At 43.7% G+C, this 72,089-nt stretch overlaps 2 protein-coding genes and 1 long non-coding RNA gene across 5 annotated transcripts; all 3 read right to left on the bottom strand.

Annotated features, from left to right (window-relative positions):
* Window positions 1-19,408: 19,408 nt before the first annotated feature.
* Window positions 19,409-34,305, bottom strand: LOC124000770 (transmembrane protease serine 9-like). Its single transcript, XM_046307363.1, has 10 exons — window positions 34,230-34,305; window positions 29,846-29,866; window positions 29,528-29,690; window positions 28,966-29,237; window positions 27,965-28,101; window positions 27,471-27,723; window positions 27,159-27,336; window positions 20,548-20,804; window positions 20,104-20,201; window positions 19,409-19,987 (listed from the first exon to the last, which is right to left on the bottom strand). Exons 1-10 carry the CDS (start codon window positions 34,285-34,287, stop codon window positions 19,667-19,669), a joined length of 1,758 nt encoding a protein of 585 aa, XP_046163319.1. The 5' UTR covers window positions 34,288-34,305; the 3' UTR covers window positions 19,409-19,666.
* A 5,228-nt stretch (window positions 34,306-39,533) lies between these two features.
* On the bottom strand, window positions 39,534-48,492 carry LOC124000798. The gene is made up of 3 exons (XR_006832660.1): window positions 48,340-48,492; window positions 40,288-40,416; window positions 39,534-40,095 (listed from the first exon to the last, which is right to left on the bottom strand). It is a non-coding gene; the product is annotated as an uncharacterized LOC124000798 (long non-coding RNA).
* Window positions 48,493-48,896: 404 nt separating this feature from the next.
* fus (FUS RNA binding protein) lies at window positions 48,897-71,866 on the bottom strand. 3 transcript variants are annotated; one of them, XM_046307364.1, is made up of 15 exons: window positions 71,699-71,866; window positions 66,349-66,373; window positions 65,867-66,030; window positions 65,467-65,632; window positions 65,046-65,296; window positions 64,741-64,924; window positions 60,105-60,139; window positions 53,915-53,950; window positions 53,518-53,627; window positions 53,020-53,149; window positions 52,610-52,732; window positions 51,609-51,786; window positions 50,970-51,073; window positions 50,541-50,685; window positions 48,897-49,291 (listed from the first exon to the last, which is right to left on the bottom strand). In XM_046307364.1, the coding sequence occupies exons 1-15, from the start codon at window positions 71,709-71,711 to the stop codon at window positions 49,252-49,254; spliced, it is 1,704 nt and encodes a 567-aa protein (XP_046163320.1). In that variant the 5' UTR covers window positions 71,712-71,866; the 3' UTR covers window positions 48,897-49,251. The 3 variants fall into 3 exon arrangements, with proteins under 3 accessions (XP_046163320.1, XP_046163322.1, XP_046163321.1); XM_046307366.1 differs by having other exon boundaries at window positions 52,628-52,732; XM_046307365.1 differs by having other exon boundaries at window positions 65,046-65,293.
* Between the last annotated feature and the right edge of the window lie 223 nt (window positions 71,867-72,089).

Below are 72,089 nucleotides of genomic sequence, written 5' to 3'. Positions count from 1 at the left end.
CAGTAAGTCAAATCAAATCTAATTTTATTTGTCACATACACATGGTTAGCAGATGCTTGTGCTTCTAGTACCGATAATGCAGTAATAACCAACGAGTAATCGAACCTAACAATTTAACAACAACTACCTTATACACACACAAGTGTAAAGGGATGAAGAATATGTACATAAAGATGTACGAATGAGCGCTTGGAACACCGCTGGGGCGTTGTCACTCATGTCACTACCTCCTTGCGACTTTCAGTTTCACAACACCAGGAATTGATGAACTTTCATTTGATCTCCTGTTCCGAGTTCCCTCTCGTCCTTGGATACCCCTGGCTTCACAGCCATAACCCTCACATCGACTGGTCTGTGGGCACTATCAAGCAGTGGGGTCCTACGTGCCAAGCTACTTGTATTTTCCCGAATTCCCCGAGTTCTACTCCCGAGTCTTTAGAATCCATCGACCTGACCCGACTTCCCGAGTGTTACCATGACCTCAAACTGGTATTTAGCAAACAGAGGGCCACCATGCTACCACCCCATAGACCTTATGATTGCCCCATCAAACTGTTTCCGGGCACTTGCCCCCCCCAGGGGTCGGATCTTTTCCCTATCTCCACCCAAACGAGCTGCTATGGATACTTACATCAAGGACGCTCTGGAAGCAGGCCTCATGCGTCCATCCACCTCCCCGGCGGGAGCAGGGTTTTTCTTTGTGGCCAAGAAAGACGGTGGATTACGTCCTTGCATCGACTACCGGGGACTCAATGCCATAACCGTCCGTAATCGTTACCCGCTACCCCTTATGGCCACAGCCTTCGAGCTGCTCCAGGAAGCAGTTGTTTTCACTAAGCTTGACCTGCGGAACGCATACCAACTTGTGCGGATCAGACCTGGTGACGAGTGGAAGACAGCTTTCAACACGCCTACTGGTCACTATGAATACTTGGTGATGCCTTTCGGCCTGACCAACGCCCCAGCGGTGTTCCAAGCGCTCATAAACGATGTGCTTAGGGATATGCTTAACATATTTGTGTTCGTTTACTTGGATGACATCCTCATCTTTTCGAGCTCTCTTCAAGAACACACAAAGCATGTCAGACAAGTACTCAAACGCCTCCTAGACAGCCATCTGTATGTTAAGCCGGCAAAATGTGAATTCCATTCATCCCGAGTACAATTCCTGGGATTTGTAGTGGAACCCGGTCGAGTCCAAATGGACCCCAGGAAGGTAGGGGCGGTAGCGGATTGGCCCACCCCCAAATCCGTTAAGGAAGTTCAGCATTTCCTGGGCTTCACTAACTTTTACCGCAAGTTCATCAAGAACTTCAGCTTGGTGGCAGCCCCTCTCTCAGCTTTAACCAAGGGTGGCAATGCAAGGTTTTTGTGGGGAAGAGAAGCTGAGACGGCCTTCCAAGGACTCAAGCAGCGCGTCCTCTCTGCTCCCATCCTGATACTACCGACTACGGATGAACCGTTTGTGGTGGAGGTAGATGCCACAGAGGTTGGTGTTGGAGCTGGCCTGTCTCAGAGGAGTGAAGACAAGAAGCTTCATCCGTGCGCTTTCTTCTCACACCGGCTTACCCCGGCTGAGAGGAACTACGATGTGGGGGATCGTGAACTCCTAGCGGTTAAGATGGCATTGAAGGAATGGAGACACTGGCTCGAGGGGGCTTCTCACCCGTTTCAAGTGCTTACGGACCACAAAAATCTGGAGTATATCCAGCAGGCGAAGCGGTTGAACTCTAGACAAGCTAGATGGTCTCTTTTCTTCAATCGATTCCAGTTTATCCTCACCTATCGGCCCGGGTCGAAGAATCTCAAACCGGATGCCCTGTCCCGAGTCTACGCTCCTGCCATTCGAGATGACACGGACATGCCTGTCCTTCCTGCTGCTAAGATCGTGGCTCCGATCTCGTGGCAAGTTGAGGATACCGTGAGACGAGCTCAAGCTATTGAACCGGACCCGAAAGGAGGTCCTGCCAATCGGTTGTTTGTCCCCAAGGCAGTGAGGACTCAAGTCCTTCTGTGGGGGCACTCCTCTCGCCTCACCTGTCACCCGGGCGTAGGTCGCACCTTGGAGTTCATCCAGCGTAAGTTCTGGTGGCCTACCATAAGAGAAGACATTGCCACTTTCGTCAATGCCTGCCCCGTGTGCTGCCAGGGCAAATCTTCTCACCTCCACCCGCAAGGACTCCTTCACCCTTTACCTGTTCCCCACAGACCCTGGTCCCATATCTCGTTGGACTTTATTACTGGCCTTCCTCCATCCCATGGCAATACTACTATCCTAGTCATAATCGACAGGTTTTCAAAGGCGGCCAGGTTCGTCCCTTTGACTAAGTTACCTTCTGCCAAGGAAACGGCTGAGTTGTTAATTAATCATGTGTTCCGAGTCTTCGGCATTCCTCAAGATATGGTTTCTGACAGAGGTCCCCAGTTCTCCTCTAGGTTTTGGAAGGCCTTCTGCCAACTCATGGGGGCTTCTGCCAGTCTATCTTCAGGGTACCATCCGGAGTCCAACGGCCAAACAGAGAGGATGAATCAAGAGCTGGAAACCACCCTCCGATGTATGACTCGTAACAACCCGTCCACATGGTCGTCCTTCATTGTTTGGGCCGAATATGCGCACAACACCTTGCGCTCCTCCTCCACTGGTATGTCCCCGCACGAGTGTCAGTTTGGCTATGCCCCTCCATTGTTCCCAGACCAGGAGGCAGAAGTCAGAGTGCCTTCAGCCTTGAAGTTCGTCAGACGCTGTCGGCTTACGTGGAGGAAGACCCGTCTTAATCTTATGCGTTCCTCACAGAGGTACCAACAACAAGCCAATAGACGTCGCCGTCTCGGGCCTACCCTGCGCCCCGGCCAGAGAGTCTGGCTCTCCACAAGAGACTTACCACTACGGGTGGAGTCTCGCAAGCTGTCCCAAAGATACATCGGTCCCTTTAAGGTTGCCAGGAGAGTTAACCCAGTTTCTTATCGCCTACACTTACCCAGATCCCTTAAGATTAATCCCACGTTTCACATTTCCTTATTAAAACCTGTTGTTTTTTCTCCCCTTGTCCCGGCAGACAGACCTCCCCCTCCGCCTCGTGTCATTGGAGGCCAGCCGGCTTATACCGTCCATCGGATACTGGATTCCCGCCGGGTGCAGCGGTCCTGGCAGTATCTGGTGGACTGGGAAGGCTACGGTCCCGAGGAGCGCTCCTGGGTTCCTGCCAAAGACATACTGGACCCTGACCTCATTCGTCAGTTCAGGGCCGTCCACCCTGAGAGAGCTGGTAGGAACGTCAGGAGCCATTCTTAGGGGGGGGGGGGATTCTGTCAGGTTTTGGCCAGGGTTGTTCCGGTTTTTGGTCACTAGATGCCCCCATTGTGCCTTTTGACCATTTGTTTTCCCTTGATCCCCATTATTATTTGCACCTGTGCCTCGTTTCCCCTGATTGTATTTAAACCCTTTGTTTTCCTCAGTTCTTGGCTCTGTGTTTGTATGTTAGCACCCAGCCCTAGTACTCTGTGAACCCTTGTTGATCCCGGTGGACTCTCTTGTGGAATTCTGTTTTTTTGTTCTTGTTTGTTTGTTTTTGAGTATCTTTTGAGGCTTTTTGTGCTATACCTTCCACCTTGTGGATTTACCTTTTTGTCTTGGAGGATTACCTTTGTTCTTATGGAATTCCTTTTGAGGTTGTGGAGTTACATGTTTTCCTGAAGAACTTCACTTTTTACTTCATTAAATACACCGTCTCAAGTACTGCTGTGTCTGCCTCATCTTCTGGGTTCTGCCGACTATTCGTGGCTCAGTTGGTTAAGTGACTGTTTCTCACTCCGGAGACCTGGGTTCGTAACCGGGTCCTGACAAGAACGGCATAGGCAAGATGCAGTAGATGGTAACGAGTACAGTATATACATATGAGATGAGTAATGTAGGGTATGTAAACATTATATTAAGTAGCTTTGTTTAAAGTGGTTAGTGATGCATTTTTTACATCAATTTTTCCATTATTAAAGTGGCTGGAGTTGAGTCAGTATGTTGGCAGCAGCCACTCAATGTTAGTGGTGGCTGTTTAACAGTCTGATGGCCTTGAGATAGAAGCTGTTTTTCAGTCTCTCGGTCCCTGCTTTGATGCATCTGTACTGACCTCGCCTTCTGGATGATAGCAGGGTGAACAGGCAGTGGCTCGGGTGGTTGTTGTCCTTGATGATCTTTATGGCCTTCCTGTGACATCGGGTGGTGTAGGTGTCCTGGAAGGCAGGTAGTTTGCCCCCGGTGATGTGTTGTGCACACCTCACTACCCTCTGGAGAGCCTTACGGTTGTGGGCGGAGCAGTTGCCGTACCAGGCGCTGAAGCCAAATTTCTTCAGCCTCCTGAGGTTGAAGAGGCGCTGCGGCGCCTTCTTCACCACGCTGTCTGTGTGGGTGGACCAATTCAGTTTGTCCGTGATGTGTACGCCGAGGAACTTAAAACTTACTACCCTCTCCACTACTGTCCCGTCAATGTGGATAGGGGGGGTGCTCCCTCTGCTGTTTCCTGAAGTCTATGATCATCTACTTTGTTTTGTTGACGTTGAGTGAGAGGTTATTTTCCTGACACCACACTCCTCCCTGTAGGCCGTCTCGTCATTGTTGTTAATCAAGCCTACCACTGTAGTGTCGTCTGCAAACTTGAGTTGGAGGCGTGCATGGCCACGCAGTCGTGGGTGAACAGGGAGTACAGGAGAGGGCTCAGAATGCACCCTTGTGGGGCCCCAGTGTTGAGGATCAGCGGGGTGGAGATGTTGTTACCAACCCTCACCACCTGGGGGCAGTCTGTCAGGAAGTCCAGTACCCAGTTGCGCTGGGCAGGGTCGAGACCCAGGGTCTAGAGCTTGATGATGAGTTTGGAGGGTAATATGGTGTTATATTCTGAGCTGTAGTCGATGAACAGCATTCTCACATAAGTATTCCTCTTGTCCAGATGGGTTAGGGCAGTGTGCAGTGTGCAGTGTGGTTGCGATTGCGTCGTCTGTGGACCTATTGGGGCAGTAAGCAAATTGGAGTGGGTCTAGGGTGTCAGGTAGGGTGGAGGTTATATGGTCCTTGACTAGTCTCTCAAAGCACTTCATGATGACTGAAGTGAGTGCTACGGGACGGTAGTCATTTAGTTCAGTTACCTTAGCTTTCTTGGGAACAGGAACAATGGTGGCCCTCTTGAAGCATGTGGGAAGCAGACTGGGATAAGGATTGACTGAATATGTCCATAAGCACACCAGCCAGCTGGTCTGCGCATGCTCTGACGACGCGGCTGGGGATGCCGTCTGGGCCTGCAGCCTTGCGAGGGTTAACACATTTAAATGTTTTACTCATGTTGGCTGCAGTGAAGGAGAGTCCGCAGGTTTTGGTTGCGGGCCGTGTCAGTGGCACTGTAGTGTCCTCAAAGCGAGCAAAGATGTTGTTTAGTCTGTCTGGGAGCAAGACATCCTGGTCTGCGATGGGGCTGGTTTTCTTTTTGTGATCCGTGATTGACTGTAGACCCTGCCACATACCTCTTGTGTCTGAGCTGTTGAATTGCGACTCTACTTTATCTCTATACAGATGCTTAGCTTTTTTGATTGCCTTGCGGAGGGAATAGCTACACTGTTTGTATTCGGTCATGTTTCCAGTCACCTTGCCCTGGTTAAAAGCAGTGGTTCGTGCTTTCAGTTTTGCGCGAATGCTGCCATCAATCCACGGTTTCTGGGTTGGGAATGTTTTAATAGTTGCTGTGGGTACGACATTGCCGATGCACTTGCTAATGAACTCGCTCACCGAATCAGTATGTTCGTCAATGTTGTTGTTTGATGCAATGCGGAACATCTCCCAATCCACGTGATCGAAGCAATCTTGGAATCAGATTGGTGGAAGCGTGGAATCAGATTGGTCGGACCAGCGCTGAACAGACCTGAGCGTGGGAGATTCCTGTTTTAGTCTCTGTCAAATGGCAGGGATCAACCAAATGGAGTCGTGATCAGCTTTTCTGAAAGGAGGGCGGGGGAGGTCCTTATATGCATCGCGGAAGTTAGAATAACAATGATCTACGGTTTTACCAACCCTGGTAGCACAATCGATATGCTGATATAATTTAGGGAGTCTTGTTTTCAGATTAGCTTTGTTAAATCCCCAGCTACAATGAATGCAGCCTCAGGATATGTGGTTTCCAGTTTACATAGAGTCAAATAAAGTTTGTTCAGGGCCCTCGATGTGTCTGCTTGGGGGGAATATATTTGGCTGTGATTATAATCGAAGAGAATTATCTTGGTAGATAATGCGGTTGACATTTGATTGTGAGGAATTCTAAGTCAGGTGAACAGAAGGACTTGAGTTCCTGTATGTTGTTATGATCACACCATGTCTCGTTAATCATAAGGCATATCCCTCCGCCCCTCTTCTTACCAGAAAGATGCTTGTTTCTGTCGGCACGATGCGTGAAGAAACCAGGTGGCTGTACCGACTCCGATAGTGTGTCTCGAATAAGCCATGTTTCCGTGAAGCAAAAAACATTAGTCTCTTATGTCTCTCTGGCATGCTACCCATGTTCGGATTTCATCAACCTTTTGTCAAGAGACTGGACGATTCCCGTCTCCGGAGCCTGACCAGAAGACCGCTTCGTCTGCCCCTTTTACTGCGTCGTTGTTTTGGTTCGTTGGCTGGGATCCAATCCATTGTCCTGGGTGGTGGGCAAAACAGAGGATCCGCTTCGGGAAAGTCGTATTCCTGGTCGTGTTGTGTGTTGACGTTGCTCTTATAGTTGCTCCCGACTGTATGTAATAAAACCTAAGATTACCTGGGGTACCAATGTATAGATCCCCTCGCATGGTCCCCACAGCCGGACAACTTTCTCATGGCTTCTGGAGGGAAATGCTATAGGAATGCTCAACCGGTGTTGCTCATTCAGCCGACAGAATCTTTCAACCAGTTCTCCCCATTAAGCAGCGAGTCGGAGTCCGAGGCTGAGCCTTCTCTGGTCTCTACTCCTCTCGTTACGGGGTCTGAGATGCCGAAGCCTCCCACCATTAGCTCTAACAATTTGAAAACCCTTGTCATTGGTGACTCCATTACCCGCAATATTAAACTTAAAACAAAACATCCAGCGATCACACACTGTTCATGCTGCTCTCATCTTATCTACGAACATAGACAGGGCTCTAACTCCCCTAGCTCCACAATGAAATAGGGTGCAGGCCAGGCAGCAGGCTGTTAGCCAGCCTGCCAGCATAGTGGAGTCTGCCACTAGCATAGTCAGTGTAGTCAGCTCAGCTATCCCCATTGAGACCGTGTCTGTGCCTCAACCTAGGTTGGGCAAAACTAAACATGGCAGTGTTCGCCTTAGCAATCTCACTAGAATAAATACCACCTCCATTCCTGCCATTATTGAAAGAGATCGTGATACCTCACATCTCAAAATAGGGCTACTTAATGTTAGATCCCTCACTTCAAAGGCAGTTATAGTTAATGAACTAATCAAATTTCATAATCTTGATGTGATTGGCCTGACTGAAACATGGCTTTAGCCTGATGAATTTACTGTGTTAAATGAGGCCTCACCTCCTGGTTACATTAGTGACCATATCCCCCGCGCATCCCGCAAAGGCGGAGGTGTTGCTGACATTTACGATAGCAAATTTCAATTTACAAAAAATCCCAGACGTTTTCGTCTTTTGAGTTTCTAGTCATGAAATCTATGCAGTCTACTCAATCACTTTTTTATAGTTACTGTTTTCAGGCCTCCTGGGCCATATACAGCGTACCTCACTGAGTTCCAGTCATAGCAGATGATATCAAAAAAATTGGTGACTTTAATATTCACATGGAAAAGTCCACAGACCCACTTCAAAAGGATTTCGGCGCCATCATCGACTCAGTGGGTTTTGTCCAACAATGTCTCCAGACCTACTCACTGCCACAGTCATATTCTGGATCTAGTTTTGTCCCATGGAATAAACGTTTTTCTATCGGACCACCATTTTATTACGTTTGCAATCGCAACGAATAATCTGCTCAGACCCCAACCAAGGAGCATCAAAGTCGTGCTATAAATTCTCAGACAACCCGAAGATTCCTTGATGCCCTTCCAGACTCCCTCTGCCTACCCAAGGACATCAGAGTACGAAAATCAGTTAACCACCTAGCTGAGGAACTCAATTTTACCTTGCGCAAATACCCTAGATGCAGTTGCACCCCTAAAAACTAAAAACATGTGATTTTCTGGATTTTTGTTTTAGATTCTGTCTCTCACAGTTGAAGTGTACCCATGATAAAAAATAAAAGACCTCTACATGCTTTGTAAGTAGGAAAACCTGTCAAATCAGCAGTGTTTCAAATACTTGTTCTCCCCACTGTATCAGTTTGTCTCTGTTAATGGTTTGTCCTCTGACAAATCAACTGTACATTTCGGTGTTACTCAGGGTTCCGTTTTAAGACCACTATTGTTTTCACTATATATTTTACCTCTTGGGGATGTCATTCGAAAACATAATGTTAACTTTCACTGCTATGCGGATGACACGCAGCTGTACATTTCAATGAAACATGGTGAAGCCACAAAATTGCCCTCGCTGGAAGCCTGTGTTTCAGACATAAGGAAGTGGATGGCTGCAAACTTTCTACTTTTAAACTCGGACAAAACAGAGATGCTTGTTCTAGGTCCCAAGAAACAAAGAGATATTTTGTTGAATCTGACAATTAATCTTGATGCTTGTACAGTCATCTCAAATAAAACTGTGAAGGACCTCGGCGTTACTCTGGACCCTGATCTCTCTTTTGACGAACATATCAAGACTGTTTCAAGGACAGCTTTTTTCCATTTACGTAATATTGCAAAAATCAGATAGTATCTGTCCAACAATGATGCAGAAAAATTCATCCATGCTTAGTGTTACTTCTAGGTAAGACTACTGCAATGCTCTACTTTCCGGCTACCCAAATAAAGCATTAAATAAACTTCAGTTACTGCTAAATACGGCTGCCAGAGTCCTGACTAGAACCCCAAAATTTGATCATATTACTCCAGTGCTAGCCTCCCTACACTGGCTTCCTGTTAAGACAAGGGCTGATTTCAAGGTTTTACTGCTAACCTACAAAGCATTACATGGGCTTGCTCCTACCTATCTTTACGATTTGGTCCTGCCATACATACTACACGTACGCTACGGTCACAAGACGCAGGCCTCCTAATTGTCCCTAGAATTTCTAAGCAGATGGAGGCAGGGCTTTCTCCTATAGAGCTCAATTTTTATGGAATGGTCTGCCTACCCATGTAAGAGATGCAGACTCGGCCTCAACCTTTAAGTCTTTATTGAAGACTCATCTCTTCAGTAGGTCCTATGATTGAGTGTAGTCTGACCCAGGAGTGTGAAGGTGAACGGAAAGGCAACGAACCGCCCTTGCTGTCTCTGCCTGGCCAGTTTCCCTCTCTCCACTGGGATTCTCTGCCTCTAACCCTATTACAGGGGCTGAGTCACTGGCTTACTGGTGCTCTTCCATGCTGTCCCTAGGAGGGGTGTGTCACTTGACTGGGTTGAGTCACTGACGTGGTCTTCCTGTCTGGGTTGGCGCCCCCCTTGGGTTGTGCCGTGGCGGAGATCTTTGTGAGCCACACACGGCCTTATCTCAGGATGGTAAGTTGGTGGTTGAAGATATCCCTCTATTGGTGTGGGGGCTGTGCTTTGGCAAAGTGGGTGGGGTTATATCCTGCCTGTTTGGCCCTGTCCGGGGGGTATCATCGGATGGGGCCACAGTGTCTCCTGACCCCTCCTGTCTCAGCCTCCAGTATTTATGCTGCAGTAGTTTGTGTCGGGCGGCTAGGGTCAGTCTGTTATATCTTTAGACTGTTTTAGACTGATCTGGCAATCCTAAAGAAGAAGAGGTACGCAACTGTTTCAATTTGTCCAGTGCCTGCAGTCCTTCCGGTGTCCACTTTATCTGAGCATTCATCGCCATCTTGTGGCCGTGAATGAGATCAGAAAGTGACTTCAGCATAATCAGGTCGACAGGCTCTGCAATAGCCTGCCATTCCTGTGTCATCATGTGCTGTTTTGTAACTGGTTGTGGTATCGAGTATGGATGGGTATCATTAAGATTTTAATGGTATTACTACTCTTACCAGTACTGCTTATCGATCTGGTACTTTAACGGTATTCTTATCGGTTCTTTTTTTACAAAATAATAACAGAACCCAGGTTAAGAACAGAATTACCATTTATTTTCTGAAATGTAAAATAAATAAAACAAACAATTATTTACAGCAAAAGAAACAGCAATGTTTTGAACAAATCACTATTATAGACTCGAATGTTGTGATGATGGAAATGTAAAACAAATTAAATAAACATTATTTTCCTGCAAAATAAAATACAGTGGGGCAACACGGGTGGGGCATGCAGGTAGGCTGCAAAAGGACTAACAGTTCTTAGCAGTGCTTCTGGAGAAAAATCAACATATTAGCCTTCTCTGGCAGAAGTCGGGACCTCTCCCGGCTTATTGTTCCCTGCAGCCGAAAATACCCTCTCGCTAGGTGTGGAGGAGGCTTGAGCACAGAGGTCGCTTGCTGCAATGTTTGTGAGGAGGGGCAGAGTAACTCTCTTCTCCCACCACCACATTACAGGATCTTCAGCCATGGAGATGGGAGGCCTTTGTAGAGCTCCACCTCGAGGTCAACACGCTTGCTGATGGTGAGGGACGAGGTGTCCTGTTGGATCGTCAACCTCACCTCCCTGTCCTCCTCTGAGAACAGCTCCTCCAAGGCACTCCTTGTTTCGTACAATGGGGGGAGTGTCTCCTCTCCTCTCCTTCAGCCTTCTCCTCCTGTTGCTCTGTGTCCGTCTGCTCCGGCTCCTCTGACAGCCCTGGTGTTGCTCCTTTCACATTGGCCTCAACAGTTGCCTTCCTCCGCCTGACCCAGGTGGCATCACTCACAGGCCTCCCTTTAAATCTAGGGTCCATTGCTGTGACCTCATGCAGGAAGGCTTGAATGTCCACATCCTGATAGTGCTCTGAGAGGTTCTCCCACACCTTCTCTTTGATGGTTGCCACAAACGTTGTATCTTCATGATTCACAGTGAAGTGCTCTCTCAGTTTTTGGAGGATGGGTATGATCTGCCCATATTGAACTGAACACTGAAAAAACAAAGAGAATTGACGAAACCGAAACAGTCCTGTCAGGTGAAGAACACTGAACAGAAAACAACTACCCACAAAACATACGTGGGAAAAAGCTACCTAATTATGGTTCCCAATCAGAGACAACGATAGTCAGCTGTCCCTGATTGAGAACCATACCCGGCCAAAACAAAGAAATACAAAACATAGAAAAAAGAACATAGAATGCCCACCACAAATCACACCCTGACCAAATCAAAATAGAGACATTAAAAGCTCTCTAAGGTCAGGGCGAGACATTCAGCGGCCCATTTATCAATGGAAGTCATTTTGTCGATTTTCGGCGCTGCCAGATTCAATGTGTGTGCAAAGCATCCTATTTTTAGAATGTGTAGCCTCTTGATGGCAACATCCATATTGCCATCATTATCAACAGTCACAACTATAATCTTGCTCGGATCTATCTAAAACTCTTCCGGAATGTTTGAGATCTCCTCTGTCACTACTTCGCCAGTTTGCGATTTGTACACTGCCCTGGTGTGGAGGACCTTCTGTTTTACACGGCCCTGGCTTGTGTAGTGCACTGTAACAGTGACATAGTGGTCCTGACAGAGGCTGGTCCACCCGTCTGATGTGATGGCCAGCTTTGGCACGTCCTTCAGCTCAGTGATCACATTGGCCTTTTCTACACCACACCAGGTAGGAACTAATGTGTCATTGATGTAACTCCTGGTAGGAGGGGTATATTTGGGGTTGAGTGACTTGCTCATCTCCCTACAGTAAAAATAAAGAATTTTCATGTGTTGAATTATCATTATTGAATTATTGTGTTGTTGTGTATTGTATTGTGGAGTGATGGGACTAACATACAACCCTTTTATACTACTATATCCTACAAATTAATACAACTCGATATATACTGACAGACTGTTCCATTAAGCCCTTGGACTCCACTGTTTCAAAGGGGTGTAGGCCTTTCACTATGAACTTGGTCATGGCTCGGTGGCACTCATTCAACCTCTCCTCAGTCATCCTCCCACTAGCTGCCAGCATGAAATGGCTTTGGGCTTGTCTTTGGCTTGGACCAGTGGTATTAGGGGGAGGAGTGGGTTGGTTCATTGTAGCTGCAATTTTAACAAAAAAGTTGCAAAATCTTTAAATGGGTGTGTAGAAAAGGCCCATGGAGTTGGTGGAATACTCCTTTAATTAATTGCCATTTACTCAGCTGGGCCAGGGGCGCTTTAATTAGGTCAGGTGGAAATGTCCTACAGATCTCAACTCTATAAAAGGAGGAAATTGCCATCGCCTGATCTCGCTGCTTTCTCTTCCCTAAATCCATCTGATCCAGAAGTTCTGTGCGTCCATGAATCCACGTAAGTCCACCGACTCTTACCTTTCATCTGAATGATCTGTGGTGATCGGGAGAGTGGGCCATTCAGTTATTGTTTATAGTTATCACCGCGGAGCGCGGCTTGGAGCGCACGCTTCAAACATATTGTGTAATGTGAATTGTTAATAATGACTGCTATGATTTGATCTTTGATTATGAATTTGATTGTATACATGTTATTTGTTTCCTTTGTGATGCAGCACAGACTACCAGTAAATATACCACTTTATGGTTAAAGGAATTCCTGCCTCAGTCTCATACATTCCTCTGTCACCTGACACGTGACCACCTGTTCACCGACACTGTCAGTCATCCTACCTGTCCAGCAACCCACACAGATTCCACTAATCTTTCAGGGTGATTGAATTTATGGGTGATTGAATTTACCCATAGCTACTTTTGATCATGAAACCTTGTTCGCACAATTTAGTTAACTCCGTCTGTGGGCTCTAGGTTGCTAGAATACAGTTGAAGTCGGAAGTTTACATACATTTAGGTTGGTGTCATTTAAACTCCTTTTTCAACCACTTCACAAATGTCTTGTTCACAAACTTTAGTTTTGGTAAGTCGGTTAGGACATCTACTGTGTGCATGACACAAGTAATTTTTCCAACAATTGTTTACATACATATTATTTCACTTATAATTCATTGTATCACAATTCCAGTGGGTCAGAAATGTACATACACTAAGTTGACTGTGCTTTTAAACAGCTTGGAAAATTCCAGAAAATTATGTCATGGCTTTAGAAGCTTCTGATAGGCTAATTGACATAATTTGAGTCAATTGGGGGTGTACCTGTGGATGTATTTCAAGGCCAACCTTCAAACTCAGTGCCTCTTTGCTTGACATCATGGGAAAATCAAAAGAAATCAGCCAAGACCTCAGAAACAAAATTGTAGACCTCCACAAATCAGGTTCATCCTTGGGAGCAATTTCCAAACGCCTGAAGGTACCACGTTCATCTGTAAAAACATTAGTACACAAGTATAAACACCATGGGACCACGCAGCTGTCATACCGCTCAGCAAGGAGACGTGTTCTGTCTCCTAGAGATGAATGTACTTTGGTGCGAAAAGTGGAAATCAATCCCAGAGCAACAGCAAAGGACCTTGTGAAGATGTTGGAGGAAACAGGTACAAAAGTATCTATATCCACAGTAAAACGAGTCCTATGTCGACATAACCTGAAAGGCCGCTCAGCAAGGAAGAAGCCACTGCTCCAAAACTGCCATATAAAAGCCAGACTACGGTTTGCAACTGCACATTGGGACAAAGATCATACTTTTTGGAGAAATATCCTCTGGTCTAATAAAACAAAACTAGAACTGTTTGGCCATAATGACCATCGTTATGTTTGGAGGAAAAAGGGGGAGGCAAGCAAGCCGAAGAATACCATCACAACCGTGCAGCACGGGCGTGGCAGCATCATGATGCTGCAGGAGGGCCTGGTGCACTTCACAAAATAGATGGCATCACGAGGAAGGAACATTATGTGGATATATTGAAGCAACATCTCAAGACATCAATCAGGATGTTAAAGCTTGGTCGCAAATGGGTCTTCCAAATGGACAATGACCCCAAGCATACTTTCAAAGTTGTGGCAAAAGGAGAACAAAGTCAAGGTATTGGAGTGGCCATCACAAAGCTCTGACCTCAATCCTATAGAAAATTTGTGGGCAGAACTGAAAAAACGTGTGCAAGCAAGGAGGCCTACAAACCTGACTCCGTTGCACCAGATCTGTCAGGAGGAATGGGCCAAAATTCACCCAGCTTATTGTGGGAAGCTTGTGGAAAGCTACCCGAAACGTTTGACCCAAGTTAAACAATTTAAAGGCAATGCTACCAAATACTAATTGAGTGTCTGTAAACTTCTGACCCACTGGGAATGTGATGAACGAAATAAAAGCTGAAGTAAATCATTATCTCTACTATTATTCTGACATTTCACATTATTAATATAAAGTGGTTATCCTAACTGACAGGGAATTTTTACTAGGATTAAATGTCAGGAATTGTGAAAAACTGAGTTTAAATGTATTTGGCTAAGGTGTACAGGTATGTAAACTTCTGAATTCAACTGTACATACTTAACGTAGATCGAGCAACGAGAGATGAAGTACGAGCTAGGCAAACTTTCGATAGATGTTTGGACAGATTGCTCATGTTTCCGCCCTTACAAGCAAAAGTCTTGTTGCACTTGTGGCAATGAGCATTGTCAGCATCGACGCTGGTGAAGTGTAACCACACATTTGAACATTTAGCTCTCTCCGCCGTTGTCACTAATTAAGAGCAGGGTGCTGTGTGTGCTGTAGCGTGTTGGAGGACACAGGCTTCGCGCAAGAGAGATCTCTTCTGGATTGGGAATAGTGAAAATGCTTCATAGATAAACGTCTTAATATTATTGCAAATTAGAAATGGTTGGTGAGATAAAATGTGAAAAATAACGTTTATATAGCAAAATAAATAGGAAATGTATTTTCTTAATTTCTCCAGTACCGAAAGCAGAACCGATTAACGTCGGAGCTTATCGATAATACGATCTTTCATAATTTAGCCCCGGGGCTCGTTTAATATCAGGTTTCGGTACCCATCCCTAGTATCGAGAGAATTGCAGCCACACACTCCAAACCCAATTTCCTACCATTAGGTGTAATGTCATGTCCCATATATTTATCTGTTTGGGAGACAAGTTGAAACTTTTTATTAGAAACGTTGTGGCCATTTTCAGCAAGAAACACTAACAGAGCTCTGGTGTCGACTTTGCATGCTTGTTGGGTTTCAGAACACAGTAACAGGTCGTCAACATACTATATTAACATACACCCTCTACATTTTGCACCAAAGCAGCAGAAAATACCGCCGGAGATTCCAAGTAACCTTGGTGGCAGACAGTCCAAGTCCAACACTTGTTTGAGAATGTAAACTATTTTTCTGGTGCGATGGGAATGCTAAAGAAAAAAGCATTAGCCAAATCAACAACTGAAAACCATTTAGCCGACACCTGGACAGCAGACAGAGTTGTAATGGGGTTTGGCACAACAGGAGCCCTTGCATAACCTGCATCGTTAACAGGTCTGAGATCTTGTACAACACACCAATCACCTGAGGCTTTTTGGACATGAAGAATAAGGGTATTACAGGGAGGGTCTGGACAAGGCACAATAGCTCCTCTTTCTACCAATGAAGCATCAACAGGGGTGATCCCCTTGACTGCTTCCTGACTTAGGAGATGAGTTCTGATTGGTCTGTGTGTGCCCTTAGGTGTGACAGTAAATGGTTCACACACCCCCCCCCACCCCCTCATTGTCATACTTATCTTTAGCCCACAGAGAGTCCGGGAGACCAATCAACAAAGGTGATTGATTCTCCACGGAAATAATCTGTTTCGTTGGTTTGGTGCTACACCTCATTGAACATGTACAGCCCAAAAAATTGAACACACAAAGTATGTATGCTGGGAGAGAATTTAGACCCATCTGCTCTAAGTTCCTAATCAGTGACCTGCAAGACAGACTCCAACCAAATACCAGTATCCCCCCAAGCAACATGTGTTTTAACTACCGATACATGTGGCATCCTGTCACTAAATATATAAAACAAAGCCTGTCAATTTAACACTTAAAGCACAAAATTGGGGCCCACTATAAATGTCACTGCAATGTAAGCTCTCCTGGGGTGTGGTCCCTTCCAAGCAATTTTGTTCATAATCTCTTGTCAATGGTGAGAAACCAGCGTCTCCACTTCTCCAAAGCCATCTTCACCACGAGAAGCTCACGAATTCCCACATCGTAGTTCCTCACCGAGGCAGTGAGGTGATGGGAGATGAAGACGCAGGGATGTAACTTGAGGTCCAGGGCAGAATGCTGGGACAGGACAGCCCCCACTTCGACATCCAAAGCATCAGCCTCCACCACAAACTGACGGGTCAGGATGAACCAAGATAGTAGCAGTGGTGAAGCGGTGCTTGAGGTCCCAGAACACCCAGTCAGCAGCTGGGGACCATGTGAACAGAACCTTGGAAGAGGTGAGGGCAGACACCGGTGAAGCCAGGGGGCTGTAACCCCAGATAATACGGTGATAGAAGTTTGAAAGTCCCAGGAAACATTGCAGCTGCACTCTGGACGTAGGCTGGGACCAGTCCACCACCTCTTTCACCTTCCCGGGATTCATCTGTACATTCCCTACAGCGATGATGTAACCAAGGAAGGGGATCTCCTCTTTCACTAAAAGATGGATCTCCAGGAGGCATTGGAGGACCTGTCGGATGTGGAGCACGTCTTCTTGGGCTGAGTGGGAGAAAACGAGGATCTCATCGAAGTAGACAAAAATGAACCGGTTCAACATGTCATTAACCAGGGCCTGAAACACAGCAGGGGCGTTCGTAAGTCCAAATAGCATGACCAGGTATTCGTAGTGGCCTCTGGCCATGTTGAAGGCTGTCTTCCAATCATCCCCTTCCCGTATCAACACCAGATCGTAGGCATTCTGCAGGTCCAATTTGAGGAAAACGATAGCCGCCTGGAGTGGCTCGAAGGCCGAGGCCGAGGCGATGAGTGGTAGTGGGTAGCGGTTCTTCATCGTAATGTCATTGAGGCCCCCGTAGTTGATGCACGAGCGCGGGGTTTTGTCCTTCTCCGCGGAGACGAACCCTGCACCGGCAGGGGAGGCAGAAGGACAGATACACTTTGCAGCTAGAGAGTCCTCGATGTTGGTCTCCATAGCCTTGGTCTCAGGACCCGACAAAGAGTATAGTTGTCCCTGGGGCGGTGTGGTGCCTGGGAGAATGTCGATCCCGCAGTCATAGGGTCGGTGCGGAGTGGCCTGGGCAGAATGGGCTCCAGCCCATAATGGCACCAGCAGACCAGTCTATGAGGGGATTGTGTTGCTGGAGCCAAGATAATCTCAATAACATGGGAACCTGAGGAGACTTAATCAGCATAAATTGGATTGCCTCGCTGTGGTTCCATGACACTCGTAAGTTGATGGGAGTGGTATTGTGATTGACCTGGCCTATAAGACCCAGATGCAGACAGCTAGAGTCACAAGTGTTTACTGACCCAAGCAGGGGGCAGTCAAAAGACAGGTCAAAGGCAGGTATAGGTCCGAAATCTAGGGCAGAGTCAATAAGGTACAGAACAGCAGGCAGGCTCGGGGTCAGGACAGGCAGAGGTTTGTAAACGCGTCAGAGTCAGGCAGGTACAGAATGGCAGGCAGGCTCGGGGTCAAGGTAGGCAGAATGGTGAGAACCGGGGAACTGGTGAACATATCTTGAGAAAGCAGAGAGACGGGAAAACACGCTGGTAAGACCTGATAAGATGAACTGGCAACAGACAAACAGAGAACACAGGTATAAATAAAAATGGGGATAATGAGGAAGATGGGTGACACCTGGAAGGGGGTGGAGACGAGCACAAAGACAGGTGAAACAGATCAGGATGTGACAGTTCTGCCGAAATGTCCCTGTTTTCCGCAGTTGTGACAAGCAAAGTTCCTGTCCTGTTGTTGCTGTTCCCTGGCCCCCCGTCAGCACTGGCTCCCCCTCCTCTTCCTCTACCCCTTCCCCTCTGTCCATCATTTTGATGTCTTCCCTAAGCCTACCACTGCTGGCTCTGTCCTTGATAAAAAGCCAGCTGTGCAGCTTGTAACTTCACTCCTCCCTTTTCTATTATCTGTTTTGTCTTGTCTTCTTGAGACAGTTTTTGCCTCTCAGCGTGTTTACAGTGTTCAATAACCGCTTGAAGACTGGTAGTTTCCCAGCCAATTCAGGTAATTTCAACCTGTTTACCAAGGGCTGGCAAAAGTCCATTCATTAGGGCAGCCTTCAATAGTCTGTCATAGTCATCATTTTGGCGGCCATCAGTCATTAGTTTGAGCCCATTATGCTTACGGTAGCAAGTCTCCAGCCTATGTCTGTAGTCTTCCAACGACTCTAGGTTTCTGCGTGCAACTATAGATAGCTTCCCAATTGGTCACGGGGGGGTAATGTTATTTTATGCGATCACACAGTGTAGTTAGTTGGGTAGTCTCCAACCTTTTCCCATTGGTAGTTTTCATCAAAGCCTCCCAAGTCCGCCCATCGCAGCCTCATCTTGATACGGCAAATGTGCACAATCTCAGCTGCAGATGGCTTGTACAGCCGGGCCAACCTGATTAGCTGTGTGGTAAAATCACCAGCGTCCTTTGTACGATCCGGAAGTTCTTTAGCGATGTCCTTCATTTCGTCCTATCTTCAAGTCTTCTGGATGTCGAAGAGCGGGTACCATGGATACAGGGGTATAATGGGGGGTGGAAAGTCATTATCATCATCATCCCTGTTTCTCCTTCTATTCTTATCTTCCTCCAACTGTTTCTTCTTCTTACCTTCTTTCACCATTATTCCTTTAACTTTGTCTGACTGTCTTTCGGCTTCCTCCTCCCACTTTCTAAATTTACCCCAATCTATTAGACATATCTTGCCTTTCCTGGTTTCCTCAAACTTCTGTAAGTTCTTTCTACATTCTCTTAATTACACTCAATGTGCCTTTCAAGGGATAATCTAAAGGCTATGAAGTCTTGAATGAATTTAGAACTAAGTATTAGAGCTATTTAGTTTTGTTAAAAGCATCATCATAACATTGTGATTTGTTAAGTATATAATAATCCATGGCACATGTCCAGTAAAGTGCAGTATGACTATCTAATAGTTCAGTGCAAGTTGGCTACTTGCCATTGTGGCTCACAGATACTGTAGAATAGACTATAATCTTTGGGGAAAGTCAAGTGTGCTACTACAGTCATATTCATCTGGATATTAATATGTAACACTGTTACACATGCCCAGACAACTTTCAACAGAAAATCGTGCATTTCGCAACTTCAATAACAGTGCTGTTTGAATGAACAGATATTGTCCAGAAAATGCTATGGATACAAAAACAATTGTGACAGCAAAAATATATTTTATTGATTGACTTCGACATAGTAAAGAAAAACAAAGGGGAAGTTGTAAACATTCATAATTCAAGTGACCGGAGATGAAGGCTCCCTGAGTTCAACGTTGGCTTTGACACACTCTAACACACTCTGCTTTGACACACTCTGACACACTCTGCTTTGACACACTGCCAGTCACTGACTTTTGGTTAGTTGGAAGTTACGGAAAGGGCTTGTCAATGGTTTCCGTTGAGTTGCTTAGTGTCAATCCCAACCCAACAGGAGGACAAAGGAGAGGGAGAAGAAGGGGAAGAGAGAGAAGGAGCAGTGGGCCATGGAAGCTCCACTGCTGGCACCAGCTGAGGCGGGGGATAGGAGGGTTCCCAAATTGGTAGCCAGGAAGTTCTTAAAGCGGGAGGTTTTGGTGAAGACTTGGATGGTGGAGGCGCGAGGACTCTGGCTCCATCTTGATTTGCTAGTGCTAGTGGAGTTGCTGCTTGTGGCGTTGCTGCTATCGACAGTCAACACAGCAGTCTGAAACCATGAGTTGCCCTGCTTACACATCAGAGGACCACCCACATCACCCTATGGGGAGAGAAGCAGAGAAAAACATGGGTTAATATGGTCATACTGTTATGTGCTTATAACAACATGTTGCAAGCAAAATAGTAAGACAGATTTATAGATCAACTGTGCCATACCTGCAGTAGTGTCACAGGTCCGGTGCAAATGTTGTCCGAAGATGAAACATTCACGCATTCCACCACAGAGGTCTGGAACTCCTGCAGGACTTGCTCAGCTGAGGACATAAAGAGAGAGTTTATTACTTGTCCTACCAATTTGCACACACACACACACACACACACACACACACACACACACACACACACACACACACACACACACACACACACTCCTAAGGTTGTATCTTTCCGGAAACAATCCCTAGCCAGCCCCTACCCCTAGGCATTTGTGTACATCTGAGAGGCCTGGATAGGGTGTAAGCAATATGTTAAATCCCACCTATCGTATCAAAGGACCTACAGCAATTCCATTGCTTTTCCAATTATTTCAGATCTATAGAGCTTGTTACTGAACAGGCACATTTCTAACAAACACACAAAGACAGTTGTCCATCCACTCACCCCCACCCTGGCCAGTGCCCCAGCCAGCCACCCAGCACTTAGTCCCTGTGCTGAAGGTGCTGCTTCCCTGGTCCACACAGATAGGCTGGATGTAGTTAGATAACTTGGGTTGGCTGGCCAGTCGGAGGATGGCCACGTTGTTGCCCGTCAAGTTGCTCATGGTGATGTTGATGACGTTCAGGATTACCTCGTTAGGGTTGGAACCATTTTGCTTCAGACGACCCAGGATCACGGTCCATTGAGCGGTGTTGGGCTGGCTGGAGAGGTAGAATAAGTTGTGTGTTTAGCGAGGGACACAAAACTCTTCATTCTGATTGCCGTCTTATGAAATGCTTATGAACTGCTTATAAATGTGATATGTCGGGGGTATGCACGTGTTATGAAGAATGTGTTATTACCTAGGTAGACACACGTCATACAATATCTACATTTTTGGGCGACCCCTAAAATCGCATAGAAATGTGAGTTATAGATCTGTCATTCCCGTCGAAAGCAAGTCTAAGGAGCGGTAGATCTGTTGCATGTATGCTATTTCTATGCTTCCCGTTCTGAAGTTTCTGTGTCTTTTACTTTCAGTTTCGTACATGTGTTTTAAACAGCAGAATATACAATATTTTTGGTTATGGAAAATATATTTCACTGTGGTTTGGTTGGTACATTGATTGTCTACACAATGACTGCTTGTTTTGTCACAAACTGAAATTAGGCAAACAGTGGCGCGATTTCTGCATAGTGGATCTCTCTTTAGTATGGATGTTGTCATCATTTTGAATGCAATTAATGATTGTAGCAAGTTGATATTTTCTTACTTGAAGTTGTTGACATACACTACAGGTCAAAGTTGTAGAACAACTACTCATTCAAGATTTTCTTATTTTTACTATTTTCTACATTGTAGAAAACTATGAAATAACACGTATGGAATCATGTAGTAACAAAACAAAGAGTTAAAAACCTCTTAAGGATCTCTACAGATTGGTGTCTCACCCATGGGAAGGTTGAGCTAACGTAGGCTAATGCAATTAGCATGAGGTTTTAAGTAAGAAGAACAATTCCCAGGACATAGATATATTTGATATAGGCAGAAAGCTTAAATTCTTGTTACTCTAACTGCACATTCCAATTTACAGCAGCTATTAAAGTGAAATAATTCATACTATTGTTTGAGGAGAGTGCACAGTTATGAACTTGAAAAGTTATGAATAAACCAATTTGGCACATTTGGTCAGTCTTGATACAAAATGTTTAACAGAAATGCAATGGTTTATTAGATCAGTCCAAATCTTTGCCCATACACTGCTGCCATCTAGTGGCCAACATCTAAATTGCACCTGGGCTGGAATAATACATTATCACCTTTCTCCTGCATTTCAAAGGTGATGGTACAAAAAAATACCAAAAAATTGTAGTTTCTTTCTTTGTATTATCTTTTACCAGATCTAATGTGTTTTATTCGCCTTCATTGATTTCACATTTTCACAAACTTCAAAGTGTTTTCTTTCAAATGGTATCAAGATTATGCATATCCTTGCTTCGGGTCCTGAGCTAAAGGCAGTTAGATTTGGGTATGTAATTTTAGATGGGAAAAAAGGGGCAGATCCTTAAGAGGTTTAACATTCAATTCTCTGGCTACAACTCTGGTGGACGTTCCTGCAGTTAACATGCCAATTGCAAGCTCCCTCTGTCATATATATGCCATTTAGCAGACGCTTTTATCCAAAGCGACTTACAGTCATGTGTGCATACATTCTACGTATGGGTGGTCCCGGGGATCGAACCCACTACCCTGGCGTTACAAGCACCATGCTCTACCAACTGAGCTATAGAGTACAGTATATACGTATGCATATGAGATGAATAATGTAGGGTATGTAACATTATATTAGGTAGCATTGTTTAAAGTGGCTAGTGATATATTTTACATCATTTCCCATCAATTCCCATTATTAAAGTGGCTGGAGTTGAGTCAGTGTCAGTGTGTTGGCAGCAGCCACTCAATGTTAGTGATGGCTGTTTAACAGTCTGATGGCCTTGAGATAGAAGCTATTTTTCAGTCTCTCGGTCCCAGCTTTGATGCACCTGTACTGACTTTCATGTTTTGTCTTATATTGTCTTGTCATTTTGCTTTCCCTTCTGTTCGTTTCCCCCTGCTGGTCTTATTAGGTTCGTTCCCTTTTTCTATCCCTCTCTCTCTCCCTCCCTCTCTCTCCTCTCTCTATCGTTCCGTTCCTGCTTCCAGCTGTTCCTCATTCTCCTACTCACTCATTTAGTCTTTCCACACCTGTTCCCTATCTTGTCCTCTGATTAGAGTCCCTATTTCTTCCCTTGTTTTCCGTTTCTGTCCTGTCGGATCCTTGTATATTGTTCGCCGTGCTGTGTCTTTGTCTCGCCCTGTCGTGTCTTGTTTCCCGCAGATGCTGCGTGTGAGCAGGTGTCTGAGTCTGCTACGGTCAGTTTACAGTTTATGGTCGAGTCTCCAGTCTGTCCTCGTCACTACGAGTGGAATTAGTTCTTTACTGGAATAAAGACTCTGTTTTCGCCAAGTCGCTTTTGGGTCCTCATTCACCTGCATAACACCCTCAAAACTTGAGACATCTGAAGCATTGTGTTTTTGACATAACTGCACGTTTTAGAGTGGGCTTTTATTGTGCCCAGCACATTGCACGTCTGTGTAATGATCATGCTGTTTATTCAGCGTCTTGATATCCCACACCTCAGGTGGCTGGAATATCCTGGCAAAGGAGAAATGCTCACTAACAGGGATGTAAATAAAGATGTGCACAAAATTTGAGAAAAATAATGTGTAGAATTTCTGGGATTTTTTTATTTCAGCTCATGAAACATGGGACCAACACTTTACATGTTGCGTTTATATTTTTGTTCAGTATACATAACCCATACATATCACATTCATAAGCAGTGCATATGAATTTAATAAATACACTACCGGTCAATAGTTTTAGAACACCTACTCATTGAAGGGTTTTTCTTTATTTTTTGTATTTTTTACATTGTATAATAATAGCGAAGACATCAAAACTAAAAAATAACACACTTGGAATTATGTAGTAAGTGTTAAACAAATAGCCACCCTTTGCCTTGATGACAGCTTTGCGCACTCTTGGCATTCTCTCAACCAGCTTCATCTGGAATAATTTTCCAACAGTCTTGAAGGAGTTGTGCTCACATAAGCTGAGCACTTGTTGGCTGCTTTTTGTTCACTCTGCGGTCCGACTCATCCCAAACAATCTCAATTTGGTTGAGGTTGGGGGATTGTGGAGGCCAGGTCATCTGATGCGGCACTCCATCACTCTCCTTATTGGTCAAATAGCTTTTACACAGCCTGGAGGCTTGTTGGGTAATTGTCCTGTTAAAAAACAAATGATAGTCCCACTAAGCCCAAACCAGATGGGATGGCGTATCGCTGCAGAATACTGTGGTAGCTATGCTGGTTAAGCTTGCATTCTAAATAGATCACAGACAGTGTCACTAGCAAAGCACCCCCACACCATCACACCTCCTCCTCCATGCTTTACGGTGGGAAATACACATGCGTAGATCATCCATTCACCCACACCGCGTCTCACAAAGACAAGGCGGTTGGAATCAAAAATATACAATTTGGACTCCAGACTAAATGACAAATTTCCACCGGTCTAATGCCCATTGCTCGTGTTTCTTGGCCCAAACAAGTCTCCTCTTCTTATTGGTGTCCTTTAGTAGTGGTTTCTTTGTAGCAATTCAACCATGAAGGCCTGATTCACAGTCTCCTCTAAACAGCTGATGATGAGATGTGTCTGTTACTTGAACTCTGTGAAGAATTTATTTGGGCTGCATTTTGACTTAAAGTAATGGACTCATTGTTTCTCTTTGAAAGAAATCACACAAATGAACTTTTAAGAAGGCACACCTGTTTATTGAAATGCATTCCAGGTGACTACCTCATTAAGCTGGTTGAGAGAATGCCAAGAGTGTGCAAAGCTTTAATCAAGTCTAAGGGTGGCTATTTGAAGAATCTCAAATATAAAATATATTTTGTTTTGTTTCTAGAACCAGTGTCGTTTTAGAGAATTTGGCAGTACGTCCCACCGGCCTCACAACTGCAGACCATGTGTATCTACGTGAAATCCATAGATGAAGGTCTAATTAATTTATTTCAATTTACTGATTTCCTTATATTAACTATAACTATAAAATCGTTGAAATTGCTTCATGTTGCGTTTATATTTATGTTCAGTATATAGAGTTCTAGTCGGAAGTTTAAATACACTTAGGTTGGAGTCATTGAAACTCGTTTTTAAACCACTCCATAAATTTCTTGTTAACAAACTATAGTTTTGGCAAGTCAGTTAAGACATCTACTTTGTGCATGACACAAGTCATTTTCCAACAATTGTTTACAGACAGATTATTTCACTTATAATTCACTGTATCACAATTCCAGTGGGTCAGATGTTTACATACACTAAGTTGTCTGTGCCTTTGAACAGCTTGGAAAATTCCAGAAAATTATGTTATGGCTTTAGAAGCTTCTGATAGGCTAATTGACATAATTTTGTCACGCTCGCTATCCTCAAACTCCCTGTCATAAATCAACCAAGGCGCAGCGTGCATGTAGTTCCACATCTTTTATTGAAAGTGAAACCGAACCGAAACGCCTGAAGGTACCACGTTCATCTGTACGAACAATAGTACGTAAGTATAAACACCATGGGACCACGCAGCCATCATGTCGCTCAGTAAGGAGAAGCGTTCTGTCTCCTAGAGATTAACGTACTTTGGTGCGAAAAGTGCAAATCAATCCCAGAACAACAGCAAAGGACCTTGTAAAGATGCTGGAGGAAACAGGTACAAAAGTATCTATATCCACAGTAAAACGAGTCCTATATCGACATAACCTGAAAGGCCGATCAGCAAGGAAGAAGCCACTGCTCCAAAACCACCATAAAAAGCCAGACTACGGTTTCCAACTGCATATGGGGACAAAGATCGTACTTTTTGGAGAAATAGAAAATTTGTGGGCAGAACTGAAAAAGCGTGTGCAAGCAAAGAGGCCTAGAAAACCTGACTCAGTTACACCAGCTCTGTAAGGAGGAATGGGCCAAAATTCACCCAACTTATTGTGGGAAGTTTGTGGAAGGCTGCCCGAAACATTTGACCCAATCTAAACAATTTAAAAGCAATGCTAGAAAATACTAATTGAGTGTATGTAAACTTCTGACCCACTGGGAATGTGATGAAAGAAATAAAAGCTGAAATAAATCATTCTCTCTACTATTATTCTGACATTTCACATTCTTCAAATAAAGTGGTGATCATAACTTTCCTAAGACAGGGAATTAAATGTCAGGAATTGTGAGAAACTGAGTTTAAAATGTATTTAGCTAAGGTGTATGTAAACTTCCGAAATCAACTGTATGTATCTATGAAGGTATCAACACTTTAAAAACTGTCCAGCTGATCATGTCATGTTTTGTCATTGGTTATCATGTCTTGTCTCTGTGCTTCCCTTCTATTCGTTTCCCTCTGCTGGTCTTATTAGGTTCTTTCCCTCTTTCTATCCCTCTCTTCCCCTCCCTCTCTCCCTCTCTCGCTCTCTCTCCCTATCGTTCCTGCTCCCAGCTGTTCCTCATTCTCCTAAACTACCTCATTTACTCTTTCACACCTGTCCCCTATTTTGCCCTCTGATTAGAGCCACTATTTCTCCCTTTGTTTTCCGCTTCTGTCCTTGTCGGATCCTTGTATGATGTTCGCTGTTCTGTGTCCTTGTCTCGCCCTGTCGTGTTTTATCTTCTTCAGATGCTGCGTGTGAGCAGGTGTCTTAGTCTGCTACGGTCGGTGCCTTCCCGAAGCAACCTGCAGTCTATGGTCGAGTCTCCAGTCAGTCCTCGCTACTACGAGTGGATTTCAGTTTTTCCTGTTTTGTTTTCTCCTTGATATATCCAGGATTATTCTTTTGTCATATACTGGAATAAAGACTCTGTTTTCGTTAAGTCGCTTTTGGGTCCTCATTCACCAGCATAACAGATCAGGATGGTAAGCCAGAATTGTACAGTATTTTGGGAGAGATGTTGGCTAATGGCTCTCTCCTTTGGTACACAACAGTAAATATTACTGTAAAAGGCTCAACACACTCACGCAAACAGAGCGTCGGCGCATCGTGTACAGACCGTTCCAAAAACTCAGCAGCACAAAAGTGCATAGAAATACTCAGGGAGTGACTCAAATGGAGGTCCATCGCTCAGTTGGAACCATGCAGTGCCATCCAGACATTGATTAACATGATGATAATTACACTAGGTCCATTCTCTCTGCAGCACCGGTTGTATAAAACATTGGTGGTGTTTCTGAACAGCTATCCATAAAAGGATTTTCACTAGCACAAGGATTGTACAAATGTCCTACGTCGGACTAATGAACCTTTTTTAACCTTTTGCATGCGGGTTGAAAAGGAAAGCGTCACTAAATGTTCATGTAATGGCACCTTCAAAAATCTAAATGTAGTTTACATGACTAGATTTCCTTAGAATCATGTCAGGACTGACATTTTAATCCGGAATTTACTGTAACTACTTACTCTCCCCTTTGAAATACAGGTCGAGTTAACTTACCTGGAGAAGCAGCTAGCGTCGCTCATGACAGAGTCCACTGCCACTAACGTGCCCCCGCACACGTGTGCTCCGTTCTTCTGTAGGCTGGCTATCCAGGGCCACAAGCCTGCTGTCGCCAACGAGCTTCCCCCACCAATACGGGAGTTCAAAGAGGCGCTAGCGCTGCCACACACCACAGCTGCAGAGGGAGAGACAGATACAAGTTTGAGAGACAAATAAAAGGGAGTAATCCAGTAGTCAGATTTATTACAGAAGTAGAGAGATTCACATCAAGGTCTAGCCATATGCATAAGTTACACTATAGGTACACACGTGCGGGTGTGGTAGTAGGGGGGGTGGTGGTGGTGCAGGTGACACTGAGGTCAGAGTCAGTCCCACTGGATGAGAAGGTCATGAAGCCTGGTTGGTCACTGGTAATCTGGCTGTTGATCCAGGTCTGGTACTGGGAAACTCTGGCGTACACACCTGGGAAATTTGCCAGAGCACAGCCGTTGCCAAAACTCACAACGCCAGACTGGATCCAGCGAGTACCCTGTTTGCTCACAAGTGGACCTCCTGAGTCCCCCTATTCATAGACAGATTTACAGTGTCACTGGGATTGAATTTTTACAGAATTATGAAATATAATGGGTTGGTTACCCAGATGAAGCCTAGTCTCAGACAAATAATTATTTTCAATGGGGAATCTCTATTGAAAATAATTTTTAGTCTAGGATTAGGTATAACCTGTTTTCGGAGAATTGGCCCAATGTGTTATTGACTGACACTTATAAACTAAAAGGAAAAGGATACCCAAGAGATTTTACCTGACAGGAATCCTTTCCTCCTGCTGATAGACCAGCACAGATCATGTTGTCAGTGATGGAGCCAGCTCCATAATTACAGTTACACTGCCTGTTTCCCACTACTGGCAAATCCACCTCCTGTAGGACCTGTGATAGAGCTGGGATGATAAACTGAAAATGTAGACACCAACCACTTATCACAGGCATTGCTGATATTCTTCACTACGATAAGTAGCTTATACTAGACAATGTGAAGTTTGAAATGAAATAAGTTTGCTAATATGGGTGATTGTTAATGGGACAATTGATAGCTACAACAATCAAACTAGTACCCAACTTTCATACTTGAGTAAAAGTCAAATATACCTGGGTAGAAAATGACTCAAGGAAAAGTGAGTCACCCAGTAAAAACCTACACGATTTTCTTGTTTCTTGGCACGATTTCCTTGTTTCTTAATTTACGGAGAGCCAGGGGAACACTTCAACACTCAGACATAATTTACAAGGGATGTTCTTTTAAGTGTGTGAATTAGACCAATTTCCTGTCCTGCTAAGCATTCAAAATGTAACTAGTACTTTTGGGTGTCAGGGTCAATTAGAAAGTACATTCTACTTTCTTTGGGAATGTAGTGGAGTAAAACTAAAATCTGTCAAAAATATAAATAGTAAAGTAAAGTACAGATACCCAAAAAAACTACTTAAGTCGTGCTTTAAAAGTATTTTTACTTAAGTACTTTACACCATTGCTAGTAGTAGTAGTTTAAAGGCTAATGAAAAAAAACAGTGGTGCACATGAATGTTATACTTATCGTTCCATTTATCGTCATCGCATCAATTCAGGTAATTTATTGCGGTATACATTTTTGTCCATAACGCCCAGCTCTAGTCTGTGATGAGGCCAGGGACACTGAGGATTGACTTTCAACCCATGATAAAAATAACTTCCTCAACATACACAAGACCTCTCAGAATTCTGAGCCATCATCAGTCGTACTTAAAACAAGCTATATCTGTGTACTCACATCCTCCACTGCTGAGGGTGCCCCAGCCTGTGACCCAGCTAGTAGTGCCAGCATAGAAGGAGCTGCCTGGTGCAGCTAGGCAGACTGGCCGGATGTAGTTGGTAAAAGTCACAGAGGAGGAGAGCTTCAGCAGACACATGTCGTTGTCACTGGTACTACTGCTGTAGTTGGGGTGGCAGATGATCTGAGTGACCGTACGGCTCACTTCATTAGGGCTGGTTCCCTGCTGGTTCTGACGACCCAGGTAGACCACCAAATTTGTTATACTGGTGCTGAGAAAAGGAGAGTTTCAAGTTAGAATTGTAGAACCAGTAGCAAAGCCGGTAGCTCCCACCTCAGCAATATTTGAATATTATCATGATTTACGAACTGCTTCCCATTACTTCCCACATCTCATTTTTAAAACATGGGGAGGAAAGTATGTTTACTGTCCCAAAAAACATAGTGGTTTTATGTGATCACATGAAAATCTAAATGTATTATTGTCATTATTATGACAGTTTGTAGAAATACTACAATACAGATTTGATTGAATTTAGCACAGTTTTTTATGGGTGCTCACCGGGTAAAGCAGTGAGCAGCAGTCAGCACCCACTCTTTGTTAATAAGGGATCCCCCACAAAAATGGCTGCCAGATCTCTGCAGACTGGCCTGCCATGGCCAACTCCCTGGAGGAGCGTCCTGACCCCCCACGATCCTAGTGTTGAGAGGAGAGATTCCACACTCTAACAAAGACACAGATGGATGAGGGATTACAAAATAGAGCACACACAGGAAGTGAAGAGATTAAAGCTCACTTGTTAGTCAGTGAATAGGTGCATGGTTAAGTCATTCAATTAGGAAAATAACTGACATTTGATTGAGAAAGGAGGGGACTTACCATCCAACTGAGAGTGAGACACTGAAAAACAGGAGAAGCAGAAAAAAGTTGAACAGTTTGGTTTTGGCAAACATGTAATTCATAACTTTTCACCCCATTGGTTTTATAGTAGCAACATACAGTCTTGGGTGGGTCTGTACTCTGTCTGTACTCTGTCTGTACTCTGTCTGTACTCTGTCTGTACTCTGTGTATTTAGTGTCCATACAGACTTTTCCTGTGAACAAACTCTCTCAGCTGTTTTCTTGTTATGAGTCTGAGGATTGTTAAGACAAACGCCATCTGTCAAAACATCTTTCATCACTGTGTATGTTACCTAATACTACTGTCCACTTAACATTGTCCAGAATGTGTTTAATACTAATTAGCACATTACCTATTAAAACAACCTAGGAGAATAGATTACTCTCATAATTACTAAGATATTGTTATACTAATACTAGATAAATATAGTTTGTGGACCAAAGCCTTATGAATAAGATAACGAGAATGAGGAAATATATATACTGCATCTTTAGAGGAGAGCAAAAGTAAAACCGGCTCATCAGGAAAAAACCAACAAGAAAAAATGCACAATCATTCAATGAAGCAATGTGGTCACAACAATCATCATTGCTGTAGGACTGTATGGGGATTTCACATGGTCATGTTTTATAATGCATTCTAAGACTTGTCTAAAAAGGATAGTTCACCCAATCACCCTTCTCTTGCCTCCACTATTGTTTTGAATCTTCTCTGTATGTGACAAATCAATGGTCTAAAGAGGCTTCCTCTCCTCACCTATGTTCCTTTATTTGAGCTAATCTAAAAGAACTGGGCAGGAGAAATGAAGCCCACTGCTAAACGTCTGTCATAAGAACACTTTCATCTCCTCTGTCTATTCAGACTGTCAGCTTTTCAGACCAGTGAAACTAAAGGAGCACCCTACCACTGGGTGCTCTATGAGCGTGACTGTCAGCTTTTCAGACCAGTGAAACTAAAGGAGCACCCTACCACTGGGTGCTCTATGAGCGTGACTGTCAGCTTTTCAGACCAGTGAAACTAAAGGAGCACCCTACCACTGGGTGCTCTATGGGCGTGACTGTCAGCTTTTCAGACCAGTGAAACTAAAGGAGGAGCACCCTACCACTGGGTGCTCTATGGGCGTGACTGTCAGCTTTTCAGACCAGTGAAACTAAAGGAGCACCCTACCACTGGGTGCTCTATGGGCGTGACTGTCAGCTTTTCAGACCAGTGAAACTAAAGGAGCACCCTACCACTGGGTGCTCTATGGGCGTAACTGTCAGCTTTTCAGACCAGTGAAACTAAAGGAGCACCCTACCACTGGGTGCTCTATGGGCGTGACTGTCAGCTTTTCAGACCAGTGAAACTAAAGGAGCACCCTACCACTGGGTGCTCTATGAGCATAACTGTCAGCTTTTCAGACCAGTGAAACTAAAGGAGCACCCTACCACTGGGTGCTCTATGAGCGTAACTGTCAGCTTTTCAGACCAGTGAAACTAAAGGAGCACCCTACCACTGGGTGCTCTATGGGCGTGACTGTCAGCTTTTCAGACCAGTGAAACTAAAGGACCCTACACCCTACCACTGGGTGCTCTATGAGCGTGACTGTCAGCTTTTCAGACCAGTGAAACTAAAGGAGCACCCTACCACTGGGTGCTCTATGGGCGTGACTGTCAGCTTTTCAGACCAGTGAAACTAAAGGAGCACCCTACCACTGGGTGCTCTATGAGCGTGACTGTCAGCTTTTCAGACCAGTGAAACTAAAGGAGCACCCTACCACTGGGTGCTCTATGGGCGTGACTGTCAGCTTTTCAGACCAGTGAAACTAAAGGAGCACCCTACCACTGGGTGCTCTATGGGCGTGACTGTCAGCTTTTCAGACCAGTGAAACTAAAGGAGCACCCTACCACTGGGTGCTCTATGGGCGTGACTGTCAGCTTTTCAGACCAGTGAAACTAAAGGAGCACCCTACCACTGGGTGCTCTATGAGCGTAACTGTCAGCTTTTCAGACCAGTGAAACTAAAGGAGCACCCTACCACTGGGTGCTCTATGGGCGTGACTGTCAGCTTTTCAGACCAGTGAAACTAAAGGTGCACCCTACCACTGGGTGCTCTATGGGCGTGACTGTCAGCTTTTCAGACCAGTGAAACTAAAGGAGCACCCTACCACTGGGTGCTCTGACTGTCAGCTTTTCAGGCGTGACTGTCAGCTTTTCAGACCAGTGAAACTAAAGGAGCACCCTACCACTGGGTGCTCTATGGGCGTGACTGTCAGCTTTTCAGACCAGTGAAACTAAAGGTGCACCCTACCACTGGGTGCTCTATGGGCGTGACTGTCAGCTTTTCAGACCAGTGAAACTAAAGGAGCACCCTACCACTGGGTGCTCTATGAGCGTGACTGTCAGCTTTTCAGACCAGTGAAACTAAAGGAGCACCCTACCACTGGGTGCTCTATGGGTGTGACAGTCAGCTTGACTGGCTTCACATTCTGTCTCCACCCACTAAATTGAAATCAGGTAATGTGTTTTAATGAATGTATACAACACATAAAGAAGTAAACAGACCAATCAGACGTATCTACAAACGGATCATTATTTCTACAAGTTCATTGCATTACATTATGAACGTATCAAATATTCTATTCCATCCAACTGAAATTGAGGACAAACACAACTGGCCAGTCACGACCAATGTTCCTACACTTTGGAACCTCCATTTCCTCCCTGTACTCTGCCCTGAAGACAACAACAGACGAGCATTGCGTTGGTGACTCATTGCGTTGGTGACTCATTGCGTTGGTGACTCATTGCATTCGAAATAGGAATCGATTGACTATTTATTTTATTTCCATAATCATTGCTTTTCTGACAGTGATGGTTTAGAATACCATTCGTCACCATTCCTTATTAGATAAGCTATTTAAACTATTTTGCTCTGAGATCCAGAGTGGTTACAGTGTAATTGAACAGACAGTTTCTCTTTTCCATTGACATAGCCTAATGTATTTCAAATGTATTGAGTAGACAATCATTCTCAATTGGTAGGCAGTGCATACATTCGCGGGAAAGTCCATACAAAACATTGTTGAGTTTAAACCTTCTGCTAACAGGTCCACAACAATTTGTTTCGAAGAGGAAAAAAAAGCCACGACGATCTCAGTCCTTTGCCAAAAATGAATTAATAGTCACTGCAAAAGATCATGGAAAAACACCTCAGATTTGCCATTGCTCTTTCTTTTAGAAACTGCTGTGGCCTAATCCCAATACATTCAATTGTACATTATGTCATCATTAAAATGTGAATAAAGGGTGTTTTCCAGTCAGAGTTACAACGCTTGTTCACTCACACAGTTTTAGGAAACGGACAATTTCAGAAAAGGCGTACAAAGATATTAAAGTGACATTTACACAACGTTTATAAATACATTTATAAATTTATCCGTGTTAATCATGGTTTGTCATTTCTGTCAGGTGTGCGATTCACCTTTCATCTCATAAATTCCATTTTGATGCCCCTTCCTTTTTTATTTTTATTTTATTTTTTATTATTCAATTTTACCCCATTTTCCCAGTATCCAATTGTGTATTTACGACCTTGTCTCATTGCAACAACTCCTCAATGGGCACTGATTCTAATCCACACTGCTCACTAACGCAGAAGCTTCCCAAATATGTTGAGTTGTCACTAGTTAACACAGCCACAAGTCATAAACCCTGCCTATTTCTCAAATTTCTCTTCTTAAAATTGGATTTCAAAACTAACCCGAACCTTAAATTAAAACCAAAAAAGCTCGTTTTTAGTTTTTCTGAATATTTACAATATAGACAAATTTTACTTTGTGGTTGTGATATCTATTGGGAACCAATGTGTCGGAGGCAAACACAGTTCAAGGAAACCGCAGCCCGGACGATGCTGGGCTAAATGTGCACCACCTTTGGGAGCTCCCGGTAACGGTCGGCTGTGACACAACTTGGGCTAACACCCCCTTCACTTTTCTTAAATGTATAACTTCAAATGGTCCACAAACACACTGAACCTTTTGCAGTTAAGTTATGTTGCCATGAGGCTCCACTTTAGACTGATAAATGTCTTTAAGGACACACATTATACTTCGCTCACAAAAAAATATTTGACAAATGTGAACGTTCTGCCTTAAATTAGGCACAGGACCTCCCTCAAGGTCCAAAACAGTCTAACAGGTCTCTCTCCTGTGTCACAATGCACATGACATCCTGTTGGCTTTGACTGTCGTTATTGGCTGTATTCTATAAATAGTCAATAAGGCCGACCACCAAGAAAATTCTATAACCTGACCAACTCCTTGACTCCATTCACCAGTCAATAGAAGGAAAGCAGTGGAATAACGGGCATCTCGTCTCCTACCTTTTGAAAAGAGGGCAACTAGTAGAGTCACCAAACAGAGTGCTTTGTAGACTTCCATCGTTTCAATGCCCGCCACTACAGCCTGTCCTGTTGAGTGTTCATACTTTTATACTCCACCCTGCCTTCACTCCTCCCCTTTATCTATCTTCCTCTCTCACACTGAAACCTGAGACAAATCCACACCCTGATACACCTGTTGTCTCCCTCTCTCATCCCTCTTTTCAAGTCAAACAGACCCACTGAGGAATGTCTTAAGTGTCACAAGGGCAAGGCTATTGGTTTTCCATTGCTGTAATCTGTGATTATTTCTCCCGTCTATTTATCTATATATCGGTGTAAATATGTATCTAGCTAATCTGTCATTTATCCGGTGTATATCCTGTTTCATCGTTATGTTCGAAGGGTTGTGTGTTTCGTGTGTGTGACGAGAAGAATGCAGTACAGTGACCTGCTCAATGACAGACATGTATTCACTTGATGTTTTTAATGAGCTGTATACAGCCACAAGTCTAGACCCCCTTTACTCCACACATAGAGACGTGTACAAAGCTTTCCCTCGCCCTGCATTTTGCAAATCTGACCATAATTCTATCCTCATGATTCCTGCTTAAAAGCAAAAATTAAAGCAGGAAGCACCAGTGACTCGGTCAATAAAAAAGTAGTCAGATGAAACAGATGCTAAGCTACAGGACTGTTTTGCTAGCACAGACTGGAATATGTTCCGGGATTCTTCCGATGGCATTGAGGTGTACACCACATCAGTCACTGTCTTCATGAATAAGTGCATTGATGACATCGTCCCAACAGTGACTGTACGTACATACACCAACCAGAAGCCATGGATTACAGGCAACATCCGCACTGAGCTAAAGGATAGAGCTGCAGCTTTCAAGGAGCGGGACTCTAACCTGTAAGTTTATAAGAAATCCCGCTATGTCATCCGACAAACCCTCAAACAGGCAAAGCGTCAATACAGGAGTAAGGTTGAATCGTACTACACCGGCTCCGACTCTCGTCAGATGTGGCAGGGCTTGCAAACTATTACAGACTACAAAGGAAAGCACAGCCGAGAGCTGCCCAAAGAAAAAAGCCTACTAGACGAGCTAAATTAATTCTATACTCGCTTCGAGGCAAGTAATAGGGAAACATGCATGAGAGCATCAGCTGTTCCGGAAGACTGTGTCATCACACTCTCCCCAGCCAATGTGAGTAAGATCTTTAAACAGGTCAACATTCAGAAGGCCGCAGGGCCAAACAAATTACCAAGACGTGTACTCCGAGCATGCGCTTACCAACTGGCAAGTGTCTTCCCTGACATTTTCAACCTGTCCCTGCCTGAGTCTGTAATACCAACATGTTTCAAGCAGACCACCATAGTCTCTGTGCCCAAGAACACTATGGTAACCTGCCTAAATGACTACCGACCCGTAGCACTCACGTCTGTAGCCCTGAAGTGCTTTGAAAAGCTGGTCATGGCTCACATCAACACAATTATACCAGAAACCCTAAACACAATCCAATTTGCATACCGCCCCAAAAGATCCACAGATGACGCGATCTTTATTGCACTCCACACTGCCCTTTCCCACCTGGACAAAAGGAACACCTACAGTGTAGTGGCTTCCTTTCCTCTTGACCATAGCCACTACCCTAGCCTGAAAGCGGGGTTGTTTTGTACGCAATACAGTCCACGTTCAAGGTTTCCAAATGGCCTAAACATCAATGAGATCCAGGGATATGGTGCAACAAAAAGGTTTATTCTTCTTATATCCAACAAAAAAAAATATTCTCCAATCAACTTAAAGCATAGATTATGATTAATACATAATATGACCTGTTTGTATGTCTGTATGGTCAAAAGACTATAACGCTCCGGCGTCTAGCTAGGACTCCCACCCCCCCCGAAGGTCCAACTTCCTGCCTTTATCCTAACACACTTACCACAGTACAATGAATGGGCAAGGGGGGGGTGGGGGGGGGTTACAATACCATGGTTGGGGCCGTTTTTTTCAGGGGGTTCATCGGATATTCAACTGACATGGAGAATATTCTCATCGGAAATATTAGGCAATTCACTGATTTAGAAATAGTGATTTTGTGTCACAAATCCAGTCAACCTGAATATGTTACGGTGTCACCCATCCCTTTTTAATCCCTTAACAAATCATGAAGTGAATGAGATTCACAGATTTGCAGTGAACCACTTCGGAGGTCCAGCATGCTTCCTCTCTTGCGTTGCAGTTAGACCCAAAATGTACATTGTTGAAAAAAAAATAACACACGATTTTAGCACTGCACATTTACTATCAATGTTTTAGTCAGAGACCTTATCGAAGAAGTGTATTTCATTTTTCCCTATTCCAGTATCACACCAGTATTTACAGTTTCAGTAGAAATCAGTCAATTGAAACACATTCATTAGGCCCTAATCTATGGATTTCACATGACTGGGAATACAGGTAGGGGTGTGGATCAGAAAACCAGTCAGTATCTGGTGTGACCATTTGCCTAATGCTGCACAACACATCTCCTTCGCATAGAGTTGATCAGGTTGTTGATTGTGGCCTGTGGAATGCTGTCCCACTCCTCTTCAATGGCTGTGCGAAGTTTCTGGATATGGGCAGGAACACGCTGTGGTACATGTCGATCCAGAGCATGCAAAACATGATCATTTGGTGACATGTCTGGTGAGTATGCAGGCCATGGAAGAACTGAGACATTTTCAGCTTCCTGGAATTGCTTACAGATACTTACGACAATGGGCCTCAGAATCTCGTCACGGTATCTCTATGCTTTCAAATGGCAATTTATTAAATGAAATAGTGTGTTTGTTGTCCGTAGCTTGTGTCCCCCCCTCAGACAATCCCGCATGTGAAGAAGCCAGATGTGGAGGTTCACACATGTGGTCTGCGGTTGTGAGGCCGGTTGGACATACTGCCAAATTCTCTAAAAAGATGTTGGAGGCGGCTTATGGTAGCGAAATGAACATTACATTTTCTGGCAAGAGCTCTGATAGGCATTCCCGCTGTCATCATGCCAATTGCAAACTCCCTCAAAACTTGAGATACCTGTGGCATTGTGTTGTGTGACAAAACTGCACATTTTGAAGTGGCCTTTTAGTGTCCCCAGCACAAGGTGCACCTGTGTAATGATCATGCTGTTTAATCAGCTTCATGATATGTCACACCTGTCTGGTAGATGGATTATCTTGCCATAAGAGAAATGCTCGCTAACAGTGATGTAAACAAATGTGTGCACAAAGTTTGAGAGAAATAAACTTGTGTATATGAAACATTTCAGGGACCTTTATTTCAGATCATGAAACATGGGAACAACACTTCAGTATAATATAAAAATGCAAATAAAGTCACTGGCAATATCATTTGAAGAATCACCATGAAGCACTTTTAAATGATAGTAGGCGGTTCCACCACCACCAACAACCAAGGTACACAATCTCTGACGAAGGTACACAAAGTATATGGGGGACTTTCACCAAACATGATTTATTAACCGTAATTCATCTTTTAAACCTGCAGTCCTGTGGCCTTTATGCTGGTGTAACGGATGTGAAACGGCTAGCTTAGTTAGCGGTGCGCGCTAAATAGCGTTTCAATCGGTTACGTCACTTGCTCTGAGACCTTGAAGTAGTAGTTCCCCTTGCTCTGCAAGGGCCGCGGCTTTTGTGGAGCGATGGGTAACGATGCATCGTGGGTGACTGTTGTTGATGTGTGCAGAGGGTCCCTGGTTCGCGCCCGGGTATGGGCGAGGGGACGGTCTAAAGTTATACTGTTACACTGGAGTCAAACTCCTTCATGTTCCTATGCTAGTATATTTGTCTATTCTCCTTCCTGTGGCTCCATCAATAATAATAATAATAATAATAATAATATATGCCATTTAGCAGACGCTTCAAGTCATAATGGCCAACTTCCAGAGTAATGTTCTCATCAACGCTCAAAACCACTTGGTTAAATGAAATCAGGTCCATTCAGTACTGTATATTCACATGAAAGCTGTGACAATGTTAGAAAAGCTGACCTTTCATAGCCTTGGTGAACTGGCCATACCGGTTTAACTACCCATGCCTCTAATAATCCTCCCTATGCACACGCCAGGGGACACTGAAACAAACACAAACACACAGGATAAAAATAGTACAGCTCATTATGGCCTGAAAGTGCAAACTCATACTAGCATTTGAAGGAAATCAGGGACTGAGTTGGGCCACAGACAATTGACGCAGTCAACATAATGGAATGTGTGTTAACAAACATTTACTCAGAAATGATTCACAACCTTTCCAACATGTAAAACTGCACGGATATAGTTTTGTCCACAACAACTTGTCCAAAATGGTTTTGATATATGACAGTTTCTCTTGTTTGCAACGCACTGTTGCAATACACACGTATAATACTCGTTCCACTACACATCCCATTGTCATGCTTGATCGTAGTATATCCAGGCTGTAACAATGGAGAGATGGATAAGACCGTTTTAGTGATTTGTGTGTCATTCAGTGTCATTCAGGTCACAGATGATTACAATGACTATGATTTTGCACTCATAATCATGATTCAGCCCCTCAAATAGTTGCATCATTTTATTTATAAGTTTGCTCATTTCTGCTAGCAAGCTTTGAGTTGGTGGGAAACTTGTTCCATTTCCTCAATTGTGGTTAACAAACAAGTGAGGTATTCAAAGATCAACTGTGAAGTGTGGACACACCTGTGTAGGCCAGAGAGCCCTTTTATTCCTAATAGAAGGCTCTGGCGTAAGCTATTGCAGCAACATCGTAAAGTTTTTTTTAAAACACATAGTTGTGTGGTACCTGTTTGTCACCAATAAGGACGGAATGTGCTCCAGTCACTTCTCTGTTCCCATCGAGTTTCTAACGCTCAGGCTTCTTAGAATTCCATTGTGTACTGTAGCGTGGAGGCCTAGCTGAACTCACTTCGAATGCCTGTCAGGAAATGTTCACTAGTAATAATAATAAGTGTCCAACAGTCTCCCGGGGAAAGAAACCTCAGTCTGTGGGAAAGCTCATCTTTAAGCATAAACTGAAGAATAATCCACATACAGTGGGAAGAAAAAGTATGTGAACCCTTTGGAATGACCTGGATTTCTGCATCAACTGGTCATCAAATTTGATCTGATCTTCATCTAAGTCTCAACAATAGACAAACACAGTCTGCTTAAACTAATAATACACCAATTGTATTTTTCTTGTCTATATTGAATACATGATTAAACATTCACAGTGTAGGTTGGAAAAAGTAAGTGACCCCTAGGACTAATGACTTCTCCAAAAGCTAATTGGAGTCAGTAGTCAACTAACCTGGAGTCGAATCAATGAGACGAGATTGGAGAGGTTACTTAGCATTACCACATGCATTCATCCTTTTCTCCATGAGAGGGTCATGCTTTGCTATTTCTTCTAAGTTTGTCAAAAAATGACCCTTGTTGTGATGGTCATCAGACTCTCGATGACCTCTCTGCTCTATATTTTGAGTGGCAGTTAATAGGAGCACATCTGCAGTTGTTTTAATGTAAGTACAGTTTTCCTCCACTTTCTTTTTCCGGTCCTCATTTATGACATCGAACATTGATGAGTTGCTGTCAATAGCCCTTTTAGGCTGATTCCAAGCATACATAGCATTGTACAAAAACCTGACGATGTGAAGGCAGATTCAGGTGTATTGATCAGAGAAAAATTCCTACAGGCGAAACAAGTCGAATCTTGATTGACAGAATATTCAAGCCATGAATTGTCCTTATACCAGGAGCTGTTGAAAGCCCCTTTCCTAGTCCCGTGTTTTGAAACACGGCTATACAGGACCCTCTTCTCTGGATCTTGTAATGTCTGAAATACACATTCAATAATGTCTCATATCTATGTGGAAATGTATAATTAAGGGATCTACAAGATTAGATACGAACAGCTGCTAACTAAAATGTGTAGTTTAAAGTATAGGCCTGGCCTACCATTGGGTGTAGTTTAAAGTATAGGCCTGGCCTACCATTGGGTGTAGTTTAAAGTATAGGCCTGGCCTACCATTGGGTCCTTCTGGAACAGCATATCTGGTGTTTGATGCAGTTGGGAGGAGCTCGATGACATCTCCTGACAGCTCTGGCTCACTGTCTAGCTCAGAGCCAGAGGTCTCTGTGTCATCCCTTGATACATCTATAACATTAAAATAACAAGAATCATTAGTGTATAATAGCAATCAAAATTACACAGCCATCAAAACAAGAACACACATGAATCAACAACCAACATTTTAAAGTGAGGCTTAATCTGACAAAATCGTCTATTACAAGTTGAAGCTAAACTTAAATTCAGAACTGGGCATGTGACTGACTGCCTGGTAGATGCTCTGACCTGGTGGTGGTAGACTTGGTCCTTGTGAAGTCTGACCACACTGACTCTGACTAGCCTCAGTTAGGGAGCTGCTCTGGGGTCCGGTGGTGATTCAAAGATCTTCCTATTTGTGCTTCTCTAAAAATAAGTCTATCTCTCCCTTTCCTTTCATGTTTAATTGACCCTATGCAAAAATAAAAGACAGTCTATGGTTGCATCTAAGCATCCAATTACCCACATTTTAGTCCAATCTCATTTACAAATCCCCATTATCACAACTGTATCTTAAAATCAACTACCAGCCTTAGTTACTAGTTAGATCATGGCTAGCCCTACTCTGCAGTAAGTAACTTAGCTAGCTATAATTGTTTACACCTTTACGATAGCCTATTTGCTATCTGAAAATTGTGTTAATATTTTGAGTGACATTGATCGTTGATAATAACAAGTGTTCGTTTTGAGTTCAAGCACGAAAATCTAACCGTGTTAATGGATTTCAAATTGCTGAACACTGACAGCTGTAGCCTACTGGTGTAGGAAAAAATGCATGACTATATGGGTGATTTTCCAGTATCTAGACAATTCTCCCAGAAATAGTGAGCAGAATCAACATAGGGTTAAATCAGAATAAAAGCTGAGGCCAGGTGAATGAACAGAGCTGGATCAATAATAATATAATAATAATATATGCCATTTAGCAGACGATTTTATCCAAAACGACTTACAGTCATGTGTGCATACATTCTACGTATGGGTGGTCCCGGGGATCGAACCCACTACCCTGGCGTTACAAGCACCATGCTCTACCAACTGAGCTACAGAAGGACCACAACATAGACTGATCAACATGGAGTTAATCACTAGACATGTAAAAACAGAATGTAAGCAGAAAATGTGCTGTTATAGGCCTGAGGGAAGTTATTGCCTGGTCCTGTGACTGGCTTTATGGCAAGTAGTTGTATTGTATATGTATGTCTGTGCCATTACACGCTTGACAAAAACTGTTGGCCTCGCAGAAGGAATACACGGTGCATTGTCTTCTACCTCAACATTCTCAAAAATGGAACTAGACAAATCCACCACATATCCTAGCTTGCGAGATTGTGGCCTCGTTAACACACAAGCAGGAAAAACATGGGGAAATGCTTGAACCAATTTATCATCTGTAATTTTGATTTCTGGGTTGTCAACTAACACAGGAGTGACGTTACCACCAGCGATATCGTTCCCTAGTAGTAATGTGACTCCTTTTACTGGCAGTGTAGACTCTACACCAACACAGAAACGTCCTTATACAAAGACTGACATTATTATTATTATTATATATAAGTGGACCCAGTGAAATGGTACAGATACGGTTTTGTCTTTATACCCTGTAATATGACATGCGAGTCACAATACGTTTCAGGAGACCAGGGTAAAGCATCAGTAACGATTACTGACTGCGCCGCCCCGGTGTCTCGTAAGATTTGTATGGGCTTTTGATACGCTTGTTCTCTCCAATTTAGGAAACACACCCGGCGGAGATAAACAGAGCATAGATAGGATCCGGTTTCCCAAATGCTGAATCAATAACTCGGTCCAAAGGACAAGCCAAAAACTGGACTAAACCCACGCTTTTTAATTTTGGGGATGGTGACTGTTTCGGTTAATTTTTCAAAACCAGGCAGTCCGCAATCACGTGGCCCTTTTGGTGACAGTAAAAACATTCACGGATATGGTGCAAAGGCTTAGGGTCGTTGGATGAAAAGCGACCCGAACGAGGCACTGATGACGTAACTGATGACGTCTTGTGTGTTAAAGCGTTCTCATCTGCCAACACTGCTGTCTGGGCCATGTCACCACTTTCTGTTCATTTAAATGAACTACAATTCTATCAGGGAGGCTGGTTTTAAAATCCTCCATCAGCATCAGCTCCCGAATATCAGCTGTAATGAGAATAGTTATTGCTGGTACTAAAAGGTTTGGTTTATAAATGTACATTTTAATAGGGATGATGTGTGCTAAATTGAGAAGTTTGACTTTGAGTTAAAGTAAGCACTAAGGACTGTTATTCTGAATTTGGGTTAGAGAATTTACAAAATGTTTTAGTTATGATTTGGATATAGCAGAAGTGTTGCTTTTGAATGGTGAAGGTTGGGAGCACTGTTTAAATTGATTTGGCCTGGGGAAGCTCTGGAAACCTTATCTCGAAGTATCCTTCGACAGGGAGTTTGTTAGAACATACTGGATGATAGCTTGGGTTAACATAAAGGTTGTTTTTTGTTTGTTTTGTTTTATTATTTCATTAGAATTGTAATGTTAAATTGTATTGACAGAGATGGCTGGATGATATATAATTAATTGCATATAAGGTTTATAGTCTGTGTTTTGCGATAACACCCAAGGATGTAGATGAAGGAGACGGCATGGAGACCAGCATAACATGGGGAAAGAACGTAACGGATGCACGTTTTCTCTCCCCAGTTTAAGTTACATTAAGTAGTGGGAAGTTATTAAACATGTATTTATTTTTACATTTATTTCTCTCTTTTCTTGTTAAGTCAATATGTTTTTAGGTTTTGTGGAAAGTAGGTACTGATGTATATTGACTAAATTGATTTGAGAATGTTTTAGTATTACATTTACATTTAAGTCATTTAGCAGACGCTCTTATCCAGAGCGACTTACAAATTGGTGCATTCACCTTATGACATCCAGTGGGACAGTCACTTAACAATAGTGCATCTAAAACTTAGGGGGGGTGGGGTGAGAGGGATTACTTATCCTATCCTAGGTATTCCTTAAAGAGGTGGGGTTTCAGGTGTCTCCGGAAGGTGGTGATTGACTCCGCTGTCCTGGCGTCGTGAGGGAGTTTGTTCCACCATTGGGGGGCCAGGGCAGCGAACAGTTTTGACTGGGCTGAGCGGGAGCTGTACTTCCTCAGTGGTAGGGAGGCGAGCAGGCCAGAGGTGGATGAACGCAGTGCCCTTGTTTGGGTGTAGGGCCTGATCAGAGCCTGGAGGTACTGAGGTGCCGTTCCCCTCACAGCTCCGTAGGCAAGCACCATGGTCTTGTAGCGGATGCGAGCTTCAACTGGAAGCCAGTGGAGAGAACGGAGGAGCGGGGTGACGTGAGAGAACTTGGGAAAGTTGAACACCAGACGGGCTGCGGCGTTCTGGATGAGTTGAAGGGGTTTAATGGCACAGGCAGGGAGCCCAGCCAACAGCGAGTTGCAGTAATCCAGACGGGAGATGACAAGTGCCTGGATTAGGACCTGCGCCGCTTCCTGTGTGAGGCAGGGTCGTACTCTGCGGATGTTGTAGAGCATGAACCTACAGGAACGGGCCACCGCCTTGATGTTGGTTGAGAACGACAGGGTGTTGTCCAGGATCACGCCAAGGTTCTTGGCGCTCTGGGAGGAGGACACAATGGAGTTGTCAACCGTGATGGCGAGATCATGGAACGGGCAGTCCTTCCCGGGAGGAAGAGCAGCTCCGTCTTGCCGAGGTTCAGCTTGAGGTGGTGATCCGTCATCCACACTGATATGTCTGCCAGACATGCAGAGATGCGATTCGCCACCTGGTCATCAGAAGGGGGAAAGGAGAAGATTAATTGTGTGTCGTCTGCATAGCAATGATAAGAGAGACCATGTGAGGTTATGACAGAGCCAAGTGACTTGGTGTATAGCGAGAATAGGAGAGGGCCAAGAACAGAGCCCTGGGGGACACCAGTGGTGAGAGCGCGTGGTGAGGAGACAGATTCTCGCCACGCCACCTGGTAGGAGCGACCTGTCAGGTAGGACGCAATCCAAGCGTGGGCCGCGCCGGAGATGCCCAACTCGGAGAGGGTGGAGAGGAGGATCTGATGGTTCACAGTATCGAAGGCAGCCGATAGATCTAGAAGGATGAGAGCAGAGGAGAGAGAGTTAGCTTTAGCAGTGCGGAGCGCCTCCGTGATACAGAGGAGAGCAGTCTCAGTTGAATGACTAGTCTTGAAACCTGACTGATTTGGATCAAGAAGGTCATTCAGAGAGAGATAGCGGGAGAGCTGGCCAAGGACGGCACGTTCAAGAGTTTTGGAGAGAAAAGAAAGAAGGGGATACTGGTCTGTAATTGTTGACATCGGAGGGATCGAGTGTAGGTTTTTTCAGAAGGGGTGCAACTCTCGCTCTCTTGAAGACGGAAGGGACGTAGCCAGCGGTCAGGGATGAGTTGATGAGCGAGGTGAGGTAAGGGAGAAGGTCTCCGGAAATGGTCTGGAGAAGAGAGGAGGGGATAGGGTCAAGCGGGCAGGTTGTTGGGCGGCCGGCCGTCACAAGACGTGAGATTTCATCTGGAGAGAGAGGGAGAAAGAGGTCAGAGCACAGGGTAGGGCAGTGTGAGCAGAACCAGCGGTGTCGTTTGACTTAGCAAACGAGGATCGGATGTCGTCGACCTTCTTTTCAAAATGGTTGACGAAGTCATCTGCAGAGAGGGAGGAGGGGGAGGGGGCGGAGGATTCAGGAGGGAGGAGAAGGTGGCAAAGAGCTTCCTAGGGTTAGAGGCAGATGCTTGGAATTTAGCGTGGTAGAAAGTGGCTTTAGCAGCAGAGACAGAGGAGGAAAATGTAGAGAGGAGGGAGTGAAAGGATGCCAGGTCCGCAGGGAGGCGAGTTTTCCTCCATTTCCGCTCGGCTGCCCGGAGCCCTGTTCTGTGAGCTCGCAATGAGTCATCGAGCCACGGAGCGGGAGGGGAGGACCGAGCCGGCCTGGAGGATAGGGGACATAGAGAGTCAAGGGATGCAGAGAGGGAGGAGAGGAGGGTTGAGGAGGCAGAATCAGGAGATAGGTGGGAGAAGGTTTGAGCGGAGGGAAGAGATGATAGGATGGAAGAGGAGAGAGTAGCGGGGGAGAGAGAGCGAAGGTTGGGACGGCGCGATACCATCCGAGTAGGGGCAGTGTGGGAGGTGTTGGATGAGAGCGAGAGGGAAAAGGATACAAGGCAGTGGTCGGAGACTTGGAGGGGAGTTGCAATGAGGTTAGTGGAAGAACAGCATCTAGTAAAGATGAGGTCGAGCGTATTGCCTGCCTTGTGAGTAGGGGGGAAGGTGAGAGGGTGAGGTCAAAAGAGGAGAGGAGTGGAAAGAAGGAGGCAGAGAGGAAAGAGTCAAAGGTAGACGTGGGGAGGTTAAAGTCGCCCAGAACTGTGAGAGGTGAGCCGTCCTCAGGAAAGGAGCTTATCAAGGCATCAAGCTCATTGATGAACTCTCCGAGGGAACCTGGAGGGCGATAAATGATAAGGATGTTAAGCTTCAAAGGGCTAGTAACTGTGACAGCATGGAATTCAAAGGAGGCGATAGACAGATGGGTAAGGGGAGAAAGAGAGAATGACCACTTGGGAGAGATGAGGATCCCGGTGCCACCACCCCGCTGACCAGACGCTCTCGGGGTGTGCGAGAACACGTGGGCGGACGAAGAGAGAGCAGTAGGAGTAGCAGTGTTGTCTGTGGTGATCCATGTTTCCGTCAGTGCCAAGAAGTCGAGGGACTGGAGGGAGGCATAGGCTGAGATGAACTCTGCCTTGTTGACCGCAGATTGGCAGTTCCAGAGGCTACCGGAGACCTGGAACTCCACGTGGGTCGTGCGCGCTGGGACCACCAGAGTAGGGTGGCCGCGGCCACGCGGTGAGGAGCGTTTGTATGGTCTGTGCAGAGAGGAGAGAACAGGGATAAACAGACACATAGTTGACAGGCTACAGAAGAGGCTACGCTAATGCAAAGGAGATTGGAATGACAAGTGGACTACACGTCTCGAATGTTCAGAAAGTTAAGCTACGTAGCAAGAATCTTATTGACTAAAATGATTAAAATGATACAGTACTGCTGAAGTAGGCCAGCTGGCAGTGGGTGCGTTGTTGACACTACACTAATCAAGTCGTTCCGTTGAGTGTAATAGTTTCTGCAGTGTTGCTATTCGGGGGCTAGCAGGCTAGCTAGCAGTGTTGTTTACGTTACGTTGCGTTAAAAGAACGTCAATAGATGGCTAGCGAACCTAGAAAATCGCTCTAGACTACACAATTATCTTTGATACAAAGACGGCTATGTAGCTAGCTAAGTAGCTAGCTACGATCAAACAAATCAAACCGTTGTAATGAAATGAAGTGAAAATGTGATACTACCTGTGAATGCGACCGGGTAGTTGAGTTCTATACAGAAGACGTTGGCTAGCGTTGGCTAGCTAGCAGAGTCACCTACGTTAAGGACGACAAATAGCTGGCTAGCTAACCTCGGTAAATTAAGATAATCACTCTAAGACTACACACTCTAAACCTAAACAACACAATTATCTTGGATACGATGATACGAAGACAGCAAAGACAGCTATGTAGCTAGCTAACACTAAACTAATCAAGTCGTTCAGTTGAGTGTAATAGTATGTTTATAACTGTGGAAGTACATTAGGAGTAGTGACTAGTGTGTTATGGATTCGATGGAACGTGACTGCATTGGAGATCTGGGGGGAAGGGGGGCTCCTATATTAAGGTTGTGGTGGTAGAGGGGTGTTATTTCCAGACTATATATATATTGTTACAGGACACAGCTCATAGGAGGGAGGACAGCTGGCTGTGTAAAATCTAAGGAAAATTATAAGTAAATTGAACATTACACATACCTAGATTATGCTGCGAGTAAAAGAGATGGTGGTGGTATTTTAGACATGATAAATGTTTAAGAGACTTGTGACTTAAGAGTTTTGTTTGGATATTGTTAAGGGATTTTTTTTAATCAATGACTAATTATGTATACATTTCAATCAGGACTGACTAATCAGAATACTATTATGTTACTATATAGATGTATGAATTTTCTTTTAATCTAATATTGAATATAATGTGTGTAATTATAATCAAGAATTAGAACAATGACTGTCTGTGCCTTGGTAGAAACAAATGAACTTATCGTCAGACTGGCTAGAATGCTTATCTACACAGGGAGGCTTTGCCTGGTCATAAATTATCTATACTGTGGGGGTCGATGTAGGAAGGCTTGAGAACTATACTGCCATTGTACCGGAGTGGGGGAGGGACGGGACAGTTTGAAACCTAATGACGTCATTTTCAGTTTATAACCAGTTGTAAATTGTATCATGTTCAGTACTCTCGAGAATAAACGCTAGTGCTTGATTTTGAGACTGGTCTCCGCCCGTTTTATGCAAATAAGTTTCTTACAAATCCTTAGAAATGGGCTGAGTGTATTAATTTAATTCGGTATTAAACATATAGGAATTTAATTCCTCTAACAGATATTCTTCCAACTCATTGATATTGTTCCCAATTTCTAACAGCTGGCGAACACTTGATAGATTACAGGCAGCAGTTATTCTAACGGCAGTTGCTGTAGGGATCGTAATTAAATAAGGCTATAGTTATGTGTAAATGTAGCTGTAGCAGGAGACAACATAGTTGTTCCATGGAATTGCTTGGCTTGGTTACTTTTTGTAATAAAGTATATTTGAATTCACAAGCTCCGGTATCTGACAAATATTTGATTCAATATTTCCACCCTATTTACCCCACATTTGCTAAACATTCGTATACTGTAACTTCCGACACTGCACATGTTTGCATTACTAGCAGATGTAAACATGTTAAGACTAAATTGGGAACCGATCTCTTATCTGATTAACTGTGTTAATGAAGCTAAAGGTCTAATGTTAACTTACACAGCGACTCAACTTTTGTAAAGGTTGTTCAGGAAATCTAAACCTGATGCTAAACCTTAATTTACTTCAAATATGCTTTCGCCAATCCCCAACAAAGCTTGTGGAGATATTCTGTTCCTCTTCTGTGTGTTGTTCTTATTCTTCTGTATCTCGCAACCAATGTTAATATTCTCTTCCTCGTCCTAGATTTGAAAAATGTGCCACCGAATGTCAAAATAAATGCTTCTTTAAACAAAAGGTGAAATGAGATGTTAATCAGCATCAAACTGCCAGTAGAAAATGACATTTTGGGGTGGCCAATCAGAAGTCAGCAGTGTCCAATGCAACCCTGGACACCCCTCTGGCTCCACCCCTGGTATGTCGGTCTCAAATTCCCTTTGAAGTGCAGTACTTTTGACCAGAGGCCTAGAGTGGTAGTGCACTATAAAGGAAGTAGGATGCAATTTGGGACACAGCTGATGTTGACATTTAAGCATCAAAGTGAGTGGTAGCTTCTTCCCCCTGTAGTGTCAACCCAAGTGAGATGGTGGTACATTCAGAATTACCACAGAAATGTTTGAGTGGTGTAAGATCGTGTATCAACTCACAACCAAAAGTTGTATTATTTGATGCCTGAACCTCCACTCAAATCCAAAACATTTGGTTTTTTAAATACTTTAATTTTAAAAACAAAACATTAAGATTCCAAAACAACTCAAAAGACAGCAACAAATGTAAAGAGCTCTTCAAGAACAAATAAAATCAAGTTTACCAAACTTTGGAGGGAGTGGGGATTATGGGGAGTGTGAGTGTTTATGGGATACTCAGGTCTGTCAAAACAGTCAAGAAACATGGTCAAAGTAACAACCTTGTAACACTGTATAAAAGAAGGGTTTGGGAGGGAGTTGGGCAGGGGGGGTCGTAGAGGAAAGTAGGAGAGGAGGTATGGAGAGGAGGAGCAGGATGGAGAACTAGTCCCAGCTTGGAGTGGCGTTGGTCTAGTAGGGCCTGTCTCTGCGGTCCTGTCTGTGTTCACCCCTACAACAGAAAAACATTTGTCACATTGTTAAAGGGGTTTAAAAAATAACCAAGGGACCCCACCACAGTTTAGGTAAAAATCAAAGATGGGGCTGGAGAAATGTAATCACTCAAATTCACAGACAACGCTATGGCTACAAGGACTGACCTATAATATCAACATTCTATTTTTAACCATGTTTTGTGGCTATACCGTGCTAGTTTACAATTACATTGTTTTTATTTCTTTATGTAACCTTTATTTAAGCAGGAGAAGTCCCATTGAGACCAAGGTCTCTTTTGCATTACAAAGCAGCAAGCAATACAAATGACACAATAAGGAGTTAATGACAATTACATCAAGGTGGGAAACAAACACAAAAACTATAAAACAAAACATACATTCTTCTTAGAAGAGGCCATTTACCAAAGAAACCAGAGCAGGGTTGTCAAACTCATTCCATGGAGGGCCTAGAGTCTGCGGGTTTTTGGTTTTTCCTTTCAATTAAGACCAAGGCAACCAGTTAAGGGGAGTTCTTTACTAATTAGTTACCTTTATTCATCAATCAAGTACAAGAGAGGAGCGAAAACCTATAGACACTCCGCCCTCCGTGGAAAGAGTTTGACACGCGTGTCCAATTGTAGGGTATTCTGAAATGTGGCGTGTGAGATGCGTAAAAACAATGCAGTAAAACAAAAAATTGTAAAACAAGCTTATATTTTGGGTTCTAATGGGGTACGACAGTTTAAATAAGGTCACGAGGAATTTATATAGTTAAGCTATATTCTTCAAGAATCAATGGTATAAATCATTCATTTTAAAAAGTAAAAAAAACAGATGCATGTGCACTTGAGTTTGAATCTGGTATTTGTTTATGTGTGTGAACCAGGGTGTTTGTATGCAAACCACTTTGTGGCTGAGCCGTTGTTGCTCCTAGACGTTTCCACTTCACAAAAACAGCACTTACAGTTGACCGGGGCAGCTCTAGCGACGCAAAAATTTGACAAACTGGCTTGATGGAAAAGTGGCATCATATGACGGTGCAACCTCGAAAGTGACTGAGCTCTTCTGTTAGGCCATTCTACTGCCAATGTTTGTCTACGGAGATTGCATGGAGGTGTGCTCGATTTTATACATCTGTCAGCAACGGGTGTGGCAGAAATAGCCAAATCCACTAATTTGAAGGCGTTTCCACATACTTTTGTATATATAGTGTACATGAATAAGTCATTGTCTATGTACAATGTTGGGACACATGCACCTTCTTACCTTCCATCCATTTTGCCCGGGCCGAATCCACCCCTCTCACCTCCGCCTCCGCGTCCACCTCGGAACCCACCTCTGTCACCCCCTCGGCCCCGGAATCCCCCACGGTCAAAACCTCCACGACCCCCTCGGTCTCCACCGAAACCTCCTGACAAACAGAAATAGAGAGAGTTAAGAGACAAAAAAAGGGGGGAAATGTCATTAAAACAAGTTAACACAGAGCTACGACGGGCATCCAGTTTAATTATGCCCTTGGCCACTAGGCTAGCTAACATGGCCTAGTATAAAAGGCAGTCTACAAATCATCCATTAGTAAATAAGCAAATAATTATCTGTACACCAGGCTTCCTTTAGCCATTAAACTGCTCCCTAAAGACTAAAACCTTTGGCTAAAGTCTGAAAGCCAGTGCAGAACGTTGGTTTTAGCCTTACCGCCTCCATCCATAGGAGACACGCCACCTCCGGTCCCCTCTGGTTTGGAGGACTTGCACTGGTTACACTCGTTCCTCCAAGAAAAGTTCAGGTTCCCACACACCCTGAAAGGAAAGAGACAGAGAATCTCAGACACACACCATCATAACTAGCAGCTCACCCCCATCCCCAAAATATACACACACCTCATCCCCGACTTTGGGTTGGAACACTTCCAGTCCACCCACCCGCACCCCTTAGCACCGACTTACAGGTCAGAACACTTCCAGTCCACCCACCCGCACCCCTTAGCACAGACTTACAGGTAGGAACACTTCTAGTCCACACACACACCTCAGCCCTGACTTACGGGTTGGAACACTTCCAGTCCACCCACCCGCACCCCTTAGCACCGACTTACAGGTAGGAACACTTCTAGTCCACACACACACCTCAGCCCTGACTTACGGGTTGGAACACTTCTAGTCCACACACACACCTCAGCCCTGACTTACGGGTTGGAACACTTCCAGTCCACCCACCCGCACCCCTTAGCACCGACTTACAGGTAGGAACACTTCTAGTCCACACACACACCTCAGCCCTGACTTACGGGTTGGAACACTTCTAGTCCACACACACACCTCAGCCCTGACTTACGGGTTGGAACACTTCCAGTCTCCAGCTCTCTGCTGTCCTCCATTGCCACGGCCACCGTTGTCGCCAGAGAGACCACCACCACCACCACCACCACCACCACCACCACCACCACCACCACCACCTCCTGCTCCTCCTCCTCCTCCTCTACCACCTCCGAACCCGCCACGACCCATCGGCCCTACAGAGAGAGGGTTAGAATATACAGGAGAGGTACAATCATACTTAGCTCTCGAGAACCCGAGGGGGGCATACCCAGCCCTCGATTTGTCAACTGAAGGTCCGGACCACAGCTTGGTCAACGAACTAGAATCCGAAGGCTCGTATTTAACATTTAGAATCCTTAATCCTCACTAGCGATATGGTTTTGGAAACCTTTGAAAATAAACTTTCATATAAGCAAGAAATAATCACAAGATACACTTACTGTGTACAGTTAAGCAAAGTTGCACCCGGCTGTTTTCACACATCACCTCAGCTACGACACATCCTCTTACCTTGCGCTCGCATTTCCATTGGACCATTCCATATTTCATAGCTGGATCACGTTTCTCAAAAGACAGCCGGGTACAACTTTCCTAAACTGAATACAGTAAGTGTATCTTTTGAATTTGAAAACTTTCATATGAGAGAGAAATATTTTAAGTTCCAAATGTTTCCAAAATTGCATTTAGACAGAATATTTGAGGAACGTCTGAGCATTTCCCTCACGAGGCTAAAGGGGACATCCAATGTTCTTGAATAATGGCTAAATCATACTGTGCTCTCATTCGTGCCCTCCTTCCCATGGGCTATACAAAATTATACAGATACTTGATACAAAATTATACAGATACTTGGCCCCTTTTCATTAGAGTTACAGTACCCTTTCAATTCAATAATTTTAGTAAATTAACTGAAATTCAAATTAAATAATTAAAAACCCTCAATTCATATCCTACGTGGACTAATATGAAGTGGAATTGACAAACCCAGTTGAGCCGACCCTATAATGACCAACTCACCACCAAACTCTGCCTCACCTCCTCGTTCTCCTCTCATGCCGCCAGCCCCACCCCGGCCTACTCCGAAGTCTGCCCTGCGGGTCGCAAAGGACACCTTGATGGGGTTCCCTTTGAAGTCCTTCCCTGCAGCGGAGAAAACAATAGAATTTACAAAACACAAATATGAAGGGCAACAAGTGAAAATCACTGACTGTACCCATTTTCTTCAATAAACAGACCTATAAGAAAAACAAAATGCTCAGAGACTACACTTAAAGGTACAGAAAATGATTAAAATGGAGAAATGCAGTGACCCACCATGCTATTTTTTTCACTTATCTATTTCATGTTGTAAGTTTCAGTAAAATATTTTCTTCCCCGCCCCCCTAAAACAATGTAAAGAGCAGTTTCTCCACAGGTAATCCCCTCACCATCAAACCAGTCGATGGCAGCTTTGGCAGAAGGGGGGTCGTCAAAGGACACGGTGGCCTCGCCCTTCAGCTTCCCTGTCTCTCTGTCTGTATACAGGTTGATCATGGGCAGACCAGTCTTCTTATTGATCTGACAGATGGAGAAAAGGGGAGGTAGGGATGGAGAGTGTGACAGAGAGAAAGTGGGAGAGGGGGAGCGAGAGTGAGATAGGGGGATTGAGGGAGAACGAGTAGAAAACGAGAGATGGATTGAAAAAAAAAACAATACATTAAGATACAGAAGGAAAATGCATTAGATGGCATTGCATAGGTAAACACAATGGCCTACCACTCAAAACATAGCATGTTAGTAATCTACAGCAAAGCCTCAGGAAAAGACGCCACCCATGCACCAAAGTCAGGGCAGTGATGAGTGTGTCAGGTATAATTCAATGGAGGGAGGTGTTAATAACGGAGTTCAATCAATCAATAAATAAAAAAAGGTAGGCAGGACGGTACCTTGATGATGCCGATCTGCTTGAAGAAGTCAGCCACAGAATCAACGGTGTAGCCATCTCCCATGCCTTGCACGAAGATGGTGTTGTTGTCAGAGTTATCCTGGTCTTCCACTGTAGGGAGGTGGTCAGGCAAGCATAGGGTTCATACACAGTGACAGTTACATTCATTCATTATGTAAGGTGGTTCTGATCTATATCCCAGAAAAGACAAATACTTAACATAACTAATATACACAATTTACAAAAGGTAGGAGCAGATCAGAAAAGCAAGATGCATACTGCTGCTGACCTAGATATTCCAGAACAGTATAGTGACACACTAATTAACTTAACATGATGGCAAGAAATATTATCAGTTCTAATTGTTGCACTATCAACTGTCAGAGGTCAGTACTTACTGGAGCTGGGCACAACAGGTCCCTGGTCTCTCGGTCCTTCAGGAAGAAAAAGGACATATTTATGTTTGTTTTGTTTGGACACTTACAAAAGTACCACACATACTACTATTCTACAGTCCCACAACTTCTGCACATTCACAACTATGCATTCTTTTGATTCTCTCATCCCTACAAAACACACCTACTGGTATACCGTTCTACATGCCTTTTGTGTAGTGTGCAGTGTATACCTGACATGGACCATTACAGTGTATGCTTGCCATAGACCAGACTCCAGATTTGAGACACTATTGAAGTGAAATAATGACCCACGACGCCCATAGTGTACGTCATACAACCTCCCTATCACTTCATCAGAAGAGTTACAACCAGAAACAATTGGACAGTTTTTTTCTCTCTCACCTTTATCAAATAAACCTTTCATTCCACTTTTAAATCACCCGTTTTTATTGATAATACATCCACTCCACATGTACCAACCAGCATTACTAGGAATGAATGCATTTAACACAAGGGGCCGGAGAGATCTTTGAACCCAGTGGACGATATGAACAAGGAACCGCCACGGATTGTTTGCCTGGGGACGTTCACATTCCTTCAGTTTGTCACCATTTGTCTCAAGTTTCCATGTTATTTCTAAGTTTGCACATAAAACCAGACCCACCCTTTGATCTGACAAGACTGAACAAAAATATAAAACACAACATGCTACAATTTCAAAGATTTTACTGAGTTACAGTTCATAAGGAAATCAGTCAGTTTAAATTAATTAATTCGGCCCTAGTCTATGGATTTCACATGACTAATGCGACTCCTGTCTCGATATTGATGTTTTTTTTATTACCCCTTTTTGTCCCCAATTTTGTGGTAACAAATGAATAGTTACAGTCCTGTCCCATCACTGCAACTCCCGTACGGACTCAGGAGGTGAAGGTCGAGAGCTGTGCGTCCTCCGAAACACAACCCAGCCGCACTGCTTCTTGACACAACGCCCGCTTCATTTCTGCCCTGGTCAACTGTAAGTGCTGTTGTTGTGATGTGGAAACCTCTAGGAGCAACATCTCAGCCGCGGAGTGGTAGGCCACACAAGCTCACAGAACGGGACCATTGAGTGCTGAAGCACATAAAAAAAAAGTATGTCCTCGGTTGCAATTGCCTCTGGAAGCAACGTCAGCACAAAAACTGTTAGTCGGAAACCCATTTCATTAAGATCCCATGGCAAAGCAGCCACACACAAGCCTAAGATCACCATGCGCAATGCCAAGCGTCGGCTGGAATGGTGTAAAACTCGCCACTATTGGACTCTGGAGCAGTGAAAGTGTTCTCTGGAGTGAGGAATCCCGCTTTAACATCTGACAGTCCGACAGACAAATCTGGGGGATGCCAGGAGAACGCTACAGGCCCCAATGCAGTGCTCCAACTGTGAAGATTGGTGAAGGAAATCTATTCTGTGCGTCCAACTTTGTGGCAACTGTTTGGGGAAGGCCCTTTCCTGTTTCAGCATGACAATGCCCCTGTGCACAGAGCGAGGTCCATACAGAAATGGTTCGTTGAGATTGGTGTGGAAGAAATTGACTGGCCTGCACAGAACCCTGCGAGCCAGGCCGAAAATCTCCCAACATCAGTGCCCTAACTCAGTACTGCTTGTGATTGAATGGAAGAAAGTTAATGCAGCAATGTTCAAACATCTAGTGGAAAGCCTTCCCAGAAGAGTGGAGGCTGTTTAACAGTAAAGGGGGGGATCAATTCCATATTAATGCCCATCGTTTTCGAATGAGATGTTCGATGAGCAGGTGTCCATACTTTGTCACGTAGTGTACATTTATATATCTATATATTTAAAAAATATATTTAAAAAAATAGTAGGGGTGTGGATCAGAAAACCAGTTAGTATCTGGTGTGACCATTTGCCTCATGCAGCACGACACATCCCCTTTGCATAGAGTTGATCAGGCTGTTGACTGTGGGCTGTGGAATGTTGTCTCACTCCTCTTCACTGGCAAAGCAAATCTTCTGTATATTGGTGGGAACACGCTGTGGTACACATAGATCCAGAGCATCCCAAACATGTTCAATGGGTGACATGTATGCAAGCCATGGAAGTACTGGGACACTTAGAGCTTTCAGGAATTGTGTACAGATCCTAGGGACATGGGGCTGTGCATTATCATGCTGAAACATGAGATGATGGCAGCGGATGAATAGCACAACAATGGGTTTCAAGATCTCGTCACAATATCTCTGGGCATTCAAATTGTCATCGATAAAATGCAATTGTGTTTTTTGTCCATAGTTTATGCCTGCCCATACCATAACCCCACCATGGGGCACTCAACATTTAAATCATCAAATGACACCATACACGCTGTCTGGAATCTGCCCGGTAGAGTTGAAACCAGGATTAATCCGTGAAGAGCACACTTCTCCAGTATGCCAGTGGCCATTGAAGGTGAGCATTTGCCTACTGAAGTCAGTGAGGATGACGAACATACAGATGAGCTTCCCTGAGAAGGTGTCTGATCTCAGACCATCTCACAGGTGAAGAAGCCAGGTGTGGAGGTGTCCTGGTCTGGCGTGGTTACACGTGGTCTGCGGTTGTGAGGCCGGGTTGGATGTACGCTCACAACAGTTCTGCTGGACATTCCTGCAAATCAGCATGCCAATTGCATGCTCCCTCAACTTGAGACAGCTATGGCATTGTGGCATTTTACTGGCCCCAGCACAAGGTGCACCTGTGTTGATGATCATGGTGTTTAATCAGCTTTTTGATAATCCATCCACCTGACCGGTGTGGCATATCTTGGCAAAGGTCAGAAACAGCGACACAAAATGAGAGAAATAAGCTCTTTGTGCTTATGGAAAATGTAGGAGATATTTTATTTAAGCTCATGAAAACACAGGACCAACACTTTACATGTTGCGTTTATATTTTTGTTCAGTATACTTTACGCAGAGGTCCAACTCTTTTACCATGCGGTTGTGTTGCTGCTATCTTTTTACCCACACCGTGGCCACTTTCAAAAGCTGTACTCTTCCTTTGTGGCCAAGATAACCCACTTTGCTCACTGTACAACAGAGACCAATATATGACTTGTCTGTTGATTTCACGGTGTGTGATATTGTTCTGTTTTCATCTCGTGTGGCGAGAACCTTGACAATAAGGCGAGTGTGGACTGTGATAAATATATCTATTTTTGGGGGGGTGGGCCAAGAATGCATCATGCTTTAGTGCCGTTTCAAATATTCTGCTTAACTACATCAACACAAACAACAGAGGACATTCAACAGGAAACAAGGCCTCACGAAGAGCGAAGAGTTTAACATTACTATTTGATAATGTATGGATCCCACCTCTGACATATCACAAGCATCATGACAATACTATGACTGCATGGCAGTCATTATTTCCTTCCAGTCGTGCGGCAACACTTAATTTACCAGTTTGAGAAAATGGACTTTCCCCTGGAGTACTGTTTGCCACAAACAGGTCTCTGGTACAAGAACAATTTGTACGCTGAACAAATACTTAATTTCTTTAGTGGACCACAGTTACAAGATGAGAGGGGTCATTAGTGCACCCTTGCAACACCACAAGAATCCTTTAGTGTTTTTTCCACTACCTTTCACTACCTACCTGGGAGCAACCCGTTTTTTCCTCATACATATTTCCCATTCTGTTCCCTTCCCTCTGATCAATGCCGTTACGGAACCAGAGTAAGGGTTAAGTATTTTCTTTTGATACAGGAGATGCATTAAATCTGTCTATGCTTGACCTTTGAGTTCCATAGTCCAAGGAGGAATGACTAACATGCAAACCACACTGGCATATATTTTGTGCGTGAGCAGTGCAAAATAAATGTACACATACATGTTATTCAATCAATTCGCATGTGAACGAGTGTCTGCATAGCCAAGCGCTAAAATAGAACTTTATTCAAGACGCTTCACGTGGTGCAAATTTCTCCCTTATTGGATATTACGAAGATACAAACCCACGTGGATGCTTGGAAGACAAACGAGGACAGATTATAGATAAGCTAAGTAGGTTTCCATTGTTGTCTGTGGATTAACTGTCAGAGTAGAGAAACAGACTTTTGTATGGCTCTGGGTCAAAACTCGACAAAAGTACCAGCTAAAGAGAGGACCATATGCATGTCAAATAAAATAACCCAATGTCCATGAATGCATGTTTCGACTTGCCCCAAAACTAATATAGATGGTTCACAGTTGGTTTTGATATTTTAACCTGCATGTTATGATCGTGTCTGATGTGGATGGATATATTCAACATGTGAGCACGATGGCACCAGTGTAGTCAGCATGTAAGTCCAAGATGGTAACTAAAAAAAAACACCAGCACCATCATCAATACCACCATTGAAGACGTTACCATCATCAGTACTTCCACTCATGGTTTTTTAAGTGGACTGTCTAGGCAGTACACTTCGACAGTATTTAGAAATCAGAAGGTGCAGAGAGCCAAATTCCTCACACCAACAAAACAACAGTGAGCATAGCATTACAGAAGGGAGAAACATAACCAAACACCCTACGTCAGTTGCTTTCCTTAGAGTTCACCCTGCAATTTGATGTCATCACACATACTGTAGAATATTGTGAGGATACTTAAAAAATAAATAATTTAGCAACACTTTTGACACCGTAGCGGAGGCTTTTACAGCCCTGACCATTTATCTGAACACAACACTTTTGTCAATATCTTCTCAAGCAAGAAGAAATACCTTATTTTACCTTTTTTTTGGGGGGGGGTGCAACAGCCATTGTTCAGATTCAATCAGGTAGGCAAATTAAAACTGACACTTAGAAAGACCTTCCGCCTCAACTCAAATAATCTTAGAACCCAGTGACTTAAATTCAGAAGATTAAAGCAAGGTAACTTCAAATCAACAGGGATGGAAGTTACTGTACAGCTCCCTCTGCTGCTAAGGATTTTGGAGTGCAGTGTAAACTACCCTACGCAGTACCAAACACGACAGTGACATTTCAGATATGGAACATACACACTGATTTTTCATACCTGTTGAGGTGACAACATGCAGTACATCCATCATGTGCTACATAGCATATTGAGGTGTTATAGATGTTTTACATAAGACAAAAACAAGACAACTAAGATATAATACAAATAGCAGATTTTTATCCAAGGTGACTTACTCTGGAGCTACATTAAAGCATGGCGTCAGTGTCATTTTGCCCAAGTACGTAAGGTTCTACATATACGCACTCACAGAGAGCAATACAGTCAATGAAAATCAGCTCACTTGGATGCAAAATCGAAATTTGAAAGGAATCATCAAGTGTGCGTAAGTTCAAGCACCCACAGTCATGACAAATATAACAATCAGCCCTAAATAACAAAAGATTAGCTGAGTCATCGCTGAAAAGGGGTACGCCGAGGTTGCATATAGGAAAGGATATATATATTTTTTAGGAATCATTTCTAACTAATTCCTTTGTAGCCCATTTAATAACTTTAATTTACGACAACTGAAAAAGCATCAAGTAAATGAAGAAAGACAACCACAGAGTTTCTAAACCCAGAGGCGCAAGGTCGCAAGAATTCCGGGGTACGCTTGCAAATCAGACCAACCTGGGGTGTGGCTGCTTCCATTTATTACACCGAGATCGATTATCCCGCTATCTTGCTTGCCGCCCCAATGTAGCTCCAGCCTTACAGTCACGCATGCTTAGGTCTATTGGATGGGTGCGAGTCCAGCGGGAATCAAACCACCCAATCCGAGTGTCAACTGAGCAAAACAGGACCAATAGATCTGTTGAAAGCAACCCATCTAATGAATAATAAAGACCTTAAATCCTAAGTACGCTTTGGTTTTCTATCCTGACCCTTTTTCACCTCAATATGCTATGCTTTCTTTCCATTCTACCCAGAACTCCTGAATATTAGATTTGTTTCTAAGATAAAATCAAGACCAATCTTTCCTTGTTAGCTAGCTTTGTGTAATACTTCCCATATTGGTTGTTTTTCCGACATCAATTTCCTCTTCCCACGTTCAAAAACCATCACATAATAAATAGTTCTAATGTCCAGGGCCAGTTTCCTTTTTGGGCCCAATAATCTAAATCTTGTATATCTTGTTTTTCCCCTCCCTTTTAAGCTTGACTCTTTAAACCCACCAAATCTCTTATTTAAAAGAGTTTTGTCACTTACCACCAAACTTATTGAATCCTCCACGATCGCCCATTCTGATGAGGAGAGAAAGGCGAGACGCATTGAAGGCTGGTGTGGACGGAGCCAAATCTCTCTAAGGGGGCAGGGTTTCCACCCCCTTTTTTTACCCCATCCCCTTAACTCTCTTTTCACTTCTCTCTTACTTTGTTCACACCCTATCTCTTCTTTGGAACCACCCTAGGATTTGTCCCTGCTCCTCTACAACTGAGGAGTCGGAGGTCAGTTTTGAAGACCTTTGCATCTTGTTTGCAAGTGGGTTTTAATCCGAAGATCAAAATTGTCCACAGTCACTTCTCCTTGCTTTGTACAAGAGATCATTTAACACTCCTTTTGCATTGATCTCTGAAACCAACTCAGACCAAATGTTCTTGCTTCCTGGAACTGCTGTGTCGTGTTGTACACTGTTTTATAACACTGCAAGAACAGCTGTGGAATCCAAGTAAACATAAATTAAGCACCTACAAAAAGGAGTTTCATGAAACCTTCCTTGATATTTTCTATATAGGTGACCGTCTTGAGACTTTGACATTGTCTTAAGAGCACACTTCCTAGGTAGGTCTTTGACATCCGTTCTAACTGATCAGTCAGTGCGTCAGGCTACTTGCAACTCTTATTCTTTAACCCCTGCCTATAGTCCTCTCAGTGAATTTCTCCTGCCTGTCCTTCCTTCTTTCTACCATTCCCCCTTTCCTCAAGAGAAAAAAATAAAATGAAAAACAGAAGCCCACCATGGAGAGGTGAGAGCCTAGGAGGAGATTCAGAGATTTATTAAAGCATCATATCACACAGTAAAGGGTGGGTGGGAAAGTGGCGTTATAAAAAGGTGAAGAGGAGGGTGGAGTGAGAGGATGGCAAGGTCATGTGGTGTGTTTGTGTGTGGACAGTGTCAGTGTGCACAAAGGTTTGCCAGTGAGACCCTTCAGATAGTTCACTAAGATAAATAAATCGTCACATGGCTGCCAATGTAAGCAAAGGTAACGCTTGATGAAATGTGATTAATGACTACATCTCTTGCTTATTGCTACCATTTCAGCAACATAGCATGTTTAAAGTTAAGATGGATGACGTTTAGCAGTGTTCCGCTTTTAAAGAACCACACAACTGTTACAAGGAGTCAGTTGCACAGCTAGGTAGTTAATGCTAGTAGGATTCGTCTTACTTCATCACAGTGGCTTTGGTGATGCTGTATTTGCACACAAGCAACCACAAACACAAATGTGCACTTTACACAGCATTTCCCTGTAGCCATGGATTGCGTTTGCTTGGTTTGAGCATGGGCAGTTTTGTCAGTGTCAACGTGCACCACGCTAGTATGACACTCAGTTCAGGTTCCATAGATAACAGGCAGCGAGGAGAACATGGGGACTGAAGTAAAGTATTTAATAACCAAATAATTGGGAGAACCTAAGACCGATGTCTTTATCACATTCAAAAACTCCTTCCTTTGTAAACAACCCCTATAACCAGCCTGAACACTGTTACTTTGTCATGTCTCTTGGGTCGCTTGCACATACAACTCCAAACTATTCAACCCCTACTGAGTTTGAGTTTTCCCATTATCATAGTTGCACTAGCACAACAGTGCATCCATTTTTCATTGATCAAATTGACAAGCGCTTCCTACAGTTCACGTGGACAATTACATCTTTCCTTGTCCCCCTTGGATTTCCAGGTAACCGACAATGTCACCAAGACAATCATTTCACCACTGAGTTGTTTCTGTACAAATCAGACCGGTGATAGTATTTTGGGGGGGGATATCCGTATAGTTGAAATACAGGTTTTAAAGAAAAACTTCAAATGGAGACTTGCTTGTGCGACTCGAGCACGCTGTGTGAGTGAAACAACAGCCTACCTGTTGGTTGATCATTGCAGCCTACTCCTCCTCCTCATTTGGCAAACTTAATTCTAATTTTAATTCCATTCTGCATTGATTAGAAATCTCTTGACATCACTTGCTACACATGGAGCCTCTGACTGTAGGAGCGCTTTGATTGGCCGACAGTTAACAAGCTACACGTGTGAAACATGTTTAGGCTAACAGTCTTTTTTGTTCTCTCTCTTTTTTTTTTTTTTTTTTTTAATGGGGCGCACTTGTAAAAACTGTTAAAACTTGTTTTTTTTATATAAATGTGGAATGTAAGGATCTATCCTTATAGGCTATGTAGTAATATCACAGAAATAATAATAATACACACACTCTAGGGCTGAACCCAATTAGTCGTTAGGCTGTTGGTCGACAGAGATCGTTTTAGTCGAGCAGTAACACACACGCGAGCCCATTTCAGTGAACTAATCCATTGGAGGACTAGACTAAAAGCCACCTTATTATTGTTCCGAAAATGCGGTCGGAGGCTCCATATGGAGAGTGTGACGCAATTGCGGAGCCTCCAGAGGAATGCAGAAGCCAAATCGGGCTCCTCACCGCATCGCCATGCGCCTGCCAAATTTTGTAACAATGCGGAGGGCTCTGTAGAACTCCGCATTGACGTGAATGGTTGACGGTAGGTGGAGGCGGTACATCCTGTATAAAACACAAACTCACTTTCTTGACAACAGCTCTGCACTGCTCCACGAAACACAAGAAGTATGAATGCCCTGACTCCTGCTGAGGCAGTATCACCGTAAATGCTGCATGGCCAATGCAGACATCAGATTGACCATGTGCACAGATGTACTTCTCTCTCCAGAATGTGCTCTCTTCCTGCCAGTTTGTTAACATTCATTGTTTCATAACTTCATTGTGTGAATTGTTTGCATTTGATTGTTAGTGTATATCAATTCCCCATTACATATATCAGTAGTACATTTAATGTTAATTCCTATCATTTCTGTTAATGCATTCAATATTAGGCTATTATTCCAGAACGGACACATTGTTTGCAGTGTGCACAACCTATGCTACACTTGTGAGAAACAAGTTTTGGTTCATTTCATTCCATTCACAAGTCAATTTAGTCATTGGCTTTGTTTGGAGACTCCTGTCAATGATGAGTTAAGACGTGCATGCATAGAAGCAGTCCTGTCCTATAGGCTACCTGGCCTGCGAGTAAATGTAGGCATATAAATGTGCCCATTTGGGGATGTGATAGTATTTCTGATTGGCTTAACACACCACCACTAATGACCTGTGGAGCTTCTCAAAGTAATGTTTTCTTCACCTCAAACAGCAACAAAGTCTGTTTTTACATCCATTGAAAATGACAGTATTTGAAAAATCTTTCCAGCTCTCTCCCTTTTGATAACCACTGGGAAAAAGTCATGCTCTGAACCAGTGGAAATGTCATAAACCTCTACCTGATTACTTCTTATCAGTGCTTGACATGGACTGAAATAGTTTCCGGTATTCATTTTGGGTGCTGGTACTGTTTATATTTAGGTGCAGGAGCTCCACAATAGTTTTAAGCTAATATTTTATAAGAGGAACAGGAGCTCATACAGTAGAAAATTTGAGGTGCCCACACTCAGCTCCGGTAGAGTTCCTGCCCAAGTCAACCACTGCTTCTTATCCCTTGCGCAAATAGCCGACAGCTGTCTCTGTCCCGAGCTCACTGGTGAGGGAAACTGAGCCCCCAGAATATTTTATACAAGGTTGCAAATTGGCAAGGGCAGGCTTCAAGCCTGACCCAAGTTAATAGTTGATACAATGTTTCAAGTTCATTGCAGACAGGCCATGTGTAGCCAATGTGATTTATAGGATTGTTTTTTTTATACATTTTTTTTTAAATCAGTATATTTTCTACCTGCAGGCTGCAATGTTTTTATTTGTTGGCTTTATGTAGGCTATTTTTACATAGTTGACAATAGAAGAAGTTACTTTTTAGGTTTGTATCATTTAATTTAGATTTGTAGAGAATTTTGATTAACCATATGACAATGATTTTGAGACACAAAGACGTTATTATAAATTAAATTAAACCGTTTCATGAAAATGTGCATATGAAAGCCCTAACTGGCACGCATATCGGTAGAAATGGTCAGAAATGGTCATCCCCCATGAGAAAGATTGCAGACTCCTCATGTAGCCTATTACAGGCAACTTCAGGAGCGTAATGGCAGAATCTGAAAGCCAGCAGGAGAAGGTTGGTTCAGGTTAAGTTTCTCTCTTCTGGTTATCTAGATCTTTTGCGCCCTCGAGGCATTTGTCTTATTTCATCAAACCATAAGCTCAATGCGTTTAGTTGATTTCATTAAATCATATAAAAGGTGTGACTATTTATGGCAAAAAACTGGTTGGTCGAAAGGACAGATGACTTTCGATCGACCAAGATTTGTTTTTAGTTGGGGACAGCCCTAATACTCTCCCAAGTAATGGAATACTAATGTCTGTTCAGATATTCAAATAACCATGCCCTTCCCTATCTTGTAATAGCCCAAACACAGACACTTTGGATTGAGTATCAACTACACTACACATGTGTTTACCTGACTGATGTGTAGATGTATCCAAACGTCAATACAAGAGTTGAGTGTGTGTGTGTGTGTCCTTTTGTTATGTGGTGAGTCCAGATAAATGTTATGGGGGACTGATGCAAGAAGTCTAAGTGAATACTGAGGTGGGTGTGTGAGTGTGTGTGTGAGAGTGTCTGGAGGAGCGGAGCTATTGAGTCCTTACCCCATGCCGCCAGTGCCTCTTTGTCCGCCACCTCGGTCAAATCCTCGGTCACCATCCCCGCGACCCCTAAAGCCGCCTCCCCTTTCTCCACGGCCTCGCCCTCCACTATCTCCGTAGCCTCCGTCCGAGCCACCATACCCTCCTCCACCCCCTCCTCCCATTGGTGGAGAGTTGCCTCTGTATCCTGTGGAGTAGTAGATGGAGGAAATTGAGGTTGAGATTCCAGGTGGGTGCTCAAAAATAGAAGGGCGGGTGAATTTGAATGAACGTCAACTGGACGTCTAATATCAGAGGGGGATCCTTACCTCCACCCCCCCTGACTGTACTTGGTCTGCTGGCCGTAGCTCTGGGGTGGGGGTGAGCTGTAGCTGGGGGCCTGGCTGTAGGGAGCCCCCCCCCGGGCTGCTGCTGACCCCCACTGCCCCCATAAGCCCCACTCTGTCCAACGCCACTACCCCCATAGCCACTTCCACTCTGGCTCCCATAGCTGCCCCCGCCCCCACTCTGCGACTGCTGCTGCCCGAAGCTAGAGGGCTGGGAGTTGTTGCCATAGCTACTGTGGAAAAGGGAGAAAAAGGGAACAATGTTCTTTTAAGCCCAGCTGCTTTCCCATTTAGGAACACTAAGGATATTCATATGCATCAAAATGTCAATGTTTATCAACACATTTTGTATGCTCATCCCACAATGCAGGACTCACAAACACAGCCTTCCATAGTCTCTCACCTGGTAGAAGACTGTGCAGCAGCAGACTGTCCTTGTCCATATCCAGAGTAAGGCGACTGCTGGTTGTAGCCACTCTGTGGTGGCTGACTACTACTACTGTTGTTGTTGTAGCCCCCAGAGCTGTAGGGCTGACCGCCCTGGGATGGAGGCTGAGAACCATATCCTCCTGAAGGAAGGTCACAGCAAGGGAGAGAGAGGGGACGTGAGGTGGATGTGCATCTGCAGACTTAAGCTACCAAGCACCAATTTTGGAAGCAAAAAAAAAAAAAAGTCAATAAATAGCTCCATCGCCAGGTAATACAACAGGAGACAATGCTCAGAGACCAGACTACATGAGGAACACAACGCCTATAGCGGCTGGTTTTAATGAAGATTTATTGTGGTGCAGTTGGTGACGTACCTGACTGCGACTGGCCGTAGTTAGACCCGTAGCCTCCCTGGCCGCAGGAGGCGGAGTTGCCCTCAGAGCTCTGGTTGTAGCCGCCACTGCTGCCGTAGCCCTGCTGGGTGGACGACTGACTGTAGCCAATCAGGCTGGCCTGGCCACCACCATAGGACCCATATCTGAAAGTAGCAATCACAGATATTAAATGGAGTGGCGACATGCACATAAAATCTCATCTCAATAGAAGAAATGGGTCACTTCAAAATTGGTGTGACATGTAGTTTCAGTGAGAAACAACCTATATAGGACTTCACGTACATTCAGAAAACACCTTTCCATTGATGTAGTGTTCGTAAATTGATTAAGCTTGCAGAAAGGAATGTAGGCTGGGCTTAGCTAGAGTCATGCATTTAACTTTAGTTGGCTCTGGGTTTAGCAATCCAGGATAAATGTAACTACCACTAATGAGAGGATACCAAACACATATTTTGACTCACCCCTGGGCTGCAGTCGGAGGGTAATCTGAGGAACAAGAAAAGGGATGTGATCAGTAGAGGTAGCCTAATAGTAGGGTGTCCACCCGCTCTGCCTAGTGGGTGAAAACACGCTTTGGTGATGAAATTTCCCTCAAATGTTATAAAAAAAACACATTTTTCCAAGACATATGATTCTTCATGTTCTGAACCGTTCAGTGGGGTCTCTCTAACAGATCATTAACATTATATGAAAACATTTAGATTTCGTAACCTAATGTATAATTGACAGAGCAGGGCTGCTTCTCTCGCAGTAACTTGAGGATTTTACATGTTGTGGTGGTCGTCTGCAAAGTTGCTTCTGCTGGTCATAAAAAGCTAAATAAGCAACGACACGAACTGAATTAAATATAAAAGGCTTTGAAAATAAAAGGCTTGCCGTACACGCAGCGATCAATTGACATTTCAGAGATATGCATGTTTTTGTAAGAAATCTTAAAAACCGCATTACAAAAATATGAAAATACTACGTTATGTCTCAAAATAGATATCCATCTAACCTCTATATTGTTTTATGTCCTCTGGATTCGGATATGTGAATTCTCATGTAAAAGCGTTTCTCCCAAGAGTGATGCAGTGTAATCACTGTACAGCTTTTGGGTGTGTGGAAAGTGTCTGCAGGAGGGTAAAAACCGAGATGTCCATGTTGTGGAGGAGATAATCTAATGTGTTGTAGAAGTGAAGAGAATGTGAAGTGTTGCAATTGTAGTGGGAAGCATGAAGCGACACCTTTGGATTGCCCGACGAGGGTAAAGGAGGATGAGGTGGATAGAGTCCAGGCTAATCACAGCATCTCATATGCAGCCAGGGTTTTTTCTGGATCAAAATGGGGCTTAGCTGGTGGGTGTGACAGGGGCATGGCCGTGGGTGTGGCCACACCCACTGAGTGACTTAAACATATCAAAATCATTGGGTGCCCCATGCCATGACAAAAATCATTCTGAATTCATTGTGAATTTTTGATTCTCCCTAAAAGTCTAGCTTTTATTTTGATGATTGTGAGTTCTCAAAAAAAAGTTTTAAAAAAATCGATTTTTCAAAGGTCATCCCAACTCGGAATCTCAGGCCTCTTTCTAGAGCTCCAACTTTGACCTGAAGATCACTGATGTCATAATTTTACCTTTTATTTTTCAGAGTTCCCAGTGGTTTTGAACGCAGCATTTCTTCCAAGCTATTACGACACATCTGGCAGTTCCTTCTCTGTATGTTCCTATGAGCTAGCCGGCAAAATAAATAGCGGGGATACGCCTTACCGGTAAAACGTGAGCCTATAACAATTAATACAACATGCCACAAAAAACTATAGGCTATTAGAACATTATTTAACATGAATGCATGTCAGCCGCATGAAATGTTTACGGAATTGGGAGGTATACTCTCCCCAAATTGCGCTGAGGTTCAATGAGAACACTTACATTTGGTCAAGGCAGAGATGAGTGGCAGATGAGTGAGCAGCAGAGATACGCGCGCTGAGAGGAGTGGCTGAGACACACTGGCCGAGAAACGCATAGATGAGTGGCTGAGTGAGACCGAAGCGTGTGCAGACAACAGTGGATGGATCAATTCAGGCTACAAGTGTAGGCCTAATGACAATCGCAGAATGTCATTACAATACACGTAGGGATCTCTTTCCATTTATGAAATTGCAGGTAAATTGAATGAAATTTGAAAAAGGTAGGGCTGCACACTAGGAGCTTCAGATGCAATAATTGAATAACCAACGTTGACAGACAAGCTATCTTCATCAGGGTATAATGACAAACACTACAGGTCACTAGTTTATATAGTATCAAAGGATACACACAAGTGTCTGCAATCATGTAAATGTTTGTAGGTCTATGTAGCCAAATCTTTATCCATGATTGTATGCTATCCATTTGTTTTTATATGTTCCATTCCTGTCTGGCCATGATTACAGACACTTGTGTGTCCTTTGACACTATGTAAACTAGTGACCCATTGTGTTTGTCATTATACCCTGATGAAGACAGCTCGTCTGTCGAAACGCTGGTTATTAGGTTATTACATTATTGCATCTGAGCTTCTAGAGTGGGCTCTCATTTTCAAGTGTTCTCTACTCCGCTAGCCAGCACCTCGCCTAAACATGTGTGCGTTTCTTTTTCCTCTAGACTCAATTTAATTAAATTGCAAAAATTATTTTGTCTAAGTAACTTATTTTTGTCTACAATAATCATTAAAAATAGGCTACACCAGAAAGCATGATTTGGCCACCGAAGATCAATACAAATGTTGTCTGATCCATGTAATTGGCCTACGAAAAGGGAAGACGCATACAATATGACGTCCATCTACCCTGGAAGAGGAAATGATTGTCCAAAAACAAACAAACGCGGCAATGATCCAATAATAAAGACAGTGAATATGCACATTCACCGGGGATATGACCGATGTTCTCCGCTGGTGCCAATAACATTTAACATTTACATTTAAGTCATTTAGCAGACGCTCTTATCCAGAGCGACTTACAAATTGGTGCATTCACCTTATGACATCCAGTGGAACAGTCACTTTACAATAGTGCATCTAAATCTTAAAGGGGGGTGAGAAGGATTACTTATCCTATCCTAGGTATTCCTTAAAGAGGTGGGGTTTCAGGTGTCTCCAGAAGGTGGTGATTGACTCCGCTGTCCTGGCGTCGTGAGGGAGTTTGTTCCACCATTGGGGGGCCAGAGCAGCGAACAGTTTTGACTGGGCTGAGCGGGAACTGTACTTCCTCAGTGGTAGGGAGGCGAGCAGGCCAGAGGTGGATGAACGCAGTGCCCTTGTTTGGGTGTAGGGCCTGATCAGAGCCTGGAGGTACTGAGGTGCCGTTCCCCTCACAGCTCCGTAGGCAAGCACCATGGTCTAAGATACTAGGCTACTGGTCGCTCAATTAAGTTACATTTTATTTTAAACATGTGGATTGTTTTAAATCGCATAGCCTACAGTTGGAAGGTTCCACAATTTGGGCAGCGTGCCAGGCAAATACCAAATAGGCCTAGATGATAGTTGAGTTGCGACTGTCAATGAAAAGCAGAGATCCAGGCATATCACAATATTTAAATAAACAATTGCGGAAAAACAGTTTGGAAAGCAAATGGCTATTGCCGTAAAGAGAGTACAATGAAAATAATCCAATCTAATTTTGTTAACAAAATACTCAATTTAATTGAGCGACCAGTAGCCTAGTATCTTATTGGCACCAGCGGAGAACATCGGTCATATCCCCGGTGAGTGTGCATATTCACTGTCTTTATCATTGGGTCATTGCCGCTTTTGTTTGTTTTTGGACAATCATTTCCTCTTCCAGGGTAGATGGACCTCATATTGTATGCGCCTCCCTTTTCGTATGCCAATTACATGGATCAGACAACATTTTTATCGATCTGTTTGTCAGTCAGCAGAGTAGTCTACTCTATAATTTTTATAGGATTAAAAAAGATTATACTAATGTCCACATTCATATAAAGTGCAGTAGAATTGCATGAAATGTGTTTATAAAATGCCAACAAGAAATGTATCTGATAGGCCTATAGCCTAAGCCTGCACTGCATTTTACAGTCTTTTTTGCAATCAGTGATTGAGTTATATTTTTTCAGCTTAAATTATGATTATCCAATCTAATCATCACATTAGTAATAGTAGGCTGTTTTACATAAGTCTGCAAACGCGAGGATGCATGGAATGCTTTATTATAAGGGTGCATGTTTATGGTGAAAAATAGCTTTGCGCCACATATGTTAAAAGTGATATGACAAGTATTTACTAAGGCTAGGCAACTAGGCATACAGACATTATATACAGTGCATTCGGAAAGTATTCTGACCTTCCCTTTTCCACATTTTGTTACGTTACAGGCTTATTCTAAAATAGATTTATTTTTTATTAAGAATCCTCATTAATCTAAACACAATACCCAATAATGATAGTGAAAATTGGTTTTAGAAATGTTGGCAAATGTATTAAAAATAACAGAAATATCTTATTTACATAAGTACTCAGCCGCTTTGCTATGAAACACAAAATTGAGCTCAGGTGCATCCTGTTTAGATTGATAATCCTTGAGATGTTTCTACAACTTAATTGGAGTCCACCTGTGATAAATTAATTGATTGGACATGATTTTGGAAAGGCACACACCTGTCTATATAAAGTCCCACAGTTGACAGTGCATGTCAGAGCAAAAACCAAGCCACGAAGTCAAAGGAATTGTCCGTAGAGCCCAAGAAAGGTTTTTGTCGAGTGAAATCTGGGGAAGGGTACCCAAACATTTCTGTAGCATTGAAGGTCCAAGAACACAGTGGCTTCCATCATTATTTAAATGGAAGAAGTTTGGAGCAACCAAGACCGTTCCTAGAGTTTGGCACCTGGCAAAACTGAGCAATCTGGGGAGATGGGCCTTAAAGGGAGGTAAGCGACTCTCCCCATCCAATCTGACCGAGCTCGAGAGGATCTGCAGAGAAGAGTGGAGAAACTCCCCAAATAGGTGTGCCAAGCTTGCTGCGTCATACCCAAGAAGACTCGAGGCTGTTGTAATCGCTGCCAAATATGCTTCAACACAGTACTGAGTAAAGGGTCTGAATACTTACGTAAATGTTTAGTGATTCTTTAAAAAAATATACATTTCTAAAAAAAAGTGCAGTGATTATTTTTAAAAATATACATTTCTAAAAAAAGTGCTTTCATTTATGGGGTATTGTGTGTAGATTGGAGGGGGAAACGATTTAATTAATTTTTGAATAAGGTTGTAGCGTAACAAAATGTGGAAAATGTCAAGGGGTCTGAATAATTTCCGAATGCACTGTATGAAATGAATATGGCTTCTACTTGCAATTCGATGATTACACCACTGAAAGAAAGAAATGCGTGCGCGCACTTGTGTCCCGTGCCGATACATTACATTTACTTTCACCCCTGCCTAAAAGTAATCTTATTCCACGTACTATTTCGAATATGTTAACTAAACGACCACGCTAATAAAATGACCTCCAAAAAACTAGGTCAGTTGCTAGCACAAACCGGTCTCCTTGCTTGGTTCAGTTGGTTGTTGTAACGTTAGCAGCTAGCTAAACAAAATGGTGGTTGTCGAATCTAACTAGCTAATGTTAGCCGTCTTTGCTTTGGCTGGCTAACTTTTGTTTGACTAGTTCACTTGCCAACAGTTACAAACCTGGTAAATGTTTCATTTATCTAGCTAAAATACAACATATGTATACTATATAACGTTAGTTAGCTTGCAAGCTATCTCCTTTTCAGACGTTAGCCAATGTTTTATTTTTAATGGCCGCTTCAGTCTTGTCTAATGTATTCTTACCATTCGACGCCATCTCCTCGTTTAAAACCCTCAAACTTGTCAGATGTTGATTATTTCGCTAACGTTGGGCTATTCTTCAAGACCGCAGGTCACACTAGCTGCTAAAGGCAGATAATTGTTCTCTCAGCCTCCAGTCATATGCCGCGTTCAAGGGCTATTCGAAATGTCAGCCTTGCTAACTGGTTGTAGTTGGACACGTGCAGCGTTCCACCAGTTAAGTCGGAACAGTCCGAGTATTGCTGCATTCATATAGGACATGAATGCAGCAATATGCATGTCAGATGACGACACCAGACGTAATGCAAGCGTCATCAAGGGCCAAATTTATCCATAGCCCAAGGTTTGTCTGATTTAATTCTCATCTATCAATGAAGCAAGAAAGTAAGATGTC

The sequence above is a fragment of the Oncorhynchus gorbuscha genome, linkage group LG16 (assembly GCF_021184085.1).
Source record: "Oncorhynchus gorbuscha isolate QuinsamMale2020 ecotype Even-year linkage group LG16, OgorEven_v1.0, whole genome shotgun sequence".
Classification (NCBI taxonomy): domain Eukaryota; kingdom Metazoa; phylum Chordata; class Actinopteri; order Salmoniformes; family Salmonidae; genus Oncorhynchus; species Oncorhynchus gorbuscha.
Note: the sequence above shows the minus strand (reverse complement) of the source record. Positions and strands in the feature narration are given on the sequence as shown.

Coding starts and splice junctions, on each gene's coding strand:
- LOC124000770 (XM_046307363.1), bottom strand. CDS start 34,287: ATGGAAGTCTACAAAGCACTCTGTTTGGTGACTCTACTAGTTGCCCTC. Junction 27,724..27,964: donor GAGGAAAGGATTCCTGTCAG/GTAAAATCTCTT, acceptor GTCTATGAATAG/GGGGACTCAGGAGGTCCACT. Junction 27,337..27,470: donor CCCTACTACCACACCCGCAC/GTGTGTACCTAT, acceptor CTCCCTCTGCAG/CTGTGGTGTGTGGCAGCGCT.
- fus (XM_046307364.1), bottom strand. Junction 53,628..53,914: donor ACCTGTTGTGCCCAGCTCCA/GTAAGTACTGAC, acceptor ACCTCCCTACAG/TGGAAGACCAGGATAACTCT. Junction 53,150..53,517: donor AGCAGATCGGCATCATCAAG/GTACCGTCCTGC, acceptor TCCATCTGTCAG/ATCAATAAGAAGACTGGTCT.